At 42.3% G+C, this 72089-nt stretch overlaps 2 protein-coding genes across 6 annotated transcripts; both read right to left on the reverse strand.

Moving 5' to 3' along the window:
• NUCKS1 (nuclear casein kinase and cyclin dependent kinase substrate 1) lies at positions 6727 to 43430 on the reverse strand. Of its 2 annotated transcripts, none has more exons than XM_005667533.3 (7): positions 43175 to 43430; positions 24935 to 24984; positions 21349 to 21454; positions 16959 to 17014; positions 14728 to 14880; positions 13511 to 13657; positions 6727 to 11669 (listed from the first exon to the last, which is right to left on the reverse strand). In XM_005667533.3, exons 1-7 carry the CDS (start codon positions 43189 to 43191, stop codon positions 11470 to 11472), a joined length of 729 nt encoding a protein of 242 aa, XP_005667590.1. In that variant the 5' UTR covers positions 43192 to 43430; the 3' UTR covers positions 6727 to 11469.
• On the reverse strand, positions 56736 to 66648 carry RAB29 (RAB29, member RAS oncogene family). 4 transcript variants are annotated; one of them, XM_003357401.4, is made up of 6 exons: positions 66550 to 66648; positions 66008 to 66253; positions 62048 to 62119; positions 61188 to 61369; positions 59823 to 59944; positions 56736 to 59134 (listed from the first exon to the last, which is right to left on the reverse strand). In XM_003357401.4, exons 2-6 carry the CDS (start codon positions 66129 to 66131, stop codon positions 59023 to 59025), a joined length of 612 nt encoding a protein of 203 aa, XP_003357449.1. In that variant the 5' UTR covers positions 66132 to 66253; positions 66550 to 66648; the 3' UTR covers positions 56736 to 59022. The 4 variants fall into 4 exon arrangements, with proteins under 4 accessions (XP_003357449.1, XP_013835072.1, XP_003357447.1 ...); XM_013979618.2 differs by having other exon boundaries at positions 66542 to 66643; XM_003357399.4 differs by having other exon boundaries at positions 66432 to 66605.

The following is a 72089-nucleotide window of genomic DNA, read 5'->3' on the forward strand; positions in this document are numbered from 1 at the left end:
TGTAGGTTGCAGACATGGCTTGGATCCCACATTGCTGTGGCTCTGGTATAGGCTGGCAGCTACAGCTCCGATTAGACCCCTAGCCTGGGAACCTCCATATGCCACGGGAGCGGCCCAAGAAATGGCAAAAAAAAAAAAACCCCAAAAGTGCAATACAAATAACTGAAGGTTAACTAGCAGTATAACTATATAGTAATGCTGCCAGTTTCCTTCAGACAAATTTTTTAAATTCAGCATTAGAATTATGTGGAAAAGTACTATTACTGGTTTATTGGTTTATTTTATATATATATATATATATATATAGGCTTTTTAGGGCTGTACCCTAGGCCTATGGAGGTTCCCAGGCTAGGGGTCTAATCGCAGCTGTAGCCACCGGCCTATGCCACAGCCACAGCAACACCAGATTTGAGCCGCATCTGCGACCTACATACACCACAGCTCACCGCAACACTGGATCCTCAACCCACTGAGCGAGGCCAGGGATGGAACCCGCAATCTCATGGTTCCTAGTCGGATTTGTTTCCACTGTGCCATGACAGGAACTCCTATAATAATTTTTAATAAGTTAAACATATCTAGTCCCTTAAATGAAGAACCTAGAAAAAAAGGGAGAAATAAGCATTAACAAAGATTGTGATGAAATGGTTTGTGTGAACCTAAAAAGGTAACTAAATAAATATAACAAAATCATATGGAAACCTATGATCACCTTTGCTCAATTCATCTATGTATCAGTGTTCCTTTGCTTGGAGGATCGCCTACCTACATACCACTCTGTATGTCTGTGTGTGTACTTCAGAAAATAAAACTTTTGTTTTGGTTTGGTTTTGGGTTTGTTGTTGTTGTTTGCTTTTTAGGGCTGTACCAAAAGCGTATGGAAGTTCCCACGCTAGGGGTCGAATCGGAGCTATAGCTGCCAGCCTACACAACAGCCACAGCAACGCTAGATCTGAGGCTTGTCTTTGAGCTATACCACATCTCACTGCAACAATGGACCCTTGACGCATTGAGCGAGGCCAGGGATTGAACCCATGTCCTCATGGATGCTAGTCAGATTTGTTTCTGCTGAGCCATGATGGGAACTCCCTAGAAAATAAAACATTTTTAAAATTACCAAAAAAAAAAAAAAAAAGATTTTAAAGAGATTTTTAAAAAGATAAAAAGGAGGTCAGGCATGGGGTGGGGAGAGATGGGGGGCCAGTGGGTTAGTGGCCAGCCCAAGATCACCCCGAAAGCTGCTATGTGCTTCAACCCAACCAGCCACAAAGCTTCTCTTAGAACAGGTCACAAGATGAGGAAAGACAACTGTGGGCTTCAAGAAAAAAACTCATGCTTTAGTGGGTGTTACGTGCTGTTCTCAACTCTGTTGCTTAACATCTGTTGCACTTTTTATACAAATCACATGCATTTCCTGGAATAATCCAGTTTTAAATATTTCATTCTTTGGTTCCTTAAACCATAACAATAACACAAAACTGCAAATATTCTCAGAGCCAGACTATATCTGAAGACTGATTTTTTCCCAAGGAGGAGGAAGACCAAAATCTTCCTCACAGTTCCAACTGGGGGTTTGCAGTAGAGTCCCTGTAATTTTCATTGTCGATAAACATTGCTGGCTAAATGAGAGGTGAACTCTAGAAGCAACAGATGTTCTAGGACCTCCCATTTCCACGGTTGGGCGTCCTGTGGGTGTCCCCGCTTAGGCTTGGATCTCCCAGTGCGGGCATCTGCTTCTAGGTTGACTCTGAAGAAGAGTGAATGCCCATGCGCCAAACATGAGGTCTTATTGCTTCACTTGAGGGCGTGGGAAGAGAATGAGGGAAAGCAGGATGAGAGGAGGAGTGACCTGATTTGCGATGGCCCAAGATTAGCCTATTGTGCAAGGTCTAGGGCAATAGCCACTCTCTTCGACCAGGCGCCGCCTGTATCCTGTATACCTGAAGTCGCAGCTGCAGTTCCCTACAATGGAGCTTTGGAATCTAAGCTCTGCATTGTTCCAGGCTTACCAGGAAAGGCTATTTATCTTGTATTTGAGCCAAATGTGTGAGTCTCTACAGGACGGTTGGCTCCCCAACCACTTCTAGGGCTACCTGTATTAACAATATATTTGCCTCAAAAACCACGAACCCCCTAGAAACTGTTCATTCACAAAAGTAAGAAAAGGAGAAGCGAGAGGGTGGTAAATTAGGTCAGAGGCGAGGAAAAGACCAAACAGGGGAGCTTGGAGTCTGTAACTGAGCTGTGGCAAGCATTAGATATGCAGTGAGATTACTGAAAGCCCTAGATTATGTTCCAAGATCGAAACAGAATGTCAAGTCCTCCATAACTTCTTAAGACATCTAGTGTCTCAGAAAAGAGCTGTGCAACGTCATTCTTCTTGCCACCGTAGATGTGAAACCATGTTTTTTAAATGATCAGCAACTTATTCCTTTGGGTTGAATTAGAGAACGAATTTATAGTCACCAAGTGAGGATCCAGTGTATGTTACTGTCTGTAGGCACCTTCCGCGTGAAGACAAGTGTTTCACAATCTAATGATTTGGGGGTTTTTTTTGGCAGCGCCCAGGCCAGGAATGGAACCTGAGCCACAACAGTGACAACAGATCCTTAACTGCTAGGCCACCAGGGAATTCCCACAATCTGCGTTTTATTAATTATATCACTATACAGCTTGAGGTCATCGATGAAAATCAATTTTTACCATATAACCAATCATGTAGAGCTACCAAACTGGTAGTTATCCTAAAACTTTGGCCATCATTTTTCTTGTTCCAGTGACTCTCTACCTCCTTCAGAACCTTACCTAACCCATCAACCCTAATCTCGTATAGTCAGGAAAGCCCTGAATACATATATATATTTTTAAATTTTTGGGGGGGCCGCACCCGAGACGTATGGAGGTTCCCAGGCTAGGGGTCTAATCGGAGCTGTAGAGGCCAGCCTACGCCACAGCCACAGCCACATGGGATCTGAGCCGTGTCTCCAACCTACACCACAGCTCACAGCAACGCCAGATCCTTATCCACTGAGTGAGGCCAGGGATGGAACCTGCGTCTTCATGGATGTTAGTTGGGTTCATTAATTGCTGAGCCACGACGGGAGCTCCAAGACTACATATCTTGTGCCTACCCAAGGTGGAAAAAGTGTATTAAACACATTACATCAGTCACGGAAGTGGGTCTTGCACATTTAATAAAAGAGCTTGTATGCGTGTGTATGTGTGTGCCTGTCTCTCTTTTCATCAACCTAATAGTTAAAACACTACCAATAATAGTAATATATATGTAATCTTTTTCATCTACGACTTATTTCTTAGGTTTTTATTTTCACTTTTTACGTGTGTTTTCTTTTTCAGCCACACCCTTGGCTTGTGGAAGTTTCCAGACCAGGGATCTGAGCTGACAGAGACTAACAGGGTCATTAACCCACTTTGCCACAGTGGGAACTCCAAAGTTAGGCTTTTAAACCAGTCATTTCTGGGTGCCAGTTTAGAGCCAAATGAAGGCAAACTATTACCTTTTAGCATTTTATGTTATATTTTAAAGTAATTTTCTTTTTTACAAGGATGTAAACTCTGGCTGCACTCTCTCATTCCCTGACCCCAGAATCAACATAACGTTTATTTTACAGTATTTGCCCAGAACTTTAATATTGAAACAGAGAGCACACCCATTAGGCAAAGCTGATTTCTCCTAGTGGTGGCCCAGCCAAAGCAGGTGGAATGGGTCCCAGTTCGTTCCGCTAAAATAATGGAGGAAGAGAAGCAAGCAAAAGGAACCAAGGTATCATGTTACCTTGAAAAGAAGTCTCAGTATTGTCGTATGACAAGAGGTATCCGGGCGGCTTGTGCAAGAGACAAGGCTTTTGAGCTGGGGGCAATTTCAAAAGGCAACACCTATTTCAAAATAGAGCCAAGGGTTCACAGCTGCATTTTGAAATCTCAACATAGTCTTGCATCTGGGGATGTTGTCCACGTAGGTTTGAGGCATTGTAAAACAAGAACATAAGCAGCTAGGTGTGCCTGAATCAAGAGATCCTATTTTGCCACTGACATTCAGAAACTGTGGCTGATCGCAGAACGTCTCTAACCTAAGCATGTTCAGTAGGGTGTCCAGATACAGCAGACCCTGAGCCCAGGAGACAGTATCTAAAAATGAGATGGGCAAGCAATGGGTGCACTGGCTAAGCAGAAGGAGGACAAACACCGCCCTCTACTGGTAAAGGATCAGGGCGGTACAGTCAAGATGACATTTTCCTTTCTACAGTCAATACCTTAAAACATAATCAAAAAGAAAAAGAGAAGAAAAGCTTTTTGCATACGTCGAAGTTGCATGGCTATGGATATGGAGGTTTTTAAAGTAAATGTAAGTATTTAATGAAAAATTTCCTATCTCATGGAACAGACATTTTTCCTATTAAATCTTCGATGTAATTCATTGGACCGGTTCAAGTATCACTGTGACTTAATGATGCTAAAGAACAGCAAAATGCTCAGTTTATTATCAGTGGGAAGGCTCAAGGGATGAGTTTATATAAGATAATGGGAGGAATTCCCGCTGTGGTTCAGAGGGTTAAGGACCTGGCATTGTCACAGCTGTGGTGTAGGTCGCAGCTGTGGCTTGGATTTGATCCCTGGCCTGGGACTGAACATGCTGCTGCAGGTGCAGCCAAGTAAATAAATAAACAAACAAATAAACAATTTAGAGAACTATCTGATTTGAACCTTTGTACCACATACTAGCCACGACAAATCACATCCTACCTGAGCCAGTTTATTTTCTACAAAATTGGAGGAACAGCAAACATCTGAGCGATCTTACAGTTGTTGAGAAAACTAAACGAGGTACTTTGTAAATAAAAACTTCATAAACTGCAAAGTGCTGAAATGTGGCATGTTAATCATAAAACACCCCCAGATTTATGAGGAAAAGTGTCTGGTTAATGTTCTTCTGAAGTAAACTTTGACCTAGGACAAACAACTTTATAAGAAAAAAGCCAAGTTAGCTAGTCACTAAAGGATAAGAGCATGCGGAAAAAGCAGTTAATTTCAAAGTCAAGGTGAGTTTATACGTTAATTACAATAATTGGATGACAAGGCAAGAATGTAAACAAGGGAAAAGGTTGAAAAGGATAAAATTCCTAATAGCTACAGTACCATATTCTCCACATGAGAAGTAATAATTAAATAAATTGCAAGACAGCTTAGTTCTTATGGGTATTTGGAATTGCACAAATGCCTGTTTTCTTTTTTAAATTTTTATTCATTTACTTATTGCCTTTTTAAGGCGGCACCCGTGGCATATGGAAGTCCCCAGGCTAGGGGTCTAATCGGAGCTTATACAGCTGCCAGCCTGCGCCACAGCCACAGCAACTCAAGCTGCATCTGCAACCTCCACCACAGCTCACAGCAATGCCAGATCCTTAACCCACTGAGTGAGGCCAGGCATCAAACCCTCTTCCTCCTGGATACTAGTCAGGTTCGTTTCCGCTATGCAACAATGGGAACTCCCAACAAATGCCCATTTTAATATTATCCTTCATTACATGTGGTTGTTAAATTCTGCCCTCCGTAAGACTGCATAACCTTCGACATAAACGTAAGGAAAAATGCTAACTAGGAATCCTCATGCACCCAGTCCAGTGCCCCCTTGATTTTTTTTTTTCCCCTTTCTGGCCACCCTGAGGCATATGGAGCTCCCAGGCCAGGGACTAGACTGGAGCTGTCGTTGAGACTTAAGTCACAGCTACGGCAACACTGGGTCCTTTTTTAACCAACCCACTGTTCCGGCCAGGGATCAAACCTGTGCCTCTGCAGTGACCTGAGGCACAGCAGTCAGATTCCTAACCCGGTGAACCACTGGATTAATCAAAAATTAGCCTATCTACTGCCTCTCGATTCCATACGCTGAAAGAATTAGGACAAGAAGTGCTTTTCTTGTTACCGACAACAGTGAGGGTCGCAGCTCATTTCTAAAGAATTTGTTCAGACAGCAGATTCCCCCCAAGGTCCGGCTGGACTGGGAGCTGACAGGCCAAGGTGATCAGCTGTGTAAGTCGGTGCATTTGTTTGAGAGTATTACAAGAAGTACACAGAGCACACATCTGGGTTACAAAAGCCCTTTTATAAAGCCATTTTTAAACAAAACAGAAAAAGTTTACAAAAGAAAAAAAGATACAGAAAAAAGAATAACTTGCTTCATATGTCCCAAAAAGAGAAAAAAATAAAGGGGACAATGCCAACATGCTCAACAATAAAGGGTTCTTTTTCTTATTTTTTTAATACAAAATACAAGCAAAGGATACACGTACTTAAAAGAGAGCTCAGGAACAGACACGCAGTCCTGGAAACCCTTCAATGAAAGAAAGCAGGAGTTCGGGTCTTTTTTTTCTTTGTCTATGCAGATACATACAGAGACTGGGATATGTAAAATTAAGTATCACAAAAGACCATCGCACAAGTCTACCAACGCATGTTGCATCTATAATTCACGAACATGGTCAACAAAATCATGTTCACTTCAACTCCATTTCATTTAAATAAAAGAAAAAAACCTTTTTAAATAAAGTGGTTACATTCAAACTTTAACTTCCTTAGTACCATGCTGCAGATCTCAGCACTGTTTAAGGTATTGCAAGAATGCCCAACCCTCTGGTGTCTGATCGCGTACATCCAGCAACACTGCAGTATTAAGGGATGTCTCAGCCCATGGACAATTAAATACACTTAGGCAGGTTCTTCTCTTTTACCCTTCCTGCTCAGAACCTAAAAGATTAAGGACTCAAATCAAGGAAGACTGGGAAGTTTAGAGATGGCGAAACGAAGTCTGAAAGATGAATCAAGGCAAACCATGACTGAGAACTTGGCTGCTGCTTAACCTGGCAAGTCTTAAAGTCTTTCCTTCCATCTTGCAGGAATTAGGTGTAAGAAGGTTTTTGCTGCAACATGTTCATGGTAAACAAACTAAGTAGAGCTCTTATTTACAAATCTTGTAACAAATACTTCTGGAGGGGAAAAAAAAAAAAAAGAGAGAGAGAGGAATTCACTAATTTCCAGAAGACAAAGGTTTCATTTGCCAGACATATAACAAACACACACACTCACACCCACACACCCACACAATACTTTGGGGGTTTTTATACAAGTTATTTAGGGCATAAGCTGAGTACTACACCCCTACACCCCATCAAAAAAGGAACAACCAAAAAAAAAGTCCCAATTTTACCCTCCCCCCATAATCTAGAAAACCCTCCCTTCACCCCTGATGTACAAAGTATATGCACAATGGTGGCATTACCACCAGCCACACAAAGCATGCTCCGATGTCACCAGTTCAGTCACTCCATTGGCATGGCAACAGGCAGGTTTACAGGATTTTTCCAAATAGTGGTTAATACACAGTCAGCACCACTGTGAATTCTGTGAATTAGGCTTTGAAAAGAAGTGTAACTTAGGGACCTGGGGTTTGGAGTCTTCTGTATCTAGCTTATCGAGGGAAAAAAAGAGAAAATGGGTTCTATACTGAAATTTGGCTTAGGTAGTTTGATGTCCCATTATTCAAATAAACTAACTTCCTTTTCAAATAAACCCAGCTCCACGCAGAGAAAAGGACAACTCTCTAACCTCAGGAGCTATCCCTGGACAGGAGACGTTTAGTACTTGTTTTGTCTGAATGCCATAAAAACCACAGGCCAGGTTCCTTCCTTTCCAAACTCCTAAGGTGATAGCTTCTTCTCAGTGTAGCTACTGGTAACGCAGGCACAGAAAGAACCGATCAAATCAAAACTTCCTTTCTTCATAGCTTAAGCCAGAATGGCCACACAATCGTTTATAAAGCTTTCCCTGTTGCTCCTGGGAAAATTTAATTCTGCTCTTGCCTTTTTAATACTCATAAAGCATCTCCTAAACTTTTTATTTATTTATTTTTTTAAAGGAAAGCACTATTCCCTTTCCCCACCTAGCACTTTAAAATCCACTTGTTACTTGAATGTTCATGGATTAAAAACCAAAAGCAAAACACACCACACACAAATAATGTTAAAAAAAAAAAGTGTCAAGTTCAGTTTAGTTGATCCTATCCTAAAGAACCTCAAACACTTGACTGGATTGTAACTTCAAATTCCACTCTTGATTAGTTACCTGCAAGAAAATGCTACCTGAACCAGTACCAAGAGGAAGAATTGAACTGAGAGATGAACTTGGGGCAAAGCAGTTACGGTGAAAAACAAAAACACACAACTGGTATCAAAGCTCCATAGTAGCTGGGAAATCCACCACAATTCTTCCAGACTCAAAGATTTCCACTCACTACCTCCCTAAAGGAGGACACAGCCATTGATTTCTCCTTCACGGACTCCATAGGAAGTGGAAATATGTCAGGGAGAGAGGTTTTTGGAAAGCAGGACAAATCCACCATCCTTGAAACGAAAATGTATCCTTTGGGCCAATTCCATTGATTCCCTTCCGAGATGGGGAAGGCTAAAAGCAGCAGCAAGCTACAAATAGATGGACGCCACCCAGTTCTCGTTCTGTGTGTGTCCAGGTTGGGGACGGAAGCGTGAAACAAAGCATCTTAGTAGAACGAGAATGTAGTGTCTGTCAGTCAGCATAGCTGCCGACACCCATGTTCCGGAGGCAAACCTAACAGAGCCGACCTAGAGAACCGAGGGAACACAAACAAGCACTCTCAAAGGGAATTCCCACTTCCTGAGCACTGCAAATCACAAGGGTGAACGCTGTCGCCATTTCACCATAGGCACACCAGAGAAAAAGAGGGCGTTGAGTCAAGGGGGGCGCCAGTGGCCAGTCACTACCAGCTTAGAGCTTGTAACCCGTCCTGACATCACTGTCAAGCCTGACTATTGAGCACCTGTTTCCAGTTGAGACACCACTGCTGTCCTATTTGCAGGCATGATTTGAGGGGAAGACCAGAGCGTTTGGAATCATCAGGTAAAAATGGAGACAACAAAGGTCATTCGGAGCCTGCCTCTTGGGGACACAGATCCTTCTGTCCAGTCTATTAGAAATACAGAATACACTTTTCAATCTCATGAATTAATCTTTAAGAAAGAGATCCCACTCAGGAAGCCTAGCCAAACGCACGCAAATAACCTAGACGACGGAATTACCTCTAAAGGATGTGCGTGGGTATCGCAGAGAGGTTAGTGCAGATTCATACAGTAAAGGGACTATGTTACAAGGCTCAAGTTGTCAAAGACCCTTCCCCCCAATCTTCATGAAATGTAATCTAAGGAAACCACAAAGGTTACTAGGAATGTAAGACTTGACGTGAGAAACCCCTAAAAATAGAAGTGCGTGGTGGAAACACTGATAGGTTGTTGTTGTTTTTTTTAATATGGGAACACGAACCTTCTTGTTTAAAATACCTGAACAAACTCATAAAGCAGAGAGAATAATCTTTAACACGCTCATTACAAAGTTCACAACTATGAAGTTAATCGGCATGAAAGATAATCATCCAATCGCTACTTATGTTCAAGTTTTGCTTTTTTTGGCCAAGGACGAAAATCTCCAAATTCATTCTTTCACACACACAGTGCAACAGTGAAATGACTCTGCCACCGGGTGCTTTCTAAAAGGAAAAAAAAAAAAAAACCATCAGAGTAAGGATATTCCTTACAGTGTCTACTTTACCAGAGTAAAAATATTCCTTAAGTAACTTCTTGTTGTTGTTGTTCTATGAACATCTGTAAGAAAGCCAGGTTGCTGGAGAGAAAAATATGCTGTTAGCAGGCAGAAAGCAAATTGCATAATATCAAGGAAGCAAACTAGATAGAAAGGCAGACGTTACAGTTCACTCATTTTTCAATTCGTTTCCACACCCTACAACCCCTACACCTTGTTCCCGTTAACTCGTTATTAGGATGTAGAGGAGCAAATCAATCTACAGATCCGTCTCCCGACTGCCTTCATAAGGCATGTAAAGTCTGTGATCAACAGCACATAAGCCTCCTGAAGGTATGGTTTTTCCAGCCCTGCAGCTCCCCTTACCTCCTGCTTTAAGCAATGAGCGGTAAGCAAGGGCGCCAGTCAAAAGACAAAAGCTAACTGAGCAGTGTCAGAGCAGCACTTCACATACTCCCATCAGGCACAGAACGTGAAGGGAGTGAGGAACAGGGCAAGGAGCAATCAGGGTCTAGAGCAGGACTGGGGGACACTGGGGGTGGGCTGTGCGGTAGGAGTCTGTGTACTAGCGGGGCAGCCAAGAGATGCACTTCACACTGTGTTTCTACAAAGAAATGGGAGGATCGGTGCAGGAAAAGGAAAACATTCCATCCCCAGTTAAAAACGGAGCATGGTTCATGAGCTCTGAATGCACACTGATGGCATAAAAGAATTTCAAATTCTCTGTTCTCATAAAGGAAAAACCTCAAGTCTTGGTGATCAAGTTTCACATTAACTGGTACTTTATTTGCTTAAAACCTAAACATGTCAGTTTGAGAAGAAAGTCACTGTGATATAGAGATCTCGCCATTTAAATTCTAGAATTTCTTTTTTTTTTTTTTTGATCCTTGGTAAAATTTTATCCAAGAAACAGAATAGATACATATATATATATTTTAAAACATGAGCCATTAGAAAATGAAAGAGGAAATCGAGAGTGATTTAAGTTTTGGCGGCCCTTGTTTTTTTAAGTTCTTTATAGACTGTAGCAGGATAAAAGGATCACTTGGCTCAGAGTCTCTTAGAGATAACAAACAAGTGATGAAGTTTTTTTTTAAAAAACCCACACTCTCAAACAAGGTCAGGTAACCTCAATTCCCTGCCCTGCCCCAAGGTAAAAAATATGAATACTTCTAGGAACAATTCAGAATTCATTTTTATCTCCTACCTGCCCCGTCGGTGGAAGTTTAAAGTCATGATTTTTTTTTAAGACATCCTTAGTTTTGTATATAGAATATAAACTTGTATTAGATGATGACTGATTTTTTTTTTTTTTTTTTTTTTTTTAAAGTTCAGGTAGAGAAAGAAGCAATCATTTTCAACTAAAACCCTCTATGGTTTTTTGATTACTGTTCAACTTGCTACCATTTAGCAAAAAGCAAAATTTCCATAGTGTTCACCTCAAATCTTATTGCTTTACAACTGTGGCATATCTTCCATTCAAAATAAAAGATGAAGCAGTCAATCCAGTGATTAATTTAACATGGCTTTCATTGGGAAGGGGGGGAGGGGGAAGAGGGGGGAGTGACAAAGAGAAGACCAATAGACAAAAAAAGGTAAATTAAACATACAATGGTTTTCTTAAAAAAAGAGAGAGAAAGAGAAAATGTTATTTTCGATAAAAGGAAAAAAAAAAAGCACTGAAAGCCCATGAGTCAAGCCATAGCCAAAACCATATTCTATCTTAAGTAGGTTTTCTTTTTTTTTTCCCTCTTTTTTCTTTTTTCTTTTTTTTTTCTCTCTTTTTTTTTTTTAATAAAATCTCTCCCCAAACCATCATCACTTTTAATCCTCCCCAGACTGGGCTTCATCTTCAGACCCTTCATCTCCAGATTTCTCAGGTGGAGGGCTTGCAGATGTCTTCTTTTCTGGAGGGCTTTCCGGCTCCTCGTCTTCTTCTTTGGGAGAAGGAGTCTTTTCCTTTGATGCCTTTGAAGCTGTGGGACGACCCGCTTTCCCTTTGCCTTTCACAGGACTTGGCGTCACTGAAAGAAGAAAAACACCAGTTTGGGGAAGGGGAAGGAAATGTCTTTAATAAAAATCAGCTACAAAACAAAAAAATCCATAAGAAAGAAAAATCTATAAAGATAATACCCCAACTTACTAAAAATTAAGGTGGGTACTGGTTTCCAAACACTTTTTAGCAACACTGTAATATTATGTTAGCAGCAACTGTGTGTGTGTGTGTGTGTCTCTCTTTTAGGGCCACACTCGAGGCATATGGAGGTTCCCAGTCCAGGGGTCGACTTGGAGCTACAGTTGCTGACCTGCAACGCCAGATCCAAGCCATGTCCGAGACCCACGTCTTTGACCTACAGCTCATGGCAACGCCAGATCCTTAACCAACTGAGCAAGGCCAGGGATCGAACCTGCATCCTCATGGATACTCGTCAGATTTGTTTCTGCTGAGCCACGACAGGCACTCCACGCTAGCAGCCATGTTTACAATAAGGAAACAGGATGCCATAGAAACTGCACATCATCCTTAGTGGCTTGTGAAACTAAAAGTTGTTTATGTTTAAAAATCCAGTGAAGAAGAGGATACAACTTATCCTGAGTAGAAACTGAAGCCATCAAATGACTTTTGATAGTTCCATCATTCTCAAGGGTAAGAAATGATGAATAACAGTTCTATTTGCCAGAATAAAAAAAAAAGGCAAATCTAGCTTTCTGATTTTTTTTTTTTTTTTTTTTCTTTTTAGGGCCCCACCTGTGGCATATGGAAGTTCCCAGGCTAGGGGTCGGTCGTACTGGAGCTGCAGCTGAGGCCTATGCCACAGTCACAGCAATGCCAGATCCCAGCTGAGTCTGTGACCTACACTGCAGCTTAGGGCAACACCGGATCCTTAACCTACTGAGCAAGGCCAGGGATGGAACCTACATCCACATGGATACCAGCAGGGTTTGCTACTGCTGGGCCACAACAGGAACTCTCAGCTTTCTGATTTAAGGACAAACTAGCTCCAATCAATATCAGGCAGAAACTACAGGTGCCCAAGAAAATGAATCTCTGCTGTCAAGTGTGATTTTACTCTGTCAGCACAGAAGATGGTGTAGAGATCAACCACAGAAGTTACATGTATTACAATAGGTGTGCATTTTCCAATTTCAAGTCTTTACTAGCTGCCGAGACATTGGTGGGGAAAAAAAGGCAGTCAGAGCTATGCTGACGCAGTGTTTCTACTACTGTGCCCGAGGTCATTCCCAAATCTCGCCTATGTACAAGCAAGAGTTGAGGAACAGGGCTAAGCTGTAAGCCTCTTGGAGGGGCTGGAGTCTTTATTAATAAATAAGTGATACTTCCAGGGATAGAGAACAGGATCCTTCTTTCTTATTAAGTATGTGGCCAGTGCCAAGCCCTAATGAAGAACTTCTGGGAGTTCCCGCTGGGGCGCAGCAGGTTAAGACTCCAACTGCAGCACCTTGGGTCAGCTTAGATTGCTGTAGAGGCACAGGTTAGATGCCCAGCACAGTGGGTTCTAGGATCCAGCACTACTGCAGCTGTGGCATAGGTCAGAGCTGCTGCTCAGATTCACTCATTTCCATATGCCATGGATTCGGCCAAAAAAAAAAAAACCTGTAGAGAAAGCTGCGTAGTTCTCAAAATTTTTCCCATGCCAGAGCCACAGCAACGAGGGATCCGAGCCACATCTGCAACCTACACCACAGCTCGAGGCAACGCCGGATCCTTAACCCACTGAGTGAGGCCAGGGATTGAACCCGCAACCTCATGGTTCCTGGTCAGATTCGTTAACCACTGAGCCACGACGGGAACGCCTTAAAATTTTTCAAAGCAGTAATTTAATTTCACTTCTGCAGAGCTTACCTGTGGCCTTTAGCCTGGGTTTGGGCATTTTCTTTTCTTTTCTCTCAGGTTTGGACTTCTTAACCATCTTTTTGTTTTTCTTTTTTGAACTGCCATAGTCACTATCATCATCGTCTTCCATTAGGAAATCCTCATCACTGCCGGAATCTTCTGAGAGGAAAGAAGAATTTCAACGTCCAACTTAATGTATACATCCTTCCAAGTGAACAAAGGGAGAGAGTGCTGAGAATGACGGGAGGATGGGATTGGGGAGTCAAACACTCTTGGATTCTATTTGCAGCTGGACTACCAATCTGGCTGGAGCTGTCACTGGCCCCACCTGTGAAACGGTTTAGCATTAAGCACATGAGAGTTACATGACTGACTTGTTTGAAAAGGAGGCTGAAAACAGGAAGAGAGATGACTTAATCTCGATAACAAATGAAGGCATCAAATAACTTGGTAGTTCCATCAATCCCCTATAACCCTGATGTGACTGGGGAAACGAAACTCAACTGATTTGGGGTATCTGGCCCGATTATAAACAAAGAAAATAAGGAAACTACATACAAAGCAAATATACATGTAATGAATTAATTCAGGTCATCCCTGAAACATCTATATTCTGTTAACACCTTTTTTTGCAGGGAGAGGTCTACGCCCCGCTCCATCAGGCCAACACATGAATCTCGATCATGATGCCCACCATGCAATTGTTAACTCCAGTTCATTATTTGAGTACAAAGGATGAAATTATTGTTCATTCAGTATTTGAGTACAAAGGATGGAGATAATAAACATGGGAATCTCTGAACTTTTTTTTTTTTTTTTTTTTTGCTTTTTAGGGCCGTACCCGCAGCATATGGAAGTTCCCAGGCTAGGGGTTGAATCAGAGCTACAGCTGCCGGCCTACACCACAGCCACAGCAAAACGTGGGATCCGAGCCACATCTGCAACCTACACCCCAGCTCACGGCAACGCCGGATCCTTAACCCACTGAGCGAGGCCAGGGATCAAACCCACAACCTCATGGTTCCTCGTCGGATTCGTTTCTGCCGTACCACGACGGGAACTCTTGAACCTTTTAAAATATAGATAAATATCAAAACAATCATCTCTTTTAACAGTAAGACCTACTTTAAGGGACTGGTTTTAACACCGAGCAGCCACAAAAGCGCCGAAGTAATCAAGGTCACAAGCTACAATCATGAGCAAAGTAACAAGCCGGCTTTACGTACTCTCCTGGAAGGGCGCCTCATCCTCTTCTTCTTGCTCTTCTTCGCTGCCCACATCCTCCATAAGCATCTCCCTCTGTTTAGAGGCTGCTTTAGAGGCTGCCTGCCGTTGCTGGCGCACATTTTTATGATCTTCTTTTTCATCTTCACTGTCCTCTGCAATGATCAAATTTGACAGCTGACTAGAAAAGTCACTAAGAGATGTAAACTTTCATCCCATTCTAAACGAGTAAATTCTATCCTTAAAAATTCCTACGAAATATACAAAAGAGCTAAAATTCAAAGAATGAACCTGAATAAGACTATGCCCCCACGATTACATATAAAATACTGCAGGCCTGTAATTTTAAGTAATAATGAAGCTGAATTTAGGTGTGAACACATGCTTCCTGTAACATGCTTTAAACTTACATCATTGCTTTGCCCTAAAATGCTCAATGACATTCAAACCTATGTTCATCGTTCTTCGACATTAAAGTTAGAAAAATATTTTAAAATAGTAGAACAGGGAAAGATTGTCTTCCAAGGATATTTATGCTAAGATACAAAATACACAGAACCTAAAATAATGCCAAACTAATAGCCTTTTCAATGGATGAGGTGTGGCCATTTCAGTTTAGAGGAGGAATTGAGGGAAGTCTTTAAAATACACATTTAAATCAATTAGATCTTAAAACAAGTTCATAATAAAAAATTACTGTCACATATGATAGTCTATCAATTAAAAAGTCTTTTCAACACACAGTTGTGGTTGTGAATAAATCTGGTTAAAGGGCAGGATGCCAGCCTGCTGGCTCTAGACCAAGTTACATTTGTGTTACTCTCCACCTACAGCCCTTCTCCTGGACTTTGAGGCTCCCTTGGTCTGCTAAGGTTTAGCTGTTAGTCTTCTGGAATCACTCGTAGTCCTATAAGCTTTGCCATGGTCAGTGTTCAAGTCATCACTTTCAGTACCAAAAACCTCACCTGGAGACAAATAGACATAGGGAATAGAGCTGACTTTGGTAGACTCAAAACTAAACCCAAAGTTTAGTTTTGGTGGGAGCTGTGCTTATTATTAACACTGGTATAGAGTTATTCATTTTGGAGTTCCCGTCACGGCGCAGCGGTTAACGAATCTAAGAACCATGAGGTTGTGGGTTCGATCCCTGGCCTTGCTCAGTGGGGTTAAGGATCCGGCGTTGCCGTGAGCTCTGGTGTAGGTTGCAGGTGTGGCTCGGAGCACGCGTTGCTGTGGCTCTGGCATAGGCTTGGCAGCTACAGCTCCGAGTCGACCCCTAGCCTGGGAACCTCCATATGTCGCGGGTGCGGCCCTAGAAAAGGCAAAAAGACAAAACGAAACAAAAAAAGTTATTCATTTTGAAGTGCTCAATAAACTCACACATGTCAGAGATTCAAATTAGGGTTCATAGGACAAATAAAAGTGTATGTTATATTATTACAACATCACTAGGTAGTGCAAAAGGTTAATATAATTTCTTTTCAATTTAGGCAATCAGATAGCAGACGTGGGGAAAAAAAGTAACAGCAAAACAGCTCAGAGGAGTGAATTTACTGGAACTTTGTCTACTCTCTACACAGTAGCTAAACAACAGTCTCTTTTTTTGTGTGTGGGTTTTTTTTTTTTTTTTTTTTTGGCTTTTTAGGGCCACACCTGCGGCATGTGGAAGTTCCCAGGCTAGAGGTCCAATTGGAGCTACAGCTGCCAGCCTACACCACAGCCACAGCAAACACCGGATCCTTAACCCACAGAGCGAGGCCAGGGATCAAACCCACAACCTCATGGTTTCTAATCAGATTCATTTCGACTGTACTATGACAGGAACTCCAAGCAGTCTCGTTTGAAGGGCGATCCAGGAAGGCAAAAGAAGGGGGAATGTAGGTCAAAACTAAAATGGTTGGGAGCAATATGGAATAAACTCTCAATTTTAATGAGAATTAAATTTAAAAAAATATCTCCCCCATATGAAGAACAAGTAATCAGGATTTAACATTTAATTTGGTCACAATCTCATTAATTCTTTTTTTTCCCCTTCTTATTTTTTCTTTTTCTTTAGTTTTTTTTTTTTTTCCCCATTAATTCTTTTAAGGTAAAATTCTTACAGAAAAGCCCTCTGTGGCTACTGTTTCAAAGGACTACTCCCTGGCTAAAAAGTGTCAGATTGAAACTAATCATTTCAATGAATAAACACACAAATAGAATGAAATCTATTGCATTAAAAATTGTTTACTACCTGCCGAATGAGAATCATCCTTCTTGGTCTTCACATCTTTTTCTTCGGAGTCCTCACTGTAAGGGGAAGGGGGAAAAGTTTAAGTCTTAGATCAAAATCTAAGTGAAACAGATCTCTGGTATCTGACTGGAAAGAATGCCAAACAAAACCTCTTTTAGGAGTTCCCATCTTGGCACAGTGGTTAACGAATCTGAGGAACCATGAGGTTGGAGGTTCAATCCCTGGTCTTGCTCAGCGGGTTAATGACCCGGCTTTGCCTTGAGCTGTGGTGTAGGTTGCCTGCATTGCTGTGGCTGTGGCGTAGGCTGGCAGCTGTAGCTCCGATTCGACCCCTAGCCTGGGAACCTCCATATGCCAAGGGAGTGGCCCTAGAAAAGACAAAAAAAACCCAAAAAAACCTCTTTTATACATAAAATATCCAAATAGATGCTGAGGAGTGAAATTGCTTCCATTATTTTCCTACTTTACAGGTGGATAAGAACAATTTTATCTACTTTTAGAAAACACTGCATTGTCCAAAGAGCCAAAGGAAGAAAAGAAGGCTTAACACAAGCTAAAAACTTCTCACCTATGGATAAGGCCTGGTTCATAAGAACATTTACTAAAGAAAAATTCTCTGTAGTCAGAAGCAGAGTATGAATACACTGAAAATAATTATAGAATGTATTAATAGTGGTATAAAGTAGGCAAATAAATGGATCGCAACAAATACAGATGCAAAAAACCACCAAAAATCGGAGTTCACGTCGTGGCCCAGCAGAAATGAATCTGACTAGGAACCATGAGGTTGCGGGTTTGATCCCTGGTCTCTCGCTCAGGGGATTTAAGGATCTAGTGTTGCCAAGAGCTGTGGTGTAGGTCGCTGACGTGGCTCAGATCCTGCATCGCTGTTGCTGTGGTGTAGGTCGGCAGCTGTAGCTTTGATTTGACCCCAGCCTGGGAACCTCCATATACTGCAAGTGTGGCCCTAAAAAACAAAACAAAACAAAAAACAAACAAAAACAAACAAACAAAATCCACCTAAAATATAATTATTAAAGCAAATTGGAGTTCAGTTATATATATTACAATATGCTTAAAAATTTATCTAAAACAAAATGAAAACAAATCAATTAACAGATTATCTTCTAACACTTTTTGCCTCCAGCTGTATATACATCAGAAACCGCAACACACAGGTCTGCCTTGTACCATGGAGAAAACAAAAGTGAGCCCAAGATCACTGCAGAGCAAAATATGAAGTTAAGGAACTTCAACAGTCAATGAAAATAATTATCTAAAATAATTTTTTAGATCACAAAGATGCATACTTTATATTATTTTTTAGAAAAATAATTTTCTAGAAACTAATCATTATCTAAAATAATTTTTTAGATCACAAAGATGCACACTTTATATTATTTTTTAGAAAAAATAATTTTTTAGAAAATAATCATTATCTAAAATAATTTTTTAGGTCACAAAGATGCACACTCCATATCCTCACAGATCGTTAACTTGGAAATCCCAGTTCTCGTGGTCTGCCTGTCATGAATTAATTAGATGTATGATCTTAGGCACATCACTTGGTACCTTTCAGTGCCAACATGTTATGATTCCATGAGAAATTGTGACAAACAAAAAAAGAAATAGTCACACATAAAAACTGCCTTCATAGCTTTCTTTTCTCAAACAGCAGATCTTGCACATCTCTTCTGGTATTCCCATAAACTAGACCACACTCAAATGACAAACTACTGAACCCAAGATTCCCAAACAAAGAGAAAAACCCAAACGCATTTCTTTACTAAGCCATCTGATCCAAACACACTATAATTCTGAAACCTGTGACTGTTCTGCATAAATATTTTATGCAAAATCAGCATTTAATTCACAAGTCTATTACAATGATGAAGAACGATATCATTTTCTCTAGTTCTTTTATTAGTGACTTTATAGGGACCATTAATCCTTGCGCCCCATTACAGCGAAGTCAAGTAAAGGCTGAACTTTTCAGTAAAGACCAACAGAAAAATCAACATAACACTGGTCTGAGGGAATCAACATACAAAGCACTTAATACAAACGGCAATAAAAGCTGTATTTATTTCAACCGTTCCTGGACACTTAGGAGACAGTAATAAAACCAAATTATTGCAACAAGGAAAAAATTAGGCTAGATATCAGTTACATTGATGAGACATAATTATAACAGGCCGTGAAGATGCTCACTAGGAGAAATAAAATGAATATAATGACAAATAGTTCAAAGTTGGGCTGCTATATAAAACTGGATTAGAGAGATCTATTATGAAACTATGGAAGCGCTATCTCCCTACAGTATAATTTTGTCTTATTTTTTTCCCTCAAAATTTTCCTTTCAGAAATGCTCCAGGAAATAATGCTATAAAATTGGGTTTGGGTTGTGATGATCGTTGAACAACTAGAAATGCAATAAAATTCATTGAGTAAAAAAAAAAAAAAAAAAAAAAGGAAGAAAAAGAAAATTCTCCAGGAAAGAGAATAGCAGAAGTTAGCAATTCAAGCAAATAAAATACTAGGTAAATATATTTATTATTGTTATTTTGCATTTTGTGAATTCAGAGTGCAAAGAATTCTGCCTAGGGCTTTATTACAGTAATTTTAGCTCAAAAGTAAACATTTTGGAAGAAACAGTGAGAAGTATTATTTCATTTCTTTGAACTGCTCATACTTAATAGTATTGTTTAGAAGCAATATAGCCTAATGGTTAAAAAAAAAATGGACTTTCGGAGTTCCATCGTGGGGCAGCAGAAACGAATCTGACCAAGAACCATGAGGTTGCGGGTTTGATCCCTGGCCTCACTCAGTGGGTTAAGGATGCAGCGTTGTCGAGAGTTGTGGTGTAGGTTGCAGTCACAGCTCAGATCTTTCGTTGCTATGGCTGTAGTGTAGTCTGGCAGCTGCAGCTCTGGTTCGACCGCTAGCCTGGGAACTCCCATGTGCCTCGGGATGCAGCCCTAAAAAGAAAAAAAAGCAAAAGGACTTTGGAGGCCAACAGACCTGGTTTTAAAACCTGCTAGTCCATTTGCTGGTCCTTGGATAAATCACTGACCCCTCTAAGTTAATATTATTTACCCTGATAAAGGTGTTGTGAGAAGTAAATGATAACGAATATAAATTATCACATAATAGATACTAGCATATAATAATCATAAATGGCAACTCTCATCTTTCTCACCACCATCACCATCAAGGAGGTCTTAGAGTCTTGCTACATGGAGTATGAAAGTGTATGTGCTACAATACCCTGGTCTTATGAGGCAATTATGGTTAAAAATACAACTCATTCATGAAAACTAACTGAAATCCTCTATAAAACTAAGGGAAAGGAGGAGTTCCCACTGAGGCACAGTGGGTTAAGAACCGGACTGTAGCGGCCTGGGATTGATGAAGAGACAAGGTTCAATCCCTGGCCCCACACAGCGTGTTAAAGGATCCAGCATTGACGCAGCAGCAGCTTGGATTCAACCCTCCGGCCCAGGAACTTCCATGTGCTATGGCTGTGGCCATAAAAACAACACACAAAACAAACAAATAAGGAGTGGCGTGTGGAAACAAATCCAACTAGAAACCATGAGGTTGTGGGTTTGATCCCTGGCCCTGCTCAGTGGATCCGGCATTGCCATGGCCTATGGTGTAGGTCGCAGATGCAGCTTGGATCCTGTGTGGCTGTGGCTGTGGCAGAGGCTGGCAGCTGTAGCTCCCATTCGACCCCTAGCCTGGGAACCTCCATGTGCTGCAGGTGCGGCCCTAAAAAAAAAAAACTACAAAAAATAAACAAAAACTAAGGGAAAGGAAACTGCTCAAATGATTAAATTATTTAAACAGAGTAGAACTGATTAAAGACAGTAAAACTCAGGGCAGGCAATGCAACTTAAGATTCTTCTAAGTTCTGCCTTGGGTGTGGCCTTCAAAAGACAAAAAAAAAAAAAAAAAAAAAGGAAAGAAAAAAAAATTCTTGTAAATTGTGATTCTGCCAGTTATTTGTAACTGAATAGGAAAGGTCACTTATTCTTTGCTTTTACTGCAATGAAAATACCAATACTAACCTTAGGAAACAAATCACATACTTAAACCATCTTTCTGCCTACCGTCAGAGGTTTGAGGCAGCAAAAAAGTCATTCTGGCCTTCTCGGAGCTTACCTTGGATTCCAGGTTGAGTCTAAGCAAGCCTCATGATCTTAAAGAGGTTAACTTTTAGACTCAAAAGCACTGCTTGAGATAATAGGAAATATGCAAAACAACATTAAGTAAACAATAAGCACTTCCCCAAAATGATTGGAAGTTCCACCAGTTTAGAGACCAGAGACTTCCCCCATCTCAGAGTAGTGACCGTGTAAGAAAAAAACAGATTAACAGTGCCTCTTACCTATCTTCCTGGGAATTCTTTCCGGATCGTCTCTTATTTTTAGCTTCTCGGGGAGATGATCGAATTTTCTTAGCGGGAGGGCCCGAATCTCTCCCATAATCTTCATCTAAATAAGATTCAATGAACTATATTATGATTCTTACATGTCAAAATTACCACTGTATTTACTGAGACAATTCTCTCATGTTATGTAAAAGATGAGAGGGCAGGGAGTTGGTGTTGTGGCTCAGCAGTAAGGAACCCAACTAGTAACCATGAAAATGCGGGTTTGATCCCTGGCCTCACTCATTGGGTTAAAGATCCAGAATTTCTGTGAGCTGAGGTGTAGGTCACAGAGGAGGCTGGGATCTGGTGTTGATGTGGCTGTGGCGTAGGCCGGCAACTACAGCTCTGATTTGACCCCTAGCCTGGAACTTCTGTATGCCACGGGTATGGCCCTAAATAAATAAATAAATAAATACGAGAGGGCAGGATTTCCTAAATAATTTTCCTTCATTAAAAAAATAATTCTTGGTATGACCACTACGGAAAACAGTATAGAGGTACCTTAGGAAACCAAGTATGAACTACCATATGATCCAGCAATCGCACTCTTGGGCATATATCTGGACAAAACTTTCCTTGAAAAAGACACATGCACCCGCATGTTCACTGCAGCACTATTCACAATAGCCAAGACATGGAGACAACTTAAATGTCCATCGACAGATGAATGGATTAAGAAGATGTGGTATATATACACAATGCAATACTACTCAGCCATAAAAACGAACAAAACAATGCCATTTGTAGCAACATGGACTCTCGCACTAAGTGAAGTCAGAAAGAGAAAGACAAATACCACATGATATCACTTATACCTGAAATCTAATATATGGCACAAATGAACCTTTCCACAGAAAAGAAAATCATGGACATGGAGAACAGACTTGTGGTTGCCAAGGTGGAGGGGGAGGGAGTGGGATGGACTGGGAATCTGGGGTTAATAGATGCAAATTATTGCCTTTGGAGTGGATAAGCAATGGGATCCTGCTGTATAGCACTGGGAACTATGTCTGGTCACTTGTGATGGAGCATGATAATGTGAGAAAAAAGAATGTAACATGTATGTTTGACTGGTGTGCAGTAGAAAATTGACAGAACACTGTAAACTAGCTATAATAAAAAAAATTATTATAAAATACGGCAGATAAAAAAGAAAAACATTAAAAAATAACAATAATTCTTGGAGTTCCTGCTATGGCTCAGTGGAAACTAACCTGACTGGGATCCATGAGAATGTGGGTTTGATCGCTGGCCTGGCTCAGTGGGTTAACGATCCAGTGTTTTGGTGAGCTATGGCAGAGGCCGGCAGCTGCAGCTCTGACTCTACCCCTAGCCTGGGAACTTCCATATACCAGAGGTGCGCCCCTAGGAAGAAAAAGAAAAAAAAGAAAAGAAAAGAAAAAATTCTTGAGAATTCCCATTGTGGAGCAGCAGAAACAAATCTGACTAGTATCAATGAGGAGTTGGGTTAGGTCCCTGGCCTTGCTCAGTGGGTCGAGGATCTGGCATTGCTGTGAGCTGTGATATAGGTCGCAGATGTGGCTTGGATCATTGTTGCCACATCTTCATATTTATTTGGAAACTATTATAGTAATACAATTATATCACAGCCATGAGGTGGCAGGTTTGATCCCTGGCCTCATTCAGTGGGTTAAGGATCTGGTGTTGCCATGACCTGTGGTGTAGGTCACAGATGCGGCTCGGATCCTGCGTTGCTGTGGCTCTGGCGTAGGCCGGTGGCTACAGCTCCAATTCGACCCCTAGCCTGGGAACCTCCATATGTTGCTGGAGCAGCCCTAGAAAAGATAAAAAATAAATAAATAAAAACAAATTTACAAAATTAAAAAAAAAATAAAAGCCCTATTAAAAAAACCTTAAAAGGTGGCTATTTCCAAAACTGTTTACTACACCATTATATATATAATTGTGAGGATCTAGAACAGTCTAAAGCTTCATCAATTATTAAATGGTTGGTAATTATAAATTGTGGAATATTATACAACCTTTAACAAGCATAAACTTTTAGTAACATAAGAAAGATAAGTGGGATGGAGTGGGAGGTGCATAGAACCCAAAATTCCATTGAAAGATGTCAACTATATTTTTTAAAGGAAAAAAAAGACAAAAGGCTTTTCAAACAAAAAGGTGAAAACAGCAATTCCTTCTGTGGCTCAGCAGGTTAAGAACCCAATACCATATCCATGAGGATGCAGGTTCAATCCCTGGCCTTGCTCCGTGGGTTAAGGATCCTGGGTTGCCACAAGCTGTAGTATAGCTTCCAGATGTGGCTTGGATCCGATCCCCCGTTGCTGTGGCTGTGGCACAGGCTGGCAGCTGCAGCTCAGACTGGATCTATTCAATCCCTAGCCCAGGAACTTCCATACGCCTTGGGTGTGGCCGTAAAAAGGAAAAAAAAAAGGTTAAAATGGCAATTTGCTTGCAAAGGGACCACGAACAATATTTCTGCCTCAGTTTCTTTATAGGCAAAATGGAAATGAAAATAGTATAATCCCACTTTAACGGGATTGATCTAAGGATTAAATAAGTAACTGCGAACATTTAGCAAGCATTTAATAAATATTAGTATTACCTCTGGGAAGTTGCAATTTTTTTTTAAATTCTTCTTTATATGTTGCTGCATTTTCTAAGTTTTCCAAAAATATATAATATTATATTTAAAAAGTAAAGTTAGATTAAAAAAGAATAGTAACTACCTCTGGAAAATTAAAATAAGAAACCTTTTAGGGTTAAGACTTAAGATACACTACTCATTCTATGAGTTAGTTCACAAATCAAAGTGTTTTACAAAATACTTTCCTCTTACTTCATTATGCCAAAAAACCTTACATACTCTCTGTTGTAAGGTATGAGCCTTAATGTGATTATAGCAGGAGTTACATTAACTAATAAACACTGCCTCAGAATTCTCACCCATTTAACCTTTGGACTTCAAAACGAGATAAGAAAAAAAAAATTATTCAAGTGTTTATTATCAATGATTTACTAAAGTTAAAGTTCATGCAAGCTCAACTTTTGTTTTGGGTCACAGAGACCAACATAATGTATATACATCAACAGTCTAAAAATAAAAAAATGAAATGTATTCCGAAAGAATAATTTAAAAAGTATGTAAGACAAATACCATATGATATTACTTATATGTGGAATCTTAAATTATGGCACAAATGAATCTATCTACAGAAAAGAAACAGACATACAGACATGGAAAACAGACTTATGGTTACCTAATGGGAGGGGGGAGGGAGTGGGATGGACTGGGAGTTTGGGGTTAGTAGATGCAAACTATTCCATTTAGAGTGGATAAGCAGTGAGATTCTCCTGTATAGCCCAGGGAACTATATCCAATTTCTTGGGATAGACCACAATGGAAGATAATATAAGGGAATATATACATGACAGTATAGCAGAAATTGGCACAACATTGTAAATTAATTATACCTTAATTTTAAAAAAGTACATTAGCTGGCTATTCTTCCACTCGTCAGCCCAACTTACAACTTACTGAAATCACGAAACTTACCAGCATCATCAGATTCCTGAAATTGTGAATAATCAACGACCTTCCTATTTCTGTAGAAAGAAGAGATTCTAATTAAGATCACAAAAGTGGAGGACTTTTCTAAGATATTAGAACACACATTTCTACTTCATGCAGAATTAGAACAAGGTCTCTGAAAATTACTTTTCAAGAAGCTTGGACCTGTCACACGTTGTTATAGAAAAGTGCAGCTTTAAGCCAAAAGTATTTTGAACAACAATATTGTTCATCTCAGGGATAGCTCAAATACTATCCTTTCCCACAAAACAACCCCTCCCACCTCCCACAAGTACATAAGACAGCAAAATGAGCCAAACTACTATTCATTATACACAGAAATATCATATGCATACAAACCAGAACTATAAATGTTATTTTACTCCTATCACTTACACACATTCATGTATACCTGATAAACAAGCTTATTGCTGGTTTTTTTTTCATGGTAAAGTGACTTGACTTTTAAATATACTATATACAAACCATGGTGATGGTAAGTTAAGCTTTACATAGGAGAGGATAGAAAAAATTGATTCATTCAAAAGATGCTTTTTATTAAAGATACAAATTATCTTGAAAAGTATCAACTTGACAATAATTTTTTTAAGTGCTTCTTACTGGGTAAGGCATCTTCAATATCTCAAACAAATTTAATTTCCATTTTCCTACTTCATAGTCTAAACCTAAAACTTTCCTTAGAGAGATATAAGAGCTTCTGTGTTAGTATCCAAACAGCCTGGCCTTTAAAAGAGCCTTAGATGGGAAATGGAAATAAAAGCAAAAAAAAAAATAGAAATTAAAAAATGGAAATAATAATAAATAGTACCTAATCAAACGTATAAGCTTTTGCACAGCAAAGGAAACCATAAACAAAATGAAAAAGACAACCTACAGACTAAAAAAATACTTGCAATAATGCGACTGCTAAGGGCTTAATTTCCAAAATACACAAACAGCTCATACAACTCCATAGCAAAAAAACCCCTAACAACCCAATCAAAAAATGAGCAGAAAGACTTAAAATAGACCTTTCTCCAAAGAAGACATACAGATTGCCAACAGGTGCATGAAAAGATGCTCATCATCACTAATTACTAGAGAAATGCAAATTAAAAGTGCATGAGGTACCATCTCACATTGGTCAGAATGGCCATCACTAAAGTCTCCAAGTAACAAATGCTTGAGGGGGTGTGGAGAAAAAAGAACCCTTCTACACTCTTGGTGAGAATCTAAATTGGTGCAGCCATTACAGAAAACAGTATAGAGGTTCCTAAAAAACAAAAAAGTTGCTATTTGATTCAGTAATCCCACTCCTGGGCATATATCCAGACAAAACTATAATTTGAAAAGATACCTGCATCCCTATGTTTGTAACAGCTCTATTTACAGTAGCCAAGACATGGAAACAACCTAAATGTCCAACAACAGAGACATGGATAAAAAAGATGTAGTATACCTTTTTTTTTTTTTTTTTTTTCCTTTTTAGGGCTGTATTCATAGCATATGCAAGTTCCCAGGCTAGGGGTTGAATTGGAGCTATGGTTGCCGGCCTATGCCACAGGCACAGCAATGCCAGATCTGAGCTGCATCTGCGACCTACACCACAGCTCACAGCAATGACAGTTCCCTGATCCACTGAGCAAGGCCAGGGATCCAACCTGCATCCTCATGGATTCTAGTCCGATTCATTTCCGCTGTGTCACAACAGGAACTCCAGTGTGGTATGTCTCTAAAATGGAATATTATTCAGCCATAAAAAGAATGAAATAATGCCAGCTGCAGCAACAAGGATAAGTCAGAAAGAGCAAGACAAATTATCATATGATATCACGCGTAAGTACAATTGAAAATATGGCACAAATCAACATATCTACAAAACAGAAACAGACTCACAGACACAGAAAACAGACCTGAGGTTGCCAAGGGGAGGGAAATGGAGAAAGGGAAGGACTGGGAGTTTGGGGTTAGCAAATTATTATATATGATGCATAAACTGCAAGGTCCTGCTGTGTAGCACAGAGAACAATAATCAATATCCTGTGATAATCCATAATGGAAAACAACATGAAAAAGAACATATATATGTGTGTGTATATATACATATATATATATATTGTGTGTGTATATACATATATTGAGTCAACTTGCTGTACTGCAGAAACACAACATAAATCAACGATACTTCAATAAAATTAAAAAAGAGCCACGGATGCACTGAAACTAAATGAAAACTGAACAAGTGAACTAACTGAAAGACCTATGAGAAACATGCCACCAACTACACTTAAACCTGAGCAGAGGACTATTCCTGGTTTCATAGATTAAGACACCATCTAAATGCAAAAACAGGACAGTCAGAATTCAAGTACAGGTATAATTTGCATATACTATGTGAAAATTATAGGGGTAGGAGTGAATTCTGAACCCGTTTGGGGCTTCAGATGTGGAGGAAGGTATAGCCTTGATATATCCTTAATTTAAGAGAGGAAAAAAAGGGGTTTCCTTATGGCTCAGCAGATTAAGGATATGGTGTTATCACTGCTGTGGCTCTGGTTTCAGCTGTGGCTCAGGTTCAATCCCTGGCCCCAGAACTTCTGTGTGCCAAGGGCATGGCTAAAAAAAAAAAAAATTTTTTTTAAATAAAATGTGGTAAGAAGTTTCCTGGTGGGGAGTTCCTGTCGTGGCGCAGGGGAAACGAATCTGACTAGGAAACATGAGGTTTCAGGTTCAACCCAGGCCTCGCTCAGTGGGTTAAGGATCCGGCATTGCTGTGAGCTGTGGTGTAGGTTGCAGATGCAGCTTGGATCCTGAGTTGCTGTGGCTGTGGTGTAGGCCGGCAGCTATAGCTCCGATTCGACCCCTAGCCTGGGAACCTCCATATGCCACAGGTGTGGTCCTCAAAAAAAAAAGACAAAAGACAAAAAAAAAAGAAGTTTCCTGGTGGGTCAGCACTTAAGGATCTGGCATTGTCACTGCTGTAGTTAGGGTCACTGCTGTGCCACAGGTTCAATCCCTGACCTGGGGATCTGCTAATGATTTGTCACTTCCTTAATCCGTCACTAGAAGCACTCCAGGAAGGAATTACGTAGTAAAAATACAGAATCCATTAATAGGAATCCTGGGTTTCAGTTTTAGAACTTCAAGCAAGTCACTTACTTCTCTGGTCCTTACTTCCTCTACTGGAAATGATAACCTAAGTTGCTTGACAGATCTAAAAAGTTGGATTAGATTATCAAGGAGTTCCCAACTAGGAACCATGGGGTTGCGGGTTCGATCCCTGGCCTTGCTCAGTGGGTTGCCGTGAGCTGTGGTGTAGGTTGCAGACGCGGCTCGGATCCCGAGTTGCTGTGACTCTGGCGTAGGCTGGTGGCTACAGCTCCGATTAGACCCCTTGCCTGGGAACCTCCATATGCCGAGGGAGTGGCTCTAGAAAAGGCAAAAAGACAAAAAATAAATAAATAAAATTAGATTATCAAATTCAATGAAAAAGATTTTTTGAATTGCAAATGGTCAACCATCTTTTGCACACCAAACATCTTAACACACACTGCTGTACCATTTGTACTCTTCACTAATCAGAGCTTTTTGAAGGTAACAATTACATCAGACCCACATTTCTGGTACAGAACAAGGTAAAAAAGTAGGCACTCAAGGAGTTCCCGTTGTGGCTCAGTGGTAATGAACCTGACTAGAATCCGAGAGGATGAGGGTTCAATCCTTGGCCTTACTCAGTGGGTTAGGGATCTGGCATTGCTGTGAGCTGCAGCTCTGATTCAGCCCCTAGCCTGGGAACTTCCATATACCACAGGTGTGGTCTTAAAAAGGAAAAAAAAAAAAGCAGGCACTAAAATGTTTTCTGAGCTTTTTGTTCTTAGGGCCAAATTTAAGAGCCCTGTTAGAAACCTAATTTTAGAAAATAATATAGAGGATAATATCCAATCTCCTTAAAGTCTTTTTAGGATCTAATCTCTTGCCACTTATCAATCAAGCAACTCCAGGAGGTTTAATCCCACCAATCAGTTTGTTTTCTAACACTTGGTTGTGTTAACCTTGGCTCAGAATGCTATTCATGTGACTGACTCCTACTCAGATACAACCTCATCTCCTCTCAACATCTTTAGTCCCTTTTTCTTTCTTTTCTTTTTTTTTTCTTTTTGTCTTTTTAGGGCTGCACCCGCAGCATATGGAGGTTCCCAGGCTAGGGAGTGAATTGGAGTTACAACTGCTGGCCACAGCCACAGCCACAGCAACTCGGGATCGGAGCCGTGTCTGCGACCTAAACCACAGCTCACCCTCGGCAGAACTTACAAGAATCTTAAGTTGCATTGCCTGCCCCGAGTTTTACTGTCTTTAATCAGTTCTACTCTGTTTAAATAATTTAATCATTTGGGCAGTTTCCTTTCCCTTAGTTTTTGTTTGTTTTCTGTCTTTTTTTTTTGGGCCTCACCTGCAGCACAGGGAGGTTCTCAGGCTAGGGTTCGAATCGGAGCTACAGCTGCCAGCCTACACCACAGCCACAGCAACACAGGATCCAAGCCGGGTATGCAACCTAAGCCACAGCTTGTGGCAACACCGGATCCTTAACCCACTGAGTGAGGCCAGGGATCAAGCCCACATCCTCATGGATATGAGTGGGTTTGTTAACCGCTGAGCCACGATGGGCACTCCTTTAGTCCCTTTTCCTACTACACACACACGGTCTCCTAACTATGTCTTCCCTGTTAAATGTGAACTTCTTGAGGACAGGGACTGTCCTCCTTCGTTTGGAAAGGTCTGATGAGTGAATGAACCTGGCATCTGCAAAGGGTTAGGGTAGGAAAGGTGGTCAGTAGAAAAGACGTATATGCCACTGCAGTTAACAACCTATCAGGTGTTTAATTCTACTGCCCTTAATTACGCAAGAAAATTTACTTCTCTCCAAGCTAAAAAAAAATTTGCTATTGTAAATCTAAGAAAATTAAAAGGCAATGATTTAGTACATTTTTTTTTCCTATCCTAGTTTTCAGCAAAGGAAAACTACCAAAATGCCATGGAGACTATATTGACCTTATACATGTAATTAAACTTAAGTTTTTCAAAACTAAATTGAAAGAATCCTCCTTCCTTTGAAACATAAAATATTTTGACTTTTAATTATGTGAAAATGGCCAGAACTATTTTAACCAATGTCATTTATCACAAAACCTATAAAACCTGAGTAAAGCAAAATAGGAATATAGAAGCAAGCTTGTGTTAAGGGTGACTAGTCAAAAATAAATAAATACATAAAAAGGAAACACTATAAATGCTAAATAGAGGAAGAGAAAAAATAATTTAAACAGCATTTATAAGGATCACATTCACCATAACTCATTATAATGATTTATAATGATAGTTTGGATTATTTCTTGCTTTTTAAAGATGCTTATTCAAAACATACTATTTTCCATTACTTAAAGATTTACCTTATTTAGTGTTGAAACACATTTTGTCTTTTTTTTTTAGGGTCACACCCATGGCAAAGGGGGGTTCCCAGGCTAGGGGTCTAATTGGAGCTGCAGCTGCCGGCCTACACCACAGCCACAGCAATGTCAGATCCGAGCCTCGCCTGTGACCTACACCACAGCTCACAGGAGGTGAGATCCTTAACCCACTGATCGAGGCCAGGGATCAAACTTGTGTCCTCATGCATGCTAGTCAGATTTGTTTCCACTGAGCCACCACGGGAACTCTGAAATACATTTTTGATAAACAACTTCTATGCAAACTTGAAATTAAGAAGATATCCTGGAGGCAGAAGCACTACACTTAAGAGCAATATTTAAGTCTAAGGGCACAGGAAATGCTCAAAATGCTATTACTGGAGTTCCAGTTGTGGCTCAGAGGTAGAACTTGACTAGTATCCATGAGGACATGGGTTCCATCCCTGGCCTCACTCAGTGGGTTAAATAAGATCCTGCATTGCAGTGAGCTGTGCTGTAGGTTGCAGATACGGCCTGGATCTGGCTGTGGCATAAGCTGGCAGCTGCAGCTCCGATTCGACCCCTACCCTGGAAAGTTCCATATGCCACAGGTGCAGCCCTAAAAAGGAAAAACAAAAAAAGCTATTACTTAAATTGAATGCTAAAGCTAAACCAACTCCTCAGTGTAAAATGAGCATCAAAAACTGCAAGCGGGAGGACAATACAAAATTTTAACATAGAAGTTAAAAACACAGATTTTAAAAACTGGGTTTAAATCCTGGCTCTGCCAGTTACTTCCCCTCACTGAGCTTCACTTTCCTCACGTGTAAAATAGGAATAGCAAACCTAACTCTCAAGATTGTTCTAAGTGCCAGGTACACAATTATCTAATAAATAGCAGCCATCATTTCCTGTAAGCATGAACTTGTTCCATCCAGAATACCATTGCAATCTTGAACACATTTGAATACAAAAGTAACACAATTATTTATTGGAACAGCATGATTAAGTCACTCCTTTTAAAAACATAATATCTTAGAGTACTGGTTCTAATACTATTTAAAAAGGGTGTCTTAAAGAGCTTGGTGCTTATTCTTTAACAGGCAATACCAAAGTATCTCCCTATTTGTATATTATTTCCAACTTTATGATAATGTTTTCAGTTACAATTTAGGCCAGAGAAAGTAGCAACAGTAGCTATTTTAAATCCACCATTCAAGTTAGATCAACTTCTATCACTCAAATCAACTGGAAAGTCTGAAAGTTTGCACTAGGAAAGATAACTTAACCCAGTAAGGAAAACAAGTAAAATAGGAATTATAGGAACACAAAAACTTCAATTATGTGCCTGCTATTTAGGTTCTAAAGGTATCTTGGTCACAGTGAACCAACCAGAGGGCTTTAAATGCAAAAATGAAATGTCAAGTTGGAAGCTAGACAAAACAAAACAAAACAAAACAAACAAAAACAAAAAAAACCCCACTAAAATCTCTTTTCGATACCAAACGAGGATAACTCAAGAAATTGGATTTTTTTCTTCCACTCTGTCACCAACTTTTTTTTCCAGGTGAGTCTGCTGCCCAAATGCTTTTTTTTTTCTTTTCTTTTCTTCTAAGAGCAACCAAATTGTTTTAAGACCAAAACAATATTCCTGAAATGTGAGGTATGTAAAACTAACATTCTGATAGTCAAGGACCAACAGCATTTCAGAGATGGAAATTACCACACCTTTGAGATGATCTGATCCAACGCTCCTAACCTTATAGATGAGAAAACAACTAAAAACCGTAGATCCAGTGCCACTTTATAACAAACCTGCACATCAAAATATGGAGAAACAATCACGATCCAGGTGAGGAAGCAGAACTTTAAAATAGAAACCCACATTTGATTATTGACACCTTAAGCTTTATACAACTTAAAGAGCACAAAATCGTTTTCTCAAGGCAAATCAGAGAGACGTTTAGACAATTTACTACACTAATTAGCTCAAATTGATCATTTTTACCCTGAAGAAATCATATTATTCTGGCTAATGCGGGAAGAAAACACCTAGCTAACTTTCTAGAATTCACCAAATTTCCCATTAGATACTTAAAGTGCACTTCAAACCTGAGTTTTGAGAAATGAAATATAGCTAACAGTTTTTTTCACTAATCACTTAGGGTGGTAAACATCTGGAACGATATTTTTCAATCAGTCACAGCCCACTATTGGGTCCTGAAATACACTGATGTTTAATAACTAGCATTTTAAAAAGAAGAGAAAAAAAGACAGGAGGAGGGAAGGAGGAAGGAAAGAAGAAAGGAAGGGAGGGAAGGAGGGAGGAAGGAAAGGAGGTCCCATTGTGGTTCAGCATTAACGACTCCGACTAGAATCCATGAGGATGCAGGTTCGATACCTGGCCTGGCTCAGTGGGTTAAAGATCTGACGTTGCGGTGAGCTGTGGTGTAGGTCAGAGGCGAGGCTCGGATCGGGCATTGCTGAGGTGTAGGCTGACAGCTGCAGCTCTGCTTTGACCCCTAGCCTGGGAATGTCCATATGCCACATGTGCAGATCTAAAAAGGAGGGAGAAAGGAAGGAAAGAAGGCAGGCAGGCAGGAAGAAAAAGCAAATAGAAAATGTCAGTAGTTCCCATTGTGGCTTAGCAGGTTAAGCACCTGAGTAGTATCTATGAGGATGCGGGTTCAATCCCCGGCCTCACCCAGTGGCTTGAGGATGCTAATCTGGCGTGGCTGTGGCTGTGGCGTAGGCCAGCAGCTGAAGCTCTGATTTGACCCCTAGCCTGAAAACTTCCACATGCTGCAGGTGCAGCCCTAAAAAGCAAAGAGAAAGAAAAAGAAAATAACAAAGATGGGGTTTCCACTGTGGCTCAGCAGAAACAAACCCGATAGTATCCACAAGGATGCGCGTTCAATCCCTGGCCCTACTCAATGGGTTAAAGATCCAATATTGCCACGAGCTGCAGTGTAAACTCAGACCTGGCATTACTCTGGCTGTAGTGTAGGCCGGCAGCTACAGCTCCCAATTGACCCCTAGCCTGGGAATCTCTATGCTGCAGGAACAGCTTAGAAAAGAAAACGAAAAAAGAAAAGAAAATATCAGAGAAAACTGTACCTATATTACTGGCAAGTTCCTGAAAACTGTTTCAGGTGTGTGTGTTCTTGTGCATAGCAAATTGCAATGTAAAATGTATTTCTTATTGGAACCTCATCAAAAAAGTCTTGAGAATCACTGCTTTAGAATAAAGCGATTTCCAAAGCAGTTTTTTTTTTTTTTTTTTTTTTTGTCTTTTTGCCATTTCTTGGGCCGCTCCTGCGGCATATGGAGGTTCCCGGGCTAGGGGTTGAATTGGAGCTGTAGCTGCCAGCCTACGCCAGAGCCACAGCAACGCAGGATCCGAGCCGCGTCTGCGACCTACACCACAGCTCACGGCAACGCCGGAACCTTGACCCACTGAGCAAGGGCAGGGATCGAACCCGCAACCTCATGGTTCCTCGTCGGATTCCTTAACCACTGCGCCACGACGGGAACTCCATCCAAAGCAGTTTTAAATTTTACCTTTACAAAAAACAATTTGTTTTTGATCCACACCCACAAAAGTATAACATCTCTTCCTATTTTATCAAGAAAATCGCATTTTTTGGAGTTCCCAGGTGGCTTAGCAGTTAAGGATTCAGTGTTGTCATTGCCATGGGGGGTTTGATCCCTGGCCCAGGAACTTTCTGCAGCCAAAAAAATATATACATATACACATATATCACTTTTTAAACTTAAGTACTCATAAAACCTATCACTGTTTGCCGGCCTGTGGGGATACAGATGGAAGGGTGATACACCAGCAGGTGTACCCAAACTATTGGACCTTAGACAGTCTCTTCCAATCTTAACCCAAAACATGTTATCCTATCAACAAATGTTCCTGGAAGGGCAGGACTGAGAACCTCTCATGATCTCCCAAGGCAACCAATTCCAAGAAAACTTGATAGTGCAGTTCTTCTCAGGTGAAATGTCTCTAAAATTGATTCTATCTTGTCTATTTTCTGCTATCACCATGGGCTAAATCTAAATTCTATTCCATAAAGCAGCTCTTAAAATTTGTCTCTACTTTTTTTTCCTTCAAAGTTTCTGCATATCAACAATCATCCCCCCCACCCCTCCCCCTTAAAACTTTGGACATTTACCTCTCTCTCCATTCTTCTACCCTTCAAAATTATTCACATGCCAAATTTCAGGATATGTAAAAGTTAGATCATAGAAGCTAGGTTACATAAACTCAATTCAGGGTAATTTCTCACAATTGCTTCACTTGAGCTTCACCTTCCTTTTGGCTAAGATATATTGCTTTGACTGTATCTTACATTACTCTGCTTTCTACAATTAAACAGAATTCAAAATCGGTCACAAGAAAGTGAAAATTCAAAAATAAAAAATTAAAACATCAAGAACGTGAAAGAACTCTTAAAATTTTTTCAAATGGGAAAACTAAAGGGTTTGGGGGAAGTTCCTATCGTGGCGCAGTGGTTAACGAATCCGACTAGGAACCATGAGGTTGCGGGTTCGGTCCCTGCCTTGCTCAGTGGGTTAAGGATCCGGCGTTGCTGTGAGCTGTGGTATAGGTTGCAGACGTGGCTCGGATCCAGTGTTGCTGTGGCTCTGGCGTAGGCTGGTGGCTGCAGCTCCGATACGACCCCTAGCCTGGGAACCTCCATGTGCCGCGGGAGCGGCCCAAGAAATAGCAAAAAGACAAAAATAAATAAATAAATAAATAAAATAAAGGGTTTGGGGAAGGGTAGAATTTAGGCGAAATATGAATGAAGCAGTGTCTTGATAGGCTCAAAGCATAGTAGGATTGTGTGATAAGAAGCCTATGCCAGGTTATGGACCCTGAAGTGGACATTGGGTCCTATTTCTTGGCAAAGAAGTTAAGGCAGATGTGAATTTTGTGTCCAGCAACCCCTCATTTGAAGTCCTAAAGTTGTAAATCGAGGGTATGCTCTGTGTCAAAAGGACTTAGCTTTTCCTGACAAAAAGTTGTATTTCACTGTTCAGTGATATAATCTCAAACAGCAAAGTTTCTGACAGTCTCATTTCTCAGTAGGAAAGCAGGAGTCAAAGGATTGTTATACATCTTTCTAGCAGTAGTGTATGAATAGTAGTGTACACTACAGCAGTAGTGTAAAGATAGACTATTATCTCAGCCCAATGAATAGCAGCCTGGGTCCTTACTTCTTAGTGGAACTTCAATGTTCTCAAGTAGTTCATCTTCAGGGCCATTTTATCTTGACAGATGAAATCTCCCCAAAGATCACTGTTTTGCAGGTAACTGAAAAGGTGCACAATTCAAAAAACAGATATGGGGAGTTCCAAATTGTGGCTCAGCAATAATGAACCCGACTAGGATCCATGGGGATCCATGAGGTCAGGGGTCCTATCTCTGACCTTGATCAGTGGGTTAAGGATCCAGCATTGCTGTGACCTGTGGTGTAGGGTGCAGAGGAGGTTTGGATCTTGAGTTCCTGTGGCTGTGGCGCAGGCTGGCAGCCATGGCGGCCATAGCTCCAATTTGACCCCTAGCCTAGGAACCTCCATATGCCATGGGTGTGGCCCTAAAAAATATATATATACATCAAGGGGCACCTGAAAATATGCTATTGCCAGTTGAAACACTCTTGGCAATCTGTGGTCTCTTCATCTAAAGTATTTCAATGACCTGTAATTATGGCTATTTAGATACTAATTATTTGTTATTGTTGTTGTGTTATGGCCTCACCATGGCATATGGAAGTTCCCAGCTAGAGGTTGAATTGGAACTGCAGCTGAGGTCCACAACGCCTCAGCCACAGCCACAGCCACACTGGATCTGAGCTGCATCTTGGACCTATGACTAAGCTTGCCGCAACACCAGATCCTCAATCCACTGATCAAGGCCAGGGATTGAAGGTGCATCCTCACTGACACTGTGTCAGGTCCTTAACCATATCAGGAACTCAGATACTAGCTATTTTAAAGTACGGCAATGCAACTCTGTAACTATCAGTTATACTTCTTAGTGCCTAGACAGTAATACATTTTTTGAGACAAAACAAAGGGATTTCCAGTTTGACCCAAGTCATCCTGTGCTAAATTAAATGTTTTTTCTTCTTGTCCACAACATTGCAGTCTCTTAAGTGCTATCTCTAGTCTCAACAATCCAAAAAGCTACTTTTCCATAATCTAGAGTAACAAGGTCGTGTTTTTATCTATCTTTGCAGCTAAGAACAAAAAAATGTAAACAGAAGTAACACTTCACAGCATGCTCAGTAACTTCATTATTAAGGTCAACTGACCAAAGTTTGCAAACTCTAAATCTGGCTGTGCAGACTCTAAATACACCCCAGAGGAGCACCATTCACATGGACTATATAATGTAGCCGTGACATGGATGGTGTCCCAGAGATACACGATATGGTGGCTTTGTTTTTTCAATTTCAGAAATAAAACCATCCCTTTCTTCTCTCAAAATTGTCTTCTTTATTAACTTAATTGTCCTGAAGTGATTTAAAACACTAAAACACTTACCTGAGTTTATAACTTTTATTAAATTAAATCAACTCCAATTTATTCATCTTAATTTCCTCTAATTGTAATGTACTGAGTTTTACAGTAAGTGCTGGACCTTTTCAAATGAATGCCATGGTTTTTCTGCTTTGGTCTTTTAATATGATGAATCAGTGATAGATTTTAAGTTTTGTTCCTGGGACAAATCCTATTTGATCATATATACATATTAATACATACTAGACTCAGCTAATATTCTGTTCAGCACTCTTGCATCTATATGTGTATGTAAAATGAGCCCATTAATTTTCTTGCAGTGTCCTTTGGGTGGCTTTGGAATCTAGTCATTTTGGTCAGGGGGAAGTGTCCTGAATTATGAAATGTATGCAGTTAAAGCAATGCCACTTATCTAACACTCACGCTTCTTCCCACAAAAGCCTCACACTATGCAGTGCTTTCTTTCGTACACCAAGGTGTATATTCAGGTCCTTCACATAGTCTCCTTTTCCTTTCACAAAATTGTCCTTTTCTCCATCCACCCCCCCCCCCAGCTGACTTTAAAGTTGGTAGAGTGTGCTACTACCACAAGGAAGAGTAACACCCTGTGGTAGTGTCTCATGAAAAGAACACACTGGCTTTGAGTTGGCCACAACTTCCATCTGAATTCCTGCTTCGCCTCAATGCTTAGGTGAACTGGGCAAGTTACTAATTTATTTAGCTATCTCACATACTAAATAGGGATAATATGTACCTTTGCTTAAAGAGTTGTTTCAAGATTTTGAAAAATGTGTTACTTGGCGGAATTGGCACACACAAAAAAAAGAGTTCCTTAGTAAGTGATAGCTCTATCGAGTTTCCAGTCATTTTATTTTTTCTAAAATTGAAGGTTAAGAAATTAACTCCTGCTGTTGGAGGTCCACAGTCTCTCATCTACAGTTTAGAAATTCAGAAAGTTCTGAAAAAACAAAGTTTTTTTCATAATGTATATGGTAGTAAATAAACATGAAGGGTAAATAAGGGACTTCCTAGCATTTCCCCCCCCCCATTTTATGGTCGCTCCTGCCGTATAAGGAAGTTCCCAGGCCGGGGATTGAATCCGAGGGGCAGCTACAACCTAAGCCACAGCTGCCAACACGGCATGAGATCATTTAACCCACTGTCTGGGATCCAACTGCACCTCTGCAGTGACCCCAGGCACTAGAGTCGGATTCTTAACCCACACGTCAGGAATTTTGAGGATTTGTTTTTTAAGTGTGAAAATTTGGAAATTTTACTAGAGTATTACTGTGTTTGCTTATAGGAGCACTACCCCCAGACTGGTGATGATACACTATTTATACAGCATAGGCACTTCTTAAAATTCTTGAAAAACCTGAACCTCCACAAATACAGGCCCCCTAATGGTTTCAAACTAGGGATTGTGCACCGGTAGTGGACCAGTAATAATTCCATGTGGAATCAAATACAATAATTGTAAATCTAGTAAAGAGGAAAATAGGTAAGACTCATGCAGTCTAAATCCAGCTTTACTATTATTTCTACACTTTAGCTCCTTGACTTCGAAGTCATGACTAGTAAATTGAAGGTTCTTTCTAATTCAAAACAAAACACTTTTAAAAATTGAGTTAAAAAAACTATTTAAAAATTTTTAGCTACATATATTTCCCCTCAAATATAGAAAATATACTGCTTAAAAACCAGTGTACACAGAATACACACTATTTAGAGATGACTAAAACAGCATTTGACCATCTTCACACTGAACACTAGGAGGAAGGCAAGAGGGATACCACACAGGGATACCACACATATAAAATTGAATACAGAAAATATGCCAGCATTGTATTCAGAAAATCCGGTTCAAATCTTGGCTCTGTTTAATAGTTCCATGATCTTGAGTAACATATTAAGCTCATTTTGTCATCTACTAAATGGGAATTTTTTAAAAATCTTCTATTACCTAATCATAATAAAGATAAAAGCAAAAGCTTCTAGTAGACTCGACATTTATTCTTATACTCTAAAAAGCAAACTTTAAACATTGTCTTATTCTAATTTTCAGATTAAATACATTTATGTTGGAAAATGTTGAATACTTTATAAAGTGCTGTTATAAAATTAACTCCCCCACTATTCAGGTTTTGCAAGTTATTAGGTGACTATCTTTGAAGGTAAAATCTACAGAAGAGTTTATGCCTTTTGTGTGTGTGTCTTTTTAAGCCTGTACCCAAGGCATACAGAAATTCCCAGGCTAGGGGTCAAATTGGAGCTGTAGCTGCCAACCCACGCCAAAGCCATAGCAAGGCAGTATGTGAGCTGCGTCTGCAACCTATCCTACAGCTAAGGGCAACGCCTGATTCTTAACTCACTGAGCAAGGCCAGGGATCAAACCCACTACCTCTTGGATACTAGTCTGGTTTGTTACCGCTGAGGCGCAATGGGAACTCTGAGTTTATGCCTTTTTAGAGGAAAGTGACACATAAGTAATAAATCACTCTCTCACACACACACACACACACACACACACACACACAATCTGGACAGAGAGTAAGAAGAGATACAAGGAATCAGGCCTCATCTAAAACCACATTTACTAGTATACTATTGTCTTCCTGTGTATACTTGGTATCATAAATTCCAAGCTATCTTTAATTTTCAGGTTTCTAAGTTTTCCCTTTCACTGAAGACTTTTTGAAACGAATTTTCTGGTTAAGACAGAATATCAATTTTTAAAATCCAGACACAATCCAAACAAAATTCTCTTTGAAAAGAAAGCAATTTGGAATCTTGGGAAGGCTGTTAATTCTCAACATAATTATAAACATACAAAACAATTTTTATATCCATCTGTAAGAGCCCATGATTTCACACCCAAACTTTCCATGTTAAAGGTTCCTTGCCATCTCAAGTACTAAACAAAAGAAGACATCGAGTGCACTTATGTTATTAAGAAAAAGCAAACAGCTTGATCTCAGTGACTTGGACCATTTTCAATTAGGGAAGAGGATCTCTGGAGAATATACCAAACTGAATTGCAAAAAACTTGGTTTCTAATCTGGGCAAGTCAGTAAATCTCTGAGCTTTCTTTCTCATCTTTTACAACTAATAGCATTTTCCTTCCTACTTCACAAGGATAAGGGTCATGAAAACACGTTGGAAAGTTAAAAGTGCCATATGCTACAATGACATCAATACTTATCTGGCAGAAGGAAAGTGATTATGCGGAAAGTGGGGAGGATAAGGATAAGCAGGACTAGAAAGAAATCTAAGTTCTAGGCTGAATCTTGGCACCTACTAGTGTGTGATGCAAGGCACTTCGCTTGTCCAGATCCCCACATAAGGTCACTTGTAAAGGAATTTGCCTCTATTTCTTTCTGGCTACTAGACCATAATTTTATGCTATAAATTTGAATCCAAGTCCTATATAACATTTGAGCTCTCATTGATCTATGAGGCAGATACCATAAAAGGCGAAGACAGCAATAGAGTATGAACAAAACTACTTAGCCAGGTGTTGCATTCAGGTCTGTGGAAAACCCTGTTGTAACTGACCAGTTCATCATTCCATTCATCTGGAAACTGGTGTCAAGCAGCCATTTAGTACATTTCTAAATCTTCTTTAAATACTTAGGTTAATATTAAAATGAAAATGAATAATAGTTACAGTAAAAATTAAAACTAGAAAACCCTCAAAACTATACACAGGCCTAAGGGCAGAAATATATCCCAAAAGAAGATGTAAGGACACAGGTATTTTCCAACATGTGCTTTTTTGTTTTATTCTTTTTTTGGGGGGGAGGAGCCCAAGGCATGTGGAAGCTCCTGGGTCAGGATCAAACCCGAGCCACAGCAGTGACAATGCCTGATTGGATCCGTAACCACCAGGGAACTCCACTGTTTTGTTTTTAAATAAGGTTGATCATTCTGATACTAGGTCAACATCTATCTTTTTTTGTTAAATTCCCTCAAGCACACAGATTCTTCAATTACACCTTGAAACAAAAGTACTTTCCTAAGACAGAATTTTTTTTATTGCAAAATTTAACAAACCACCAAACTCAAGTTTAATTATTTCTGCTTTATTATTGGTCAAGAGTATGTTAGTTAGACTTTTAAAAAATTGTTACAAGAGACTTCATCACTAAAATATATAATCAGAAACCAAGTTGCTTTGAAATTAATAATCTGAAAAGTGACCCCCAAAAGCCCACGATATATTAACTTCATTCTTCAACTGGGGCAAATAGTTAAAATTACTTTTAATACACTGAGCAAGAAAAAACTGTGCACAAATTCCAATGCCTTCAGAAAAACTGAGAGTGTGCTTAATATATTTATCCCCACCTGCTGATATTAAAAATCCAAGTTTTCAAGAAAAAAAAAGTTCTGTTCGTTTTCCCACATCTAAATCTGGAAACACAAACCCAGGCAGATGAGTAAGAGAGTTACAAAAAAAAATTAAGTCACCAAAACCTAGTGAACTGCAGTTAAAAGGTCCAATTATTTAAAATAGTCCAATTTCACCACAGAGTATTTTACTTTCAGAAGACAGAAGATCCAATCCAGATGAAAATCTTTATTATATTGTCTATTTGTCCTGAGCCTTAAGAAAATCTCTACATAATTTGATGGGATACAGTGGTCAATTAGAATGCCCCAAAAATATTCATACCATAATCTGAAATATCTATTCCGATTCCGTGCCCAAAAGTCGGCAAAACTCTTCCGAGTGGTGATGTTGAATTAACGGAGATTCGGGTTGAAATTAGGAGGCAGAAAAGCAGTCAGGTAGTAGTTAGCACCCTCCTCACGCCCACCCCCGAGCGTAGGAGTAGGCAGCCCATACTACCACCAGCTGGAGATGGATGATCTAGTCTGGAAACAGAATGGTGTGGAACAAAACCCTTTCCGGGGTTCCAAACCTCCCTTTAGAGCTCTAGGTCAAAATACTTCCGTTTTTCACAAAACTTGGAATGAAGTACGGGAAGCAACAACTGTTAAAACATTAAAAAACTAACCCTTTACCTATTTATCCAGAAAACGCTATGCGAAGTAGCCAATATCTCACGCTGAAAGCATCAAGCATATTACATTAAAAAAAAAAAAAACATTTATTTGCAACAGGCCTCAACAGATTGGACTAAGCCACACCCCTCCATAAATGGCACATTCCATACAACAGCCAGGAGTAGACGGCAAAGGGCGATTCCACCGTCCGCTGGGGGAACAACAAACTTGTTGAAATTCTCAGAATAAAGTCTAACGATTAACCGAAATCTAGCCCCTTTATCATTAAAGTTATCCGGGATAAAGATTAGGTTACAAAAACATCCGAGACGTGTAGACTGCTAAGAGGAGAGAAAGAGGTAGCGGGAAGGAGAACCACCCGGGATTTGGGTCGAGCAGTTAACCCGCACCTCCCTGAGTAGGGGACATTTCCCCGAGGAAGGACATTCCTAGCCGGAGAGAAAAGCGAACTCGGGGTGTGGGGGAAGGGAGTTAACCCACTCAAAACTCCGACTTGGGCGAGAGGCTGCAGTCATTTTCCAGGGCCTAGTCCGGAACTCTCACTTTGGCTGGAGGGGAAAAGAACGGGTCCCGCCCACGCTCGGCCCGATCCGGGAGGCGGGGCCCTGCTGCGACCCTGGAGGACGGAGGCGGGGCCCGGCAGCAGGGTCGCCCCTCCCCCTTTGGATGGAACAACCCCCCCCTCCGCTGGAGAAAGAGGGCTGAGTTCCCCCCGCCCCACGCAAGCCGAGGGGGGAAGGGGGTAAACCACTGGAGATAGAGGGCAGTCTTCCGCCACCCCCCTCAATTATGGGGGTGGGGGCCGAGACTGAGTCCGCTAGTCCCCCACCCCCGCCGGCTCCAAGGGGCCGGCCCGGAGGAGGTGGGGCCTGGGTGGGGGCACTGACTTCACACCCCTCCCCCTCCGGCCGCTGGCGGTTCAGGGAACACCCCGCCCGCTCCAGTGCGGCGAGTGGGGGAGGCAGCAGAGCAGCCCCGAGCCCTGCAGCAGCGCGGGGCGGGGAGAAGCGCGCGCAGAAGCGCGCGGCCGCCACCCCCACGCAGACCCGCGCGCCAGCAAGGCCCCCCACGCTCAAGGGCGCGCGCGGGCCCCGAAAGGGAGGAGGCCGCGCGTGGCACAAGAGAAGGCCGACTCTAGGCTTCTGTCCCCCACTCCTTTACCACTCACCCCAACCCCCTCCAACCCGTTCCAGGCCTCGGACTCCGCACTGACCTGACAGGCCGAGACATGTTCGCTGTCGAAACAGGACCGAGTCGAGAAGCCAAAGACCAGGACCCCCCCCACCCCGCGCGCTCGGCGCCCCACCCCCCCCAACTTCGGCCGATAGGGCCGCTGCCGCCGAACCCCGAGCTGCTGGCTTCTCAAACTCCGCCGCTCCTAGGTTCAGGGCCCCTTAATCTGACGAGCCCCCCGCTCCCCCGTCTCTTCAAAATGGATGAATCAAACCAGCCGAAAATGCGCCAAAGCCGCGGTACAGCCAAACCCACTAGGGCCTGTGGGCTCCGCCCCAACAGGACCGGTCATTGGTGGCCTCTGCCAGATGCGCCGAGCTCATTAGTCCGTTTGAATCATCACGTATCTCAGGCCCCGCCCCCTCCGTGAGATCCTGTTAGTCAAGATGCTCTGAGAGCGCAAGGCCGCAAAACAAAAATGGTCGCTGCTCGGCCCGCCCCCTGGTTTCCACTCCTGCGTTGCAGATTCGTCTTGGGTCGCATCTTGGGACGACTAGGAAAAAAGATTTACGAAAGATTCAGTGTCTTTTAGTGTTAGTTTAATGATGTATCATTTCACCTGGCTTGATCATCTAGAAACTCCACTAATAGCAAAATCTGTGGGATAAGCAGCTGATTCGTCAGGAAGGTACTGCTTCTGAATTGGAGGGAAATTCCATAGGTTCAAAAATTTTGACCTTAAATCCACAAACCCCTTCTCCGTGCTTCAACATTAGCCCTCAAGACCCCAACCGCTGCTAGACCAGAGAGGCAGGCTCATAATCAAGGAATAACTTCACGACAAATTTCCATTCTCTGTTCTGCCCCTAGAGATCACTTTGAGGTCTTTAAAATCCCAGTCATGAGCATCATTTTGGGGGACCAAATGATTAGGAGCATGAGCTCTGGACCAGAAGGTGTTTCAGACTGAACCTCAGGTCCACCACTGAATAGTTGCATAACTTTACTTCTCTGGGCCTCAGTTTTCTGATGTGTAAAATGGGGAACAATAGTACTTAACTCACAGAATTATTAGGATTAAATGAGTTGACTTTAATCAGTCAACTTTAGGACAGTCTCTGGAACACAGTAAGCGCAACATAAGTATTTGTTAAATTCAATCCCTTATCCCTGGATGGTGGGGGGGAGCAGCTGGCTCAAGACACAAGTGAAATAGCTGAGGGTAACTCAGATTATTAGATTTAAATCTGTGAACATTAGTTAGATGCATAAAACTCAGAGGTGGAGCTCAGGATCCCTATATGAATGGCCAGTGTGTACCCCACCATTGTAAAATAGACTTCAATCCCTGTCACAGGGAGTCTGTTAATAACCAACTGAAGATACACTCCATAAACAAACAAACAAACCCACCACTATCACCGCCTGAAAGTTTCCCCTTGTAAAATCTGGCTTCCCTAAGGGAAGAGAATGGCAGTCCACCAAGCAAAGCATTAAACAAGTCGTATTTCCTCTTCCATGTCACTCCACCTTTTCTCTGCTGAAAGTTGGTGGTGGTAGTTTAAATTAAAAAATAAAAATGGGGGGAGTTCCCATTGTGGCACAGCGGAAATGAATCTGACTAGGAACCATGAGGTTGCGGGTTCAATCCCTAGCCTCTGGCCTCGCCCAGTGGGTTAAGGATCCAGCTTTGCTATGGAGCTGTGGTATAGGTCACAGACACGGCTTGGATCCGGTGTTGCTGTGGCTGTGGTGTAGGAGGGCAGCAACAGCTCCAATAGCCTGGGAACATCCATATGCTGTGGGTGGGGCCCTAAAAAGCAAAGAGCAAAAAAAACAAAATTTTTTCTGCCTTTTAAAGGCTGAATAATATTTCATATATATATATATATCACATTTTGTTTATCCATTCAACTGTCAGTGGACAGCTGGATCACTTCCGGGTTTTGGTTATTGTGAATAATTGCTTCTGTGAACACGATATATAAATCTCTCTTCTTTATTCATCCTGCTTTCAATTCTTTGGGGTATATACCCAGAAGTGGAATAGATCATATCGTAGGAGTTCCCGTCCTGGCACAGTGGAAATGAATCCGACTAGGAACCATGAGGTTTCGGGTTCAACCCCTGGCCTCGCTCAGTGGGTTAAGGATCCGGCGTTGCTGTGAGCTGTGGTGTAGGTTGCAGACACGGCTCGGATCTGGCATTGCTGTGGCTGTGGTGTAGGTCAGTGGCTACAGCTCCAATTCGACCCCTAGCCTGGGAACTTCCATATGCCACAGGAGCAGCCCTAAAAGGACAGAAAAAAAAAAAAAAAAAAAAAAAGGTCATATAGTAATTCTATTTTTAATTTTTGGGGAATCTCTGTACGATTTTCTATAGCATGTGCACCATTTAACATTCCCACCAACGTACAAGGGTTCCAGTTTCTCCAAATTTTGCCAACACTTATTTTGGTTGGTTTCTTTTGTTTGTCTTTTTTAGGGCCTCACTCTCAGTGTATTGTAGGTTCCCAGGCTTGGGGGCAAATCAGAGCTGTAGCTGCCGGCTTATACCACAGCCACAGCAATGCAGGATCCGAGCCACATCTGCAACCTACGCTGCAGCTTATGGCAATGCCAGATCCTTTAACCCACTGATCATGGCCAGGGATCAAACCGATCTCATGGATTGTAGTCAGGTTTTTAACCCGGTGAGCTAGGGAACTCCTGTTTTGTTTTGATATTAGTCATCCTAGTGGGTGTCCCTATATGTTTTGACTAAGTGTATTATCATCCATATCATTGTCAAGATGCCAGTGCAGAGACTGGAGAGGTACAGTAATCATGAATGACTTTGTTGGGAGCTCTTTTATTAGGTCAGATTACTATTATTTTAGCAAATACCATTATTTGTTATTGTGAGAGGAGGCAGAGGAATTCATGTTACTCATTTATTAGGTAATGAAAGGAAGAGGCCATAGTTTACATGTCCAGGCAGGTGGAAAGTTCAGAACAAGTCTTCTAGACCTTGGCACTATAATTTATTTCAAGGCCAACACACAGATGGCCACTGAATGAAGGCTTTTCCTCTTCTAAGCTGAGGGGCATAGTCTATCTATCTCTTCACCTTAGCTTCAGCTAACATCTTCCCTCTATTTGCTTTATTCACTCAGCATTTTAACAAACACGGTCTCTTAGGAAGGAAGTAAAGTAGGACTTGAATTTCTAGTTTACTTTTTAGTTGGCAAGTCCAGAGTTATAGGAGTCCCAGCACTGTGTCCCTGGCAGTCAAGGGAGCGTGGAATGCAACTTCCAAGGTCGGTTCCCTCCAGCGCATCCCCAGATGATACCCTGGACACCTGTGTCAGGCACAGCTAGCGTGTAGGAAACTAAAGAAAGACACTGATCTTATGACAGGTCAAATCTTAGATGCACCATTGGTTCACCCTGAAGGGACAATATACTTAGTGAAACTAGGAGAAATTATGAAAACAAAAGAGGCACAGGAGACAGAAAAGACAGTTATTCTTTCCCCTTGGAAATGAGGTCCTTTTAAACCCAATTCTTAATTTCCCCTATGATTTTAGTTTAAGGAGCCTTTTCTGGAGTCCCCATCATGGCTCAGTGGTAATGAATCCGACCAACTAGTATCCATGAGAATTCAGGTTCCATCCCTGGCATCGCTCAGTGGGGTGGGGATCCCGTGTTGCTGTGACTGTGGTGTAGCCTGACAGCTACAGCTCTGATTGGACCCCTAGCCTGGGAATTTCCATATGCCTTGGTTGTGGCCCTAAAAAGACAAAAAAAAAAAAAAAAAAAAAAAAAAAGTAGCCTTCTTCTTCTCCCTTGCATATGTTAAAGATATTAAGTGGCAGTGCAGGGTTGGTGAGACTGAAGACTCTTCTCTGTGCCTAATAAAGACCCATTTCCTTCAAGGCCATGCTGTCTTTGCTTGCAGCTTTGTAAAAATTTTCGAGCCCTTACTCTGAGCTGGGCAATTCTAGTTCCATGGCCTCATGAAAGACAGCTGACTAGGTTTAAAGACAGGCACTGCTTCTACTGACCACAGGTGCTTGGAAAGGGACCTGTCTTTGAAGACCCAGCCAAGAAGTTACAGAAAACTTCTCCAGGCTTTTTCTTTTCTTTCTTTTTTTTTTTTTTTAAATCTTCCACCTCCAACCTGCTGACTCTCATCCCCATCACAACACTCATAAGAAAGGATGGGACGGAAGAGCTTTGTGTCTGCTTAGTCTTTTTGTAATCCCAGAGGCCAAAAACCTGCTTGGAGTTCATGGTTAAACAGGATGCTCCATTGGCTCAGGTCCCTGCCAGAAAAATACTGGGCCAAAGTCAATTTACTTTTTATTTTTATTTATTGTTTTGCTTTTTAGGGCTGCACCCGAGGCATATGGAAGTTCACAGGCTAGAGATCGAATCTGAACTGCAGCTACTGGCCTGCTCTATGGCCATAACAACGCCAGATCCAAGCCGTATCTGCGACCTACACCAAAGCTCACAGCAACGCTGGATCCTTAACCCACTGAGCAAGGCTAGGGATGGAACCTGCGTCCTCACGGATGCTAGTCGGGTGGGTTAGTTACCGCTGAGCCACAAGGGGATCTCCCAAAGTCAATTTAAACTTCTAAATTCATTTTCTCAAGTGTGTATTTCTTCTGCTCCAGACTTCCATCGCCCTATTTCGAAAAATGTTAAGAGCTAAGTTTAGGTGGGTTTCTGCTACTAAAACAAAAAGTATGTACAACTTGACATTCAGTTTAAATTGAAGAATCACACACCCCTACCCCGGCAAAAGAGCAACAGTTGCTGTTTAGCTCAACACCAATAAAATTCATAGAAAACGTCCCCTTGAGGGAGTTCCCGTCGAGGCACAGCATAAATGAATCCGACTGGGAACCATGAGGTTGTGGGTTCGATCCCTGGCCTTGCTCAGTGGGTTAAGGATCCGGCATTGCCGTGAGCTGTGGTGTAGGTTGCAGATGCGGCTTGGATCTGGCATTGCTATGGCTGTGGTGTAGGCTGGTGGCCACAGCTCTGATTCAACCCCTAGCCTGGGAACCTCCATATGCCATGGATGCGGCCTTAAAAAGACCAAAAAAAAAAAAAAAAAAAAATTAAAATTAAAAAAACCTTCCCCTTGAAACACTGAAGAAGACATAGCCCTATCCACTTAAACCACCAACAAATACTGTTAAGTGAACATTGCTGGAGGGGAGGCCTCAAGGTTTACCAAAGAGAGCACTAAACTTGTGATCAAGAATATTCATCCTGGGAGTTTCCATTCTGGGGCAGCAGAAACGAACCCAACTAGTATCCATGAGGACACTGGTTTGATCCCTGGCCCCGTTCAGTGGGTTAAAGATCCAGGTTGCTGTGAGCTGTGGTGTAGTTCGAACACGAGGCTTGGATCCTGCATTGCTGTGCCTGCGGTGTAAGCCGGCAGCTGTAGCTCCTATTTGATCCCTAGCCTGGGAACCTCCATATGCCTCAGGTGTGGCCCTAAAAAGCAAAAAAAAAAAAAAAAAAGAATATTGACTCTGAGCACCATGATTTACCACCTAGGTGACCTTCAGTAAATTTTAAACTCCTGTACCACTGCTCCTTCATCTGTAAAAGGGAGATAGTTATATGGTTCTTACCTCCTTCACAAGATTGGCATAACAATAAAAAGGGCTTCCTTGTGAAAGTAGTGTGGACACTGTGGGAGGCAGAATGGATCATACTACCTTTACTGAAGGAAAAAACCCAAATCCATCAGCTGGTTTATTCTCCAACAGAACACAACAATCCTTGAGCCCTGGGAACAGAGTTAACGAAGGCTGCCCACAGCTCACAGATGGAGAGAGGGGGACAGTGAGAAGTGACAATCCTCTTCATCACCACGAATGTCCAAGGTGTTGTCTCTCCTTCTCCCCTAGCTCCTAACCATTTCTAGGAGAAATGAGGTTTTCCAAGCATGCCCAACATGGGCATGATTGTACCAACTACTGCCAGCCTCTCTGCCACTCTCTTAGTTCCAACCCAGAAACCTAACTGCCCAACAGACATTTCCACTGGGATACTACCAGCTCAATTTATCTATGCCAAACAGAGTTCCCTTTGTGGCTCAGTGGTTATCAAACCCAACTAGGATCCATGAGGACATGGGTTTGATCCCTGGCCCCGCTCAGTGGGTTAAGGATCTGGTGTTGCCGTGAGCTATGGTGTAGGTCGCAGACTCGGCTGGAATCTGGCATTGCCATGGCTAGGCGTAGGCTGGCAGCTACAGCTCTGATTCGACCCCTAGCCTGGGAACCTCCAGGGGTGTGGCCCTAAAAATCAAAAAAATAAAAAATAAAAATAAATAAAAATATCTATGCTGAACAAATTATTTCTCCTACTCACATTCTCTTCCTGACTCCCCTATTTCTATCAGCAGCATCTTCTTCCTAATCACCTGAGCTCAAGTCCTTGGTGCTACCAGCTCTACCCTGACACCTCAGTGTTAGTCTTCAACAAGGAAACTTCTGGATTCTTTCTTCATTGCATTTCGCAAATTGACTTTTCACTTGCTGTGTCCACTGTCACCATTCATACTTAAACTATTGCAACAGCTTCTCTCTCTCTCTTTTTTTTTAATGCATTCTTCAATTATTAGTCGTTTATTTTTGTGTTTCAGGGCCACACCTGGGGCATATAGGCGTTTCCAGCCTAGGAATCTAATCGGAGCTGCAGCCGGCCTACCTCACAGCCACAGCCATGCCAGATCCAAGTACATCTGCAACCTACACCACAGCTCATAGCAACACTGGATCCTTAAACCACTGAGCGGGGCCAGGGATCGAACCCGTGTTCCCATGAAGACTTGTCGGGTTCGTTACCACTGAGCCACAATGGGATCTCCTCTCTTCTCTGCTTTTTTTTGGTTATCTGTGGTAGATACAACAGACAATATTACCTTCCTAAAGCACAGCATTCATGGAATTCCCTATACTCAAATTTCCAATACATCCTAAGAGCTCCCCTAATAAAGTCTGAAAGCTTTATACTAGTATTTAAGCTACTACCTGAGAGATTTCTTGAGCACAAATATAATACTGCTCTGCTTAAAATCTCTCCATGAGCTGGGGAAAATATTTACAACACATGTGACAAAAAGTTAATATCCTTAATATACAAAGAGCTTTTGCAAAAGCACTAAGAAAAAGACAACAGAATAAAAACAGACACAGGATACAAATAGGTGACTAACAGAAGAAATACAAACCACAATTACATTTAAATATATGCTCACCTGTAACAAAAAAATTAATTTTTTTTTTTTTTTTTTTTTTTTTTTGCTAATCAGATTGGTAAAGGCTGAAAACAGTCTTGTAAAAGATATAGGTAAACTGGCCTTCAAATCCTATTGTTGGGAGTATATATTGGTACCAACATTTTGGAGGGAAATCTGGCCCTATATTTAAACTTAAAAGAGTGTATTCTCTTTGGCTTACTTCTAGGAGCTCCTAAAGAAGATTTCATGTAAGTTTATAAATATATAAAGGTGTTACTTTGTGGCACTCTTTGTAAAAGAGGAAAAAGAACCCAAATATTAATAGATATCTGGTTAAGTAAATTAAAATACATCCATGCAATCCTATGTAGCAATTAAAAGGAAGTAGGTAGAACTGTATGTTTTTACATGGGGAGAGATCCAAGATACATGGAAAAGAAAAAAGCAAGTTGCAAGAAACCTTACACGAGCTTTTTTTTTTTTTTTTTTTTTTTAAGGGGAAGAGGTGATACAGCTAAGACTGCATATGGAGAGGAAAACTTGGAAGAATATTCATACTTTTAATCAAGGTGTCTTTTAGAGGTCAAATTACAAAAGAATTCTCTTTCTAAAAAAAGGCCTGTGCTATTTGAATTTTAAAGCTGTTTATTCTTGGCCCTGCTCTTGGCTATGTGACGCCAGACAAGTTCTTCAACCCATTGCTCCTCAGTTTTCCTATCTGCGGTAGGCACAATCACAATCCCTGAAAAATGTCCAGGACCTAATTTCTGGAACCTGTGAATGCGGGAAGGGGAATTAGATTGCTAATCAGCTGATCTTAACATGAAGGTAAGCTGGATTATCTGGGTGGGCCCAATGCAATCACAAGGGTCCTGACGGGGATAGGAACAGTCAGAGGGATTAGATGTGAGAAAGCCACTGCTGGCTTTGAAGACGGAAGAAGGGGATCATGAGCCCAGGAAGGTACATGGCCTCCAGAAGCCAGAAAGGGTAAAAAAAGGAATGCAGCCCTGCCAACAGCTTGATTTTATTTTATTTTTGCTTTTTAGTACCCCACCCACGGCATATGGAGGTTCCCAGTCTAGGGTTGGAATAGGAGCTGTAGCCGCAGGCCTATGCCAGAGCCATAGCAACGTGTTTGTGACCTATACCACAGCTCACGGCAACGCTGGATCCTTAACCCACTGAATGAGGCCAGGGATCGAACCCACAACCTCATGGTTCCTAGTCAGATTCGTTTCCACTTCACCACGACGGGAACTCCTAACAATTTGATTCTAAACCACTGCAACCCATTTTAGATCTCCGACCTCCTGAATTCTAAAATAAGAAATTTCTGTTAAATTTTTTTGGGCGGGGGGCAGGTCTTCGGCATGTGGAAGTTCCTGGGCCAGGGATCGAACCCTCACCACAGCATCAACCCCAGCCACAGCAGTGACAACACTGGATCTATAACCACTAGCCCACCAGGGAAGTCCTAAGCCATTTTTTAAAGGTAATAATCTTTATGTATTTTCAATAAAAAAAATTTAAGAAAACAATTAAACCCTTGAATATTTTTATTTTTCCACTACAAGATGAAGTTCAAATGCCTCAGCATGGCCTACAGAGCTCTCCTTGATTTGGTCTCACCTCCAACTTCATTTTCTCACAGTCCCTTCCTTCCTCGGACCCCACACAGCTCTAGCTGTTCTTTGAGCTCACTCTGCCATTTATTGCATGCCCCCATGCCTTTTTCACTTTATTCTATCTAAAAATGCACCTCCTTGGAGTTCCCGGTGTGGCTCAGTGGTTAACGAACCGGATTATCATCCATGAGGTTGCAAGTTCGATCCCTGGCCTCGATCAGTGGGTTAAGGATCCGGCGTTGCTGTGAGCTGTGGTGTAGGTCTCAGACATGGCTTGGATCTCATGTTACTGTGGCTCCTGCAGCTCCAATTTGACCCCTATCCTGGGGACTTCCATATGCTGCAGATGTGACCGTAAAGATAAGACAAGAAATAGAAAAATGGATTGAACACAAATCTATCAAAATGTAAACAGAGGTTATGTTTGGGTTGTGGGACTATGGGTGGTTTGGATTTTCCTCCTTTTCTCCATCTTCCTTAATGAGTAGATTTAACATTTTCATTATAAAAGTATTTGAAAAGCTATATACCCACTTAATACATTACTCTTTGTTTTCAGTATGGTGAAAACTCGTTTTGTGGGAAAACTTTGAGGATGCCACCACCAAAAAACACACGTACAAAATGGGAGGCAGTGTGTTATAGTAAAGGAAGTTTCTAGAGTCACGCTGCTCAAGGTTAAAAATCAGTCTGCCACTCGCTAGCTGTCTAACCTTGAGCAAAGTCTTCCTTTTTGTGCCTTATGTGTCTATATATGTGGAATCATAGGGTCACTGTGAAAATAAAAATAACCCATGTGAAGTGCTTAGAAGAGCATGTACTTGGCTTACAGAAACACTCAGATGTTAGCTACTGGCAGCAACAGTTGAAAATGGAACAGTTGTTAAAATCCCTATACTTGCATATTTAAAATAAACAGCAAAGTCCTACTGTATAGCATGGGGGGAACTATATTCAACAGTTTATAATAAACTAAAATAGAAAAGAATTAAATTTTTCTTTCTTTTTTTTTTTTTTTTTTTTTTTTTTTTGTCTTTTTTAGGGCCAAACCCAAGGCATATGGAGGTTCCCAGGCTAGGGGTCAGAGCTATAGCTGCCAGCCTATACCACAGCCACAGCAATGCCAGATTCAAGCTGCATCTTCAACCCGCACCACAGCTCACGGATCCTTAACCCACTGAGTGAGGCCAGAGTTGGAACCTGCAACCTCATGGTTCCTAGTCGGATTTGTTTCCGCTGCGCCACTACAGGAACTCCAAGAATTAAAAATTAAAAAAAAAAAATCTCTGTACCTGCAAACAAGAAAGCTAATATTCAAAATTAAATGACAGTCACTGCATTTGGGTGATGTATCTTGGTAGTGAAACCTGTCAAACATCTCAGGACGTATCTGCACTGCAGGCTATTTAAACTGCACTTAATTTGGCCCCCAACTTAATCACACACATCTCTATTCCACACCTAAATATGATCTCAAAATCTATTAACACACACCAAAAGTTTCAAACCCAAAAGGGACCAGTTCTGTTTCTCTAAATGTCTGGGCTCCTTTTCTAAAATAGGTTTTTCAGGTCAAAGGCTTCCCAGAAACCTAAATGGCAGAATGGAGATAGGGAATTGGAAGATCTGCAGTTATGTCTTGGCTTTATTACAAATTCAACCGGCTGCCATTCAAATTGTGAGATATTTGTTCCCTCAAACATGAAATGGGAAGAACTGCTTGCTTTATTTTTAAGATAGTGCAAGACACATATCCAACTCACAGATCTGAGGGAGGAGTTTATACCAAGTCAGATACTGGTACCCAGTGCTTCCGTGCTGCCCTTCTCATATCATGAAAAATGATACAACGTCTATCTTACCACCTTCCTTTCCTATCTTCTTTCTCCTTTTTACATGTTGTTAGAGGTGCAGTGGAAACAAATCTGACTAGTATCCATGAGGATGTGCATGTTTGATCCCTGGCCTTGCTCAGTAGGTTAAGGATTTGGCATTGCTGTGAGCTGGGGTGTAGGTTGCAGACATGGCTCGGATCTGGCTGGCAGGGCTGTGGCTGTGGCTGTGGCCAGCAGCTGTAGCTCTGATTCAACCCACGGCCCAGGAATTTCTATATGCCACAGTGCAGTCCTAAAAAGCAAGAAAACAAACAAACAAAACAAAAACCATGCAGTTAGTTCCTAGTCAAATGGACGTTGAGTATAAATCAAATTAAACTTGAAGGTGAAGAAAAAGTATCAAAACAGCACCATCGCACAGTAAGGTAAAGTGCATGTCATGATTAACTTTGTCAATTTGATGGGGCTATGAGGTGCCCGGATATTTGGCCAAGCATTATTCTGGGGGTTTCTGTGAGGGTGTCTGTGGATGAGATTAACACTTAAACCAATAGATGGAGTAAAGCAGATTGCTCTCCCCCATGTGGGTGGGCCTCATCCAATCAGTTGAAGGCCCAAATAGAAGAAAAAATTGAACCCTGTCTTGACTAAGAGAGAATTCTTCTCCCTGGAGGCCTTTGAACTGGAATATCAGCTCTTCCAATGTGCCAGCCTTGGGACTTGAACTGGGACATCAGCTCTGCAGCTTTCGGACTTGCCAGTCTCCAGAATCATATGAGCCACATTCTTATAAGAAATCTCTTGGAGTTCCTGTTGTGGCGCAGTGGTTAAAAAATCTGACTAGGAACCATGAGGTTGCAGGTTCGATCCCTGGCCTTGCTCAGTGGGTTAAGGATCTGGTGTTGCCGTGAGCTGTGGTGTAGGTCGCAGATGCGGCAATGGATCCTGTGTTGCTGTGGCTGTGGCGTAGGCCGGCGGCTATAGCTCCGATTCGACCCCTAGAACAGGAACCTCCATGTGCCGCAGGAGCAGCCCTAGAAAAAACAAAAAACAAACAAACAAAAAAAGGAAATCTCTTTACATGTATGAGTGTGTGTACATGTATATAATACATCTTATTATTTCTGTTTCTCTGGAGAACCCTAAAGCAGAGCAATACCATTATTATACTGAAACTCTGCAGATAAAACTGGAGAGAATTCAGATTACACTTGCCAAAGAGAAGGCAGGGCTTTTCTAACAACAACAAAGGTCATATGTAGATTATTCTCGTGTCTCTGGTATTTATGGCTGAATCAAAAATACATGTAAGAGTTCTTTCCAATGCACATTTTCTAGTGGCTTCCTACCAATTCCAACTCACAGCTTTGGGGATTATTTGGCTTCAATAAATGAGTCATATATACAGCTGAGGCCTCTTCTTATACTTCCTTAGTGAAGGAGAAAAGGGTGAAGAAGAAAAGGGCACTGACATTTGTTTCCATGAGCAATCTAGTCACTGGATTTTACAGAATACCTATCATGGAGATTTTTACTTTTTTTTTTTTTTTTTTTTTTTTTAGGGCCGCACCTGCAGCATATGGAAGTTCCCAGGCTAGGGGCTGAATCCCAGTCACGACAACACTGGATCGGAGGCACATTTGCAACCTACACCACAGCTTGCCACAACACCAGATCCTTGACCCACAGAGCAAGGCCAGGGATCGAACCACCATCCTCAGAGAGAGAACGTTGGGTCCTTAACCCACTGAGCTACCATGGGAACTCTGATTTTTACATCTTCCACCCATGGCCTTAGATCATGTTAAAAGCAGGATGCCTATGAAAGGCAGGCAGGAAAAGCCTCCTGTTCCATGAGATAGTGTCCCGTAGACAGAAAACAGACCCCTTAAAGAAAAGGGTTAAATCTGGAGATAAGAGGGGGAAATAAAGAACCCAAATATTCCTCAGCAACAGCTAAGGAAAGGGAATTAGGGAAATCATCCTGGAGCAATTCTGGCTCATGTACAAAAGAGCAAACCATCACTTACTGCTGAGGGGCCTTCCTTGACCTGTAGTCCCTTCCCTGGCTTGTTGGGTCACTCAGCTATTCTGTTCAAAGTAGAAAGCCAGGGCAGTCAGATCCCACAGCTCTGTTCTCAGCCCTTCCGTGAGTCTCTTAGAACATTCTGCAGGGAATGCTCATGTTTTCTTTTCGGCCAAAGACCAGCTGAATGGTTGGAGGGGCATCTTGTCTCAAGGAAATTTCTCTAGAAGGGCCACAACAGTTTCCATGTTCCCCAAAATTTTATCCAAATGGTGGGATCGAATTATTTTAGTATAATCACATTTCTAATCATGTCAATATTTTCTCTCTCTTTTTTTTAGGGCCACACCTGCGGCATATGGAAGTTCCCAGGCTACGGGTCGAATTGGAGCCATAACAATATGGGATCCTAGCCGGGTCTGTGACCTACACCACAGCTCATGGCAACACTGGATTCCTAACCCACTGGGCGAAGCCAGGGATCGAACCCACATCCTCATGGATACTAGTCAGATTCATTTCCGCTGCACCATGACAGGAACCCCCTCTTCTTATTTATCTTAATCACTTTCCCCTTTCTTTATAGATAGGGACAGGGAGAGGAATTAGTTATATTTCAACTTCTTTAATTAGTTTCAGGGTCCTAATATTCACCACTTGGGAGAGAAAATCCAGAAGGGCTGGCAGCAATGCTTGAAAAGGCAGGAATATCCTGTCAGCAAATGGGAAAAGGAAGCATATTCAATTTTTGAAATGGTCACATTTCCAAGCAGTATTTGAGAAGCTACACCAAGTACTGAACTGGAATGAGGCAACTCATACTAGTAAATTAACAGATAACCAGAAAAATTATTTACCTCAATTTTTAAAGAATGTATTTGAAAAATGTATCATTACCACAACACCCCATTGGTATAAAATAACACTTTGACAAATTCAATTCAAGGCCAATAACTACTATGAATGTAATCCTTATTTTCCATTTATTTGTGATTTTGCAGGGGTTCAAACCAGTGATTAAAAAAATCAATTTTCTTCTCACAGAGAACTTGTTAGTCCACTATTATTTTCAGAATCACTGTAATAAAAACCCTACCTGAAAAGGGTTAATACGAAAGAGAACTTGGAGGTCTCCAAGGATTGTGCAAAATGTTTAATAATTCGCATTAAAAGCAAACCACTGAAGGCTCTGCTATTTGGCCTCTGCTCTCTCTTAGGACAGTGCTTGTCAAAGGCTGGTGCGTGTCAGGATCACCTGGAGAGCTAACGGAGCCCACAAAAGCCCAGAGTCACTTCTGAAGGGAAGGCCTGGGTCTCTGTATCTTTATCATGTTCTCCAGCAAGGGTTTCCACGTTGGGCTGATCAGAATCACCTGGGAAGACGTGAAAAACAAAAGAACCACAACAAATTCCCAGGCTTCACGCCTGGACATTTTGATTCAATAGACTGGAGGCGGGAGTTCCCGTCATGGCTCAGTGGAAACGAATCTGACTAGGAACCATGAGGTTGCAGGTTCGATCCCTGGCCTCGCTCAGTGGGTTAAGGATCCAGCATTCCCATGAGCTGTGGTGTACGTTGCAGATGCGGCTCTGATCTGGCATTGCCGTGGCTCTGGCGTAGGCTGGTGGCTACAGCTCTGATTAGACCCCGAGCCTGGGAACCTCCATATGCCACGGGTGCGGCCATAAAAAGACCAAAAAAAAAAAAAAAAAAAAAAAGATTGGAGGCTGGGCTGGGAATCAAAAATCTTACAACATTTTATTTTTAAAATTTTAAACACATTTCCCAGGTGGTTCTGATCCGTCAGATTTGACGGAAGCATTGACTTAGAACACTTATTTTGATAAGTGTCTCACAAAGAGCTCTAAGCCTCTGAGTTCACTAAGAATATTCATAACTTTGAGTAGGTTATAAATCACCAGCCTGTGAGAATTTAACAAATTAAACCGTCTAGAAGTGATTTGATACTTAAAAACTCTATCCAATTTAGCACTTAAATTACCTAATGATTTTCTGTCTGTATACTCTCCACCCCCAGGCAAACGTCTATACATGATATTTATTTCCTATGGCTGTTAAGTGCGAGCCACCGATAGCGCTCATGGAAGTTGCCCCACAGGATTTTGATCTGTTAACCTCTCCCTCTTCTTCCATTCAGACTCTCAGAGCTGAAAGGTATAGACCAGGGCACCACAGCCAACGGATGGCCCTGGTGGCGTTATGTGGCAAGACACCAACCCAGAAACCTGCAAACCCTGCCCCCATTCCACTGGGAGAGACACAGCAGAAAATCTTAATGTGATAATTCATTTCTTTGGAGAAAGAGGCCCTCTCACCACGTAAGACAGATAGTTTAAAAGCTTGACTTTTTGTTTGTTTATTTTTCAGCCACACCTGTGGCATATTGAAGTTCCCTGGCGAGGATCAAATCCGAGCTGCCACTGTGACCTTCGCCACAGCTGCAGCAATGTTGGATCCTTAAGCCACTGCATCAGGCTAAGAATCGAACCCAAGCTGCCAGAGACGAAGCCGGATCATTAACCCACTGTGCCATGGCAGGAACTCTAAGCTTGACTAGTCTTAAAACCATGACAAGAGAAAGCTAATTGTGTCTTCAGCTTAAAAAAATACAGTGACTTTTGGTTTACCTTCAGTAGCCCCAAACGCACTTCTGCAGCTCAGAGTCTGACAAAAAGAACCTGAAACCAATGACCTACAAGGAATTGGGGAAATGACCTTTGATCTCATTTTCCTTGCAACCTGAAGTCCTATCAGATGGAGATATCAATATACATTGAACGGAAAAAAATCCACTCAAAAGCACGTGAGAATGATGATCCTTAAAATATAGATGCTGATTTCTAATCCTTCCTACAAAATCCCAGCTCACAAATTGAGGGATGAGACAGTTTTTCTTCTACAGAGGGCACCGACTGAGCCCTGGAAGCCAGCTGCAAGCAAGAGGCAACTTGCAGAAGCAGAAACACACAAGGGTCCAAGGTGTTTTTTCTTAGGGACGATGGCCCTCCTTACCAGATAGTTGGCAAGAGACAGTTCAAATGTACTTAGTAAAATTGCTGGGTGGGTAACCAAAAGGCAGAGAAAGACCTCCTAGGACTGTGAGCAAACACAAGCCAAATGCTATTAGCAGCAGGTCCAGCTGGAGGTGGGCTTGGTGTGCAGGTTAATGTAGTTCCCTTGGGTGGACAAAGACATTTCTTCTTTGGAATTGCTCATCATCTTTTCAATGAGGACTCTAAAAAAACAATAAAAAATAAGCCTGAGAACCTGGATGGAAGAAAGGGAGAAATGTCAGACGTTGTCTATGCCTACAGCATGTGGAAGTTCCTGGGCCAGGGATGGAACCCGTACATGAGAGTGACCTGAGTTGCTGTAGTGCCAACACCAGATCCTTAACCTGCTGCGCCTCAAGGGAGCTCTAGACATTGTCTTTTTTTTTTTTTTTTTTTTGGCTTTTTGCCTTTTTTAGGGCTGCTTCCCGCGGCATATGGAGGTTCCCAGGCTAGGGGTCTAATTGGAGCTGTAGCTGCCAGCCTACGCCAGAGCCACAGCAACACAGGATCAAGCCACGTCTGCAACCTACACCACAGCTCATGACAACGCCAGATCCTTAACCCAAAAGCAAGGCCAGGGATCGAACCCACAACCTCATGGCTCCTAGTCAAATTCATTAACCACTGCGCCACAATGGGAACTCCATAGACAGTCTGTCTTAAAACCAGATGGCATTCAGCAGAGCCAGTTACAGGATTTCAATGCCCCTCTCTCCCTAGCTATCTCAGGAGAGAAGACAGCAGCATCCCTGACCTTCAGAAACTGGCATTCCAGTGGCTCGGTCTATTCTCATTTGTTTAGAAACAAGAAAAGAAGGTTCAAAATGGGTGAATCTTCGTGCCATCCCCAGAACAACACGCGCTACTCACCTCATCGCCTCGTTAATATTTTTGTTCTCCTTGACTGATGTTTCTGTCCAACCTGTGAAGCCGTTCTCTTTACTGAACCGGTCAACCTGGTCTCGGCTCACCGCCCAAGGGGATAGATCACACTGGCAAAGAAAATAAATAAAAGTCAACACCATAAACTTTCCAAGGACAGGAACATTACTCAGATACCTGTGATTATAAAACAGTGCCACTATGGAGTTCCGGTCGTGGCGCAGTGGTTAATGAATACGACTGGGAACCATGAGATTGCGAGTTCGATCCCTGGCCTTGCTCAGTAGGTTAAGGATCTGGCATTGCCGTGAGCTGTGGTGTAGGCTGCAGATGAGGCTCGGATCCCGAGTTGCTGTGGCTGTGGTGTAGGTGGCTACAGCTCCGATTAGACCCCTAGCCTGGGAACCTTCATATGCGGCAGGAAGCAGCCCTAGAAAAGGCAAAAAGACAAAAAATAAAAATAAAAATAAAATAAAACAGTGCCACTAATGGCTAGAAAACAACATCTAAAACCTACAGTCAGAATTCTCATTGTGGCTCAGAGGAAATGAATCTGACTAGCATCCACGAGGATGCAGGGTGGATCCTGGGCCTTGCTCAGTGGGTTAAGGATCTGGCGTTGCTGTGAGCTGTGGTGCAGGTTGCAGATGAGCTCAGATTTGGCATTGCTGTGGCTATGGTGTACGCCAGTGGCAGCAGCTCTGATTCTACCCCTAGCCTGGGAGCCTTCATATGCCTCGGGCGTAGCCCTCAAAAGACCTGCCCATCCCTGCCAAAAAAATCTATAGTCAACATTCTTCCCCCAAAAGTCTCAACATCTTTTGAAAGGAGATAAGATTTTGCCAACTTGAGAAGGGGAACTGGATACTCATAATCAATATGCATTTTATTTTATTATTTTTTGGCCATTCCTACAGCATGTGGAAGCTCCTGAGCCAGGAACTGAACTAGTGCCACAGCAGTGACCTGAGCTACAGCAGTGACAATGATGGATCCTTAACCACCAGGCCACCAGGGAACTCCCAGGGTGCTTTTTAAAAAAAAATTTAATTTTTTTTTTTTTTTTGCTTTTTAGGGCCACACCTGTGGCATACGGATGTTCCCAGGCTAGGGGTTGAATCAGAACTGCAGCTGCCCATCTACACCACAGCCACAGCAACATGGGATCCAAGCAAAATCTGTGACTTACACCATGCCGGATCCTTAACCCACCGAGCAAGGCCAGGGATTGAACCCGAGTTCTCATGGATACTAGTCGGGTTCATTAAGTCATGACAGGAGTACATTTTAGACACACTTATTCTCTGAGCACGGATTGAGGTCAGGGGCCATTTTCCAAGACTGACCACACACCTTATTGGCTAAGAGCAGGCAGGGCACTGGCCCTCCATTAGGCAGTGTGAGCTTGCTGTCCAGGTCCTGTTTCCATCTCTGGCTGTTGCTGAAGGTAGTGGCGTTGGTAACATCAAACATGATAACACAGGCAGAGGCATCCCGATAGTAAAGTCTGGTCATAGAGGTGAAGCGCTCCTGGCCTGTGAAGGAAGGAGACAGCTCTTGAGAAGGTGATTCTCAGAACTAGTCCTGGCACGCTCTCTGACACCCTGCTCTTCCCATTTTCATTGTGGGAAAGAGGACAGAATGCATAGCGGCTGAGTCCAGATTCTGCACCCAGATCCCCCAATTCCAAATCCCTGCTCGATCACTGACTATGTGACTTTGGACAAATCAAGTTTTCAGTACTTCAGATTGCTCATCTGTCAAGTGTGTGTGTGTGTCGGGGGAGCACACACTTTAGAGTAGTTATGAGGATAGCAGTTATGAGTCAGAGAATCTAAAATGCTTAGAACCAGTGCTTGGCACATAATAAGCATTAGCTATTATTATTGTCTCTATTTTGTTTGTCACCAGAGTCAGCTGAAAACCTAGAGAGCACTCTTTCCCTCTTGTGGGAGCATCCACCTATGGTCTGGACAGTTCACCACCCCACCAGCCCCTCCACCCACGTAGAGACTGCTCTACATGTATTCAGGGCAAAACATTTGCGGAAAACATCTACAAAAGCTCTACGTCCATTCAGCCCATCCTCAGAGCAGCTCAAGCATCCCAACTTGAGAAAAAAAAATGTTGGTGTTGTTGCCCCACTTTTTCTGAGAGCCTGATGGTTAAACCAAAGTTTCTTCCCTTGTTCTTGTCCAGTCTTCCCAGCCTACCTGCAATATCCCACAGCTGGAGGCGCACCACCTCTGAGTCAGACCACTGGAGCACCTTCAGAGCGAAATCCACTGAAAATGGATGTGACACACTTGAATAAAATTTACACTTTAAAAAATCCATAGTACTTCTTTTTCCTCAAAATTCATACTTTTCTCTCCTAATTGTGTAAGCTCTGTCTCCAGAACAATATTAAATAAAAATGGTTACAATAAAAAAAAAAAATCCCTAGTCACATCAAAAATACAATTACAATCCAAGGTACACACCACTTTCATCCCCCTCATTCATTATTTATTTGTTTAGGTTTTTTTTTATTTTGTCTTTTTAGGGCTGCACCTGTGGCATGTGGAAGTTCCCAGACTAGGGGTCAAATCGGAGCTGTAGCTTCTGGCCTACACCAGAGCCACGGCAATGCCAGATCTTTAACCCACTGAGCGAGGCCAGGGATTGAACCTGCATCCTCATGGATACTAGTTGGATTCATTACCATTGAGCCATGATGGGAACTGCTGTTTGGTTATTTTTTTTTTTTTGTCTTTTTGCTATTTCTTGGGCCGCTCCCGCGGCATATGGAGGTTCCCAGGCTAGGGGTCGAATCGGAGCTGTAGCCACCGGCCTACGCCAGAGCCACAGCAACGCGGGATCCGAGCCGCGTCTGCAACCTACACCACAGCTCACGGCAACGCCGGATCGTTAACCCACTGAGCAAGGGCAGGGATCGAACCCGCAACCTCATGGTTCCTAGTCGGATTCGTTAACCACTGCGCCACGACGGGAACTCCTGTTTGGTTACTTTTTAGGCCCTAGTCACATCATGTATTAAATGTGGGACAGATAATTCATATGGGGTCTCTGAAGGCATCTCCAGTTTCTATTCCTCTGTCAAACAACTGATTTCATCCTACCTGTCTAAGGCTGGGCATGGCAGCGTGGGAGTAATTACAAAAACAACCCAATCTCAGGTTAAACAGTTTCTGGGAGATTGAGGGGGTTGGAAGAGGTGATGGGGTAGAAGGAGGAAATGAGGTAAGTGTGGTGGCTTTTGCATCTTCCACATTCAATTTCGATGTTGGTTTTTAATCCAACTGTATGGAGAAAAACACACCCTTTGGGGAATTCTACATCCCCCCATAAGGCTGTAGGAATTAGCTGGAGCAGGAGTGGGATAAAGTCAAAAGATCCCAGAGGAGTCGCCAGGATGAAGATGCTGCACCAGATGGATGCTTAAAAGCTATGATGGAGTTCCTGTTTGGTTCAGCAGAAATGAATCCGACTAGTAACCATGAGGTTGCAGGTTTGATCCCTGACCTCACTCAGTGGGTTAAGGATCTGGTGTTGCTGTGGCTGTGGTGTAGGCGAGCAGCTGTAGCTCCACCCCTAGCCTGGGAACTTCTATATGCCATGGGTGTGGCAAAAAAAAAAAAAAAAAAAAAAAAAGAAAAGAAAAGAAAAGAAAAAAAAGAAAGAAAGAAAGAAATAGGATAATTTCCAAAGTTTGGAAATACACTTTCCTGCATCTATGACAGAGATGAAAGCTAGGGGAAATTCAGAATAAACACTGGGGGAAAAATTAGCCAATTATATTCTTTACTATAGGAAAACTAGAGCAACTGCTAAAAATTAGTGGGATATTTTTAAACCAAATCCATAAAATAGGGACCCTCATATTATTTCAGAGTTGAGGGCAAGTGGTCAGGAAACAATTTTTGAAACTCTTTATTTTTTTGGCTGCACTCAGGGCATGCAGAAGTTCCCAGGCCAGGGATCAAACCTGCACCATAGCAGTGACAATGCTGGATCCTTAGCTTGCTGAGCCACCAGGAAACTGCTCTTTTTATTTTATTTTATTTATTTATTTTTGTTGTTGTTGTTGCTATTTCTTGGGCCGCTCCCGCGGCATATGGAGGTTCCCAGGCTAGGGGTTGAATCGGAGCTGTAGCCACCGGCCTACGCCAGAGCCACAGCAACGCGGGATCCCAGCCGCGTTTGCAACCTACACCACAGCTCACGGCAACGCCGGATCGTTAACCCACTGAGCAAGGGCAGGGACCGAACCCGCAACCTCATGGTTCCTAGTCGGATTCGTTAACCACTATGCCACGACGGGAACTCCTGCTCTTTTTATTTTTTAAGATTCTTTTCAAAGATTTTATTTTATTCCAAGATTACTTTAAATCTTTGAAACTTAAAAACTTAATTTTGATGAATGTTATTAAGGAGGATTTTTTATTTTTTTAAATTTTTTTTGGTCCTACCTACAGCATGTAGAAGTTCCTAGGCCAGGAATGGAACCTATGCCACAACAGCAACCCAAGCCACTACAGTGACAACACCAGATCCTTATTCCACTGTGCTGCAAGAGAACTACAGGAGGATTTTTTTTGGTCTTTTTTGTATTTTTCTAGGGCCACAGCAACTCGGGATCCAAGCTGTATCTTCAACCTACACCACAGCGCACAACACCACCAGATCCTTAACCCACTGATCGAGGCAAGGAATCCAACCTGCAACCTCATGGTTCCTAGTCGGATTTCTTAGCCACTGAGCCATGACGGGAACTCCTGGAAGGCACTTTTAATAGCAATCTAAATGCATGTTAATTTTTTTTTTTTTTTTTGTCTTTTCTACGGCCACACCCATGGCACATGGAAGTTCCCAGGCTAGGGGTCTAATGGGAGCTGTAGCAGCCGGCCTACACCACAGCCACAGCAATGCCAGATCCAAGCCACGTCTTCGACCTACACCACAGCTCATGGCAACGCCATATCCTTAACTCACTGAGCAAGGCCAGGGATCCAACCGGCAACCTCATGGTTCCTAGTCGGATCCGTTAACCACTGAGCCACGACAGGAACTCCCGAAATGCATGTTAATTTTTTAAAATTCCATAATGAACACCAGCACACATTTTCAAAATTTACATTACCACAAGTTTTTTCCTTAAAGAAAAAAAAAAAGTTCTTTTTTTTTTTTTGGAGTTCTCTTGTAGTGCAGCAGGTTAAGATCCAGCATTTTCACTGCAGTGGCTTGGGTCGCCTCTGTGACGCTGGTTCAATCCCTGACCTGGGAACTTCATGTGCTGCAGGCGAGGCCAAAAAAATTAGTTCTTTTTACTGAAGATAAATAAATGTTTTTACTCTCCCTCTTCACCAGCTCACCCCTTCTAAACTTCTATTTAAAAGGCATTTCTACTTCTGAAAAGACAGTTGAGTCCAAAGGTCACACCTGGAATGAAATGAATTAACTCTTGGTGTTCCCTTCCTCATCCCCCCGCCCCCTAATTTGAAAGGAAAAGGGGTGGGAAAAACAGGTCAGAGAAGTGGTGTCTTTCAAGCTAAGAATTTCTACATTGCCTTTATTTAGGCAATTAATGGACAAAAAACACACAGCTCAGCAGCCCTGATAAGCATCTGACTGTGTGCCCCAGGGGTTCTCCCCTACAGGCATCTCCATTACAAAGCTAGGCTCCTTGAGGCCAGGTTAAACACCTTTCTGTGCCTTCAACAGCTGTCTGTAACTCCTGTGAAGGCAGGACAACAGTCCCTGGCTGGTACCTAACCAGATTCTCTGGAGCGTCTCCACTGCATCTGCTGATGGCAGAGATTTGCTCGTGACCGCTAGGAAGGCAGCAGGAGGAGACTTGAGTTCATAGTTCCCTCAGCGAAAAGCAGCAATTGCTCATTTTCTCATCTCCCTTCCCCATGTCCTTATCATCACACCTTAGTTTCATCTCTTTCCAGACAGTCGGCTCAGGCTGGAAAAAACCTAATGGGGAAACCCAAGAGTCACGCAAAACAGACCCAGCCTGCCTCCCTCTAGGATCCCAGACATCTACTTCCTGACCCAAGGAAAGCCCCAAGGATACCAAATTCCCCGTTATCCACCCCAACTAAGTCCACAGCTCGAGTCCGTGGTCCCAGCCTCCCGCCTACCCCGCCCCCGAAGGGACGTCTCACCTCCCACCGTGGACTTGTAGTGTTTGCTGAAGCTGTCCTGGGAATACCGCTGCACCAGGGACGTCTTGCCCACTGCGGCATCCCCCACCACCAGCACTTTGAACAGGTGATCGCGGCTGCTCATGGCTAGCGGGACCGACGTTTTAGGGAGGAGGGAAGTGGGGGAGTCGTTTATTTTAACTCCTTTGGCTCCGGACCCCGCTCAAACTGAAGTTTGGCATTTCTGCCCACTGCTCGTTGGGGTTGCTGTGACGAAAAAGCAAAAAAGGAAACTTTGCACTCAACCTATACGCGCTTCCTCCCCGCGCGGCCGCAGCCTGGGTGGGGCGCAGGACGCAAGCTCCGAGCCCCCGGCTATTCTCACCTTCTCCCCCTCCCGACCGGCTACGAGAAACGGGACAAGGCACCACGTTGCCTCACCCACCGGGACTTCCCCGGAGCTGTTCCAGCGGGCGACTGAATTTCACGGTTGGGTAGAAGATAGGGGACCTCTCCCTACTGCACAAGCCACATTTGGAGGAAAGAGCGCCTTACACATTTACCCCTTGACGTTGTACCGCCCCAGGTGGCGTAGTCTCTTGCCTTCCTCCGCATGCGTCACGTGCAGGGTTGCTTGGAGCACTACATTTCCCAACTTACCTCGGGGTGGAGAGACCTGGCCGAGTGTGGAGATTTCGCTCGCGTGGCTTTCTGGGATGTGTAGTTTATTCACTATTTTTGTTTTTAAAAACCTACATGAAGTTTCAAACACTTTCGACCGTTTGGAATCTTTTTTTCTTTTTCTTTTTTTTGTCTTTTTGCCTTTTCTAGGCCCGCTCCCAGGGCATATGGAGGTTGCCAGGCCAGGGGTCTAATTGGAGCTGTGGCCGCCGGCCTACACCAGAGCCACAGCAACGTGGGATCCTAGCCGCGTCTGCGACCTACACCACTGCTCACGGCAATGATGGATGGTTAACCCACTGAGCAAGGCCAGGGATCGAACCCGCAACTTCTTGGTTCCTAGTTGAATTCGTTAACCACTGAGCCGCGACGGGAACTCCGGAATCTTATTTTAAAATAATTTTGGAATAGAAAAGCTCTTTCGGGGGCGATTTGTTCGACATGATCTTGCCTGCGTAAATCTGTCCCCAGATAGGTTTCTCATTATCTTTCAAAGTTTTGTGGAGCTAAGATTAAACATTATCCTGTAGATTTCACACATTACTCCACTAACAAAAGCTCAACCCTCTTCTCTCAGGATCCAAGTGAAGTATATTTCCTGCTCTTTCAGTTAGATAGACACATCAGGAGCTTGTGAACATAAGGAAGGTTACTAGTTCTTACATTTTTTTTCAAATGCATCTATCAATCAAGTCCAGGGACACAATTAAGAGATAGACTCCTAGAAAAACCTATGTTGTTAAATGTTATTATTAACATTTAATAATTAGCTATAGCAGTAAAAATAGAAAACAATAGCTGGGTCATCATTCTCACTTCCACAATCCCTAGTCATACTACCTTCCTCATACCATTTGAGCTGGAGTACACTGAGAATCCTCTTCCATTTTTTGTCGCTGTTGCTCATGAATAATGATTAAACTACAATTTTGCAAATACTTTTAATTTTTCAGCCCATAACTTTTTGGACATGCCTGCCCTTTAGGTAGGAATTAAGCACACACGAGCTTCACCGCCAAACAAAATAAGCTCCATTTTCTTTTTCCGCTGCCCGTGCCACCCCACCCCCGTCCCCCTGCCGCAGGTGGAAGTTCCTAGGCCAGGGGGCGAATCTGAGCCCTGCCACAGCTGTGCCAGGTGTGCCACAGCAGCAGCGATGCTGGGTCCTTAAACTATTGCACCTGGCCAGGGATTGAACCGGTGCCTTCACAGAGTCAAGCCAGATCATTAACCCACTGCACCTCAGTGGGAATTCCAGTAAGCTTCATTTTCTGTTTTTCCCAGGAGTAGAAGAGAAAGCAATAGAGCAATGGGAAAATAGCCCTGCTCAGGTCTTTATAGGCTGCCACCTATGTTCTGTAAGGAAAGGATGTCAGCATGGTTCATGATGTATTTAGCCCCAAATATTTGTTACCCAGGTACTGGAGGTCAGGCTAGGCTACTCATCCTTCTGAATGTCCCAGACGCCTTTCTTTCTTTCTTTTTTTTTTTTTTTTTTTTTTGCTATTTCTTTGGGCCGCTCCTGCGGCATATGGAGGTTCCCAGGCTAGGGGTCTAATCGGAGCTGTGGCCGCCAGCCTACGCCAGAGCCACAGCAACGCAGGATCCGAGCCGCGTCTGCAACCTACACCACAGCTCACGGCAACGCCGGATCCTTAACCCACTGAGCAAGGCCAGGGACCGAACCCGCAACCTCATGGTTCCTAGTCGGATTCGTTAACCACTGCGCCACGATGGGAACTCCCCAGACACCTTTCTAATGGTCTTTTCTCAATCCCCATAGGCTTTGACATAGATAACCACACCTTGAAATTTGTTTTTCACATACCTACCGTGATAGTTCTTTCTTGTTTATCCTCCTACTTCTGTGATAATCTTTTTCTTTCGTGGTTTTCTTTCTTTGTATTTTTTAAGGCTTGATTCTTGGTCCCTGAGCTGATAATTCTTTAAACTTTTACTCTTCTTTCTCACTTTTTTTTAGGGCCACACCCATGGCATATGGAAGTTCCCAAGCTAGGGGTCGAATCAGAGCTGTAGCTGCCGGCCTACACCACAGCCACAGCAACACAGGATCCTTAACCACTCAGCAAGGCCAGGAATCGAACATGCGTCCTCATGGATGCTAATCAGATTTGTTAACCGCTGAGCCATGCTGGGAACTCCTAAACTTTTTACTTTAATGAATTGCTGTTGGCTTCAAGTTTTTCTTCGTCCACATTTTATTTATATCTTCTTTTTTTCTTTTTAGGGCCATAGGTGTAGCATATGGAGGTTCCGAGGCTAGTGGTAGAATTGGAGCTACAGCTGCCGGCTACGCCACAGCCACAGCAATACCAGATCCGAACCTTGTCTGCGACCTACACCACAGCTCACAGCAACACCAGATCCTTAACCCACTAATCAAGGGCAGGGATCAAATCTACATCCTTATGGATACTAGTTGGATTCGTTTCCGCTGAGCCACAACTGGAACTCTGAAATTTTATTTATATTTTTATCTTGAGTCAGTTCTGTTCAACTGCTATAAAGGTGCCTCCACTTGGCTGTCTTGCCAGAGCCTCCTTGTGTATCACCACAAAAACAGCTATTTCTGTCATGGGCCCAATCATTGCTTCCGTTCACTCAGGCTTTGGAACTGAACATTTTCATTTTATTGTGGTTGGAACACAACATGAGATCTACTTCTTAGGTTTTAAAGTATGCAATACAATACAAAATGTGGTTTTAAGAATGCAACACAGGGAGTTCCCGTCATGGCTCAGTGGTTAACGAATCCGACTACGAACCATGAGGTTGAGGGTTCGATCCCTGGCCTCACTCAGTGGGTTAAGGATCCAGCGTTACCATGAGCTGTGGTGTAGGTCACAGATGAGGCTTGGATCCGCATTGCTGTGGCTGTGGTGTGGGCTGGTGGCTACAGCTCTGATTGGACCCCTAACCTGGGAACCTCTATATGCCTCGGGAGCGGCCCAAGAAAAGGCAAAAAGACAAAAAAAAAAAAAAAGAATGCAACATAGGTACAATATTGTACAGCAGATTTCTAGAACTTATTCACCTTGCTTAACTGAACCTTATGCCTGTTGATTTGTAACTCCCCATCTCCCCCTCCCCACAGCTCTTACTAATCACGTGCGTGTGTGTGTGTGTGTGTGTGTGTGTGTGTGTGTGTGTCTTTTTAGGGCTGCTTCCATGGCATATGGAGGTTCCCAGGCTAGGGGTTGAATTGGAGCTGTAACCGCTGGCCTACAGCACAGCCACAGGAATGCAGGATCTAAGCCACGTCTGCGACCTACACCACAGCTCACGGAGATACCAGACCCTTAACCCACTGAGCAAGGCCAGGGATCCAACCTGCATCCTCATGGATGCTAATCAGGTTCATTTTATATAATACCCATCCTGATAGGTGTGAACTGAACAATATTGGGCTTTTTTGTTTTTTTTTTTTTTTTTTTTTTGTCTTTTTGCCATTTCTTGGGCCGCTCCCGCGGCATATGGAGTTTCCCAGGCTAGGGGTCTAATCAGAGCTATAGCCACCGGCCTATGCCAGAGCCAGAGCAACCTGGCATCCAAGCCACATCTGCAACCTACACCACAGCTCACGGCAACGCCGGATCCTTAACCCACTGAGCAAGGCCAGGGACCGAACCCACAACCTCATGGTTCCTAGTCGGATTCGTTAATCACTGCACCTCGACGGTAACTCCCTGATACTGGGTTTTATTTGTATTTTGATTAGTAATGTTGAACATTTTTGCACATATCTTTTGGCCTTTTGGCTTTGGAGAAATACCTATTAAACACCTTAGCCAATTTTTAAAATATTTTATTAGGTTTTTGTTTTTGTTTTTTTTTTGCTTTTTAGGGCTGCACCCTCGGCATATGGAGGTTCCCAGGCTAGGGGTCGAATCAGAGCTGTAGCCGCTGGCCTACGCTACAGCCACAGCAACGCCAGATCCTTAACCCACTGAGGAGGCCAGGGATTGAACCTGAAACCTCATGGTTCCTAGTCGGGTTTGTTGACCGCTGAGCCACGCTGGGAACTCTGAGGTTTTTGTTTTTGTTTGCAGACATTGTTAATATTTATTACACACATCACTCTACAGTCCCTCCCTTTTAAAAAGTCAATCACCACATCCTGCTGAGACTTCATTCAAAGACATTTCTCCCACTCGACCTTTATACATCCTATCTAGTGCCACTTTCCTAGTTTCCTTTCATTAGTCACATCTGGATCATCTTCAAAAACCTGTTAATTGGTCTCCCTGATTTTAATTTCTTTTATCTTCAATGCATCCTACACAACCAGCAAGGATAATTTTCCTAAAACATCCTTGTTCCTTCATTGTCTACCAACTTTCCAAAAACTGGCCAACCTCCCTGAACTGGTGTCCAAAGCACCTACCTAACGCTTTCATCTCACCTGATCTCAAATTGGAATATCCCCTCCTCCAAAAGGTGATATTCTTTATACTCGTTAAAAGCCTGACTTCAGGAGTTTCTGTTGTGGCTCAGTGGGTTAAGAACCTGATTAGTATCCATGAGGATGTGGGTTCCATCCCTGGCTTCACTCAGCGAGTTAAGAACAGCATTGCTGCAAGCTGCTCTGTAGGTTGCAGATGCAGTTTGAATCCTGTGTTGCTTGGTGGGGTGGGAGTATTGTATTTATTTGATAGTAAATTTGCAGTTTCCCAGAGAGACAGTTATAAGACGAGGGAAGGCACCTTCAGAGTGCCGGTCAAGGGATTTGCATGTACATGTTTGGAACACAGTTTTTTGGAAGCTAGATAAAGTACTCAGCCTTGCTCTGTTGCTATCACATTTCCTACATGTGCCTGCCTCCTTTTTACTTTACTTTCCACATTTTATTTAAAAATATTTTCAAACCCATAGAAAAGTTAAAAGAAAAGTATAATGCGAGTTTCTGCTGGGTCCCAGCGGGTTAAGAACCCATGAGGATGCTGGTTTGAGCCCTGGCCTCGCTCAGTGTGTTAAAGGATCCAGGGTTGCCGTGAGCTGTGGTGTAGGTCACAAACAAAGCTCTGATCCCTAGTGCTGTGGCTGTGGTGTAGGCTGGCAGCTGCAGCTCTGATTCAACTCCTAGCCCAGGAACTTCCAAATGCCACAGGTGTGGCCCTAAAGAAAAGGAAAAAAAAAAGTATGATGCATATCAATATGTCCTCTAGCTGGATTTTCAATGACTGGCATTTTGTCCCATTTGCTTTGTCTTTTTATGTATGTGTATCAAAACATTTAAAAGTAAGTAGCATTGGAATTCCTGTCGCGATGCAGTGGTTAATGAATCCGACTAGGAACCATAAGGTTGCGGGTTCGATCCCTGGCCTTGCTCAAGGGGTTAAGGATCTGGCATTGCCGTGAGCTGTGGTGTAGGTTGCAGACATGGCTCGGATCCCACGTTGCT

The sequence above is a fragment of the Sus scrofa genome, chromosome 9 (assembly GCF_000003025.6).
Source record: "Sus scrofa isolate TJ Tabasco breed Duroc chromosome 9, Sscrofa11.1, whole genome shotgun sequence".
In the NCBI taxonomy this organism is placed as follows: Eukaryota; Metazoa; Chordata; class Mammalia; order Artiodactyla; family Suidae; genus Sus; species Sus scrofa.

Coding starts and splice junctions, on each gene's coding strand:
- RAB29 (XM_003357401.4), bottom strand. CDS start 66,131: ATGAGCAGCCGCGATCACCTGTTCAAAGTGCTGGTGGTGGGGGATGCC. Junction 62,120..66,007: donor CTACAAGTCCACGGTGGGAG/GTGAGACGTCCC, acceptor ATCCATTTTCAG/TGGATTTCGCTCTGAAGGTG. Junction 61,370..62,047: donor CCAGCTGTGGGATATTGCAG/GTAGGCTGGGAA, acceptor CTTCCTTCACAG/GCCAGGAGCGCTTCACCTCT.
- NUCKS1 (XM_005667533.3), bottom strand. Junction 14,881..16,958: donor GGATGATTCTCATTCGGCAG/GTAGTAAACAAT, acceptor TGATCATTGCAG/AGGACAGTGAAGATGAAAAA. Junction 11,670..13,510: donor ACCCAGGCTAAAGGCCACAG/GTAAGCTCTGCA, acceptor TTCTTCTTTCAG/TGACGCCAAGTCCTGTGAAA.